Source organism: Thalia democratica, chromosome 8 (assembly GCF_965202585.1).
Source record: "Thalia democratica chromosome 8, ktThaDemo2.hap1.1, whole genome shotgun sequence".
Classification (NCBI taxonomy): domain Eukaryota; kingdom Metazoa; phylum Chordata; class Thaliacea; order Salpida; family Salpidae; genus Thalia; species Thalia democratica.
The window spans coordinates 43605059-43677147 of record NC_139172.1 but is presented as its reverse complement, the minus strand read 5'-3'; the positions used below and the strand labels follow the sequence as shown (position 1 = coordinate 43677147).

Here is a 72089-nt window from a genome sequence, read left to right as displayed (position 1 = left end):
AGAATATCGAAAAAATAAAACCTTAACTATGTAATTTCAAGTTTTTTCAAGAACATTGAATTTCAGAGCAGACCCATTAAGACCAAAGCAACTCCCATTTATATAAAACCTTAAAAAAAGTTACTTCGCTTAATAACATTTTTCTATAAAACTAGCCTAAGTTGGCCTAAGTTACCATAAGAACTAAGTGATCCTTAGTTTTACATTTTAGAGTAGCCTTAGCTAAACTGATTAACATGAGTGCTTTAAGTATGTGGTAACCATATTTTCAAAAACAAAATCAAATACGCCAAAACATTTAGACATGATTTACTGAGCCTATAATCTTTCTGAAAGTTAACAGTTTTTCAGATGCTATATGGTTGACAGTTTTAGAAGAAAAAAAGTAGTTTAATGGACAAAAATTACACCGAGTAACATTATGATGGTTTTTTGTAGGATATGGGTTTTAAAAATTTGAAAAGTAGAATTCATATGCTAAAAACTTCAATAAAAGTTTTGTCAAACAAGTCTATCAACCTAAAAATAACAAAATATTAGCAAAAGGAGTGGATAAAAAAGCTTGTTTATATACAATTATTTTTTGAATTGATTTAGATTAAGCAAAATTATTAAAACTACGTTAAATGTTTGATTTTATACGTTTAAATGTTTGAATGAAAACAATATTAAGGTTTTTGAGTAAATATGTGATTATTTTATACTTATTTTTAATGAATGTTTTTATGGTTTACACAAGTGGCAAGACATAAAGAGTCATAGGGGGTGTGGAGCAAATTAAATTGCCTTGTATACAGTTTCACTCGTACTTCAACACTCCATTTTTGATGTATTAACATAACTGCATATTTTCACACTAAATTAAACAATATTAGAGGTAGTTTAACTTGCTGTGTTCCTGCTAGGACGTGTTATTTCAGATGTTTTAGTTTTTGCAGATTCGTAACTTTTTTGAGCTAGCTACGTCCCTGATTCACAGTAATAAACTGTTAGTATAATAAATTTAAATGTATATGCAAGCAAAGCTCTTCAACTTCATGTAAAAATGTTTAAACAAAAAATAACTTAATGAAATTTTTAAATTGAAAGCATGGATAGGTAAGCTTTATAAGGTACATATTGAAAACATATGAAAGTCAAAAAAAAAAGTGTATTATGTTTTTTAAATATCAAACCTTATGACTAGAAAACTGATTAAAAAGTATTAGTATCTTTCTGTAAATAACTATTTAAAACTTTATGGAAACTAAACTGGATTGCAACATGAACATTTAAACTTTAACGGATCGTTAACAAAAACAAATAAAATCCAAATAAAAACTTTACCTATTTTAGTGTACGATTGTTCTAGTCTAGGTTTTGCTTTTTATTGTTTTAATGATTTTAATTGTAGCATGACGAACAACAAAAAGTCAAAAGCACATCCAGATAATAGCGTAGTGCATGACATTTTAAATAGCTATTAAAAGTTTAACTATTTAAAAGTACTAAACCTTCTCATGTTAAACTGATTTAAATAGCCTTAGTGAAAGTAATTATACTAGTTGTGGGCTCAAGCCAGTAGCATATATTTGTATTTTAACCAAAGAATCAAAAGTGCACAGAACACTTCAAATTCCTACTATTGAGCCGAAATATTTTTATAAGTTTTGTTGTAGGTTAGTAAAAACTGTACTATTAAAATTAGCAGCTTTAAACAACCTGTTTTGATTGAGTTTAAGAAATTTTGTAACTACGACAATCTATTCAATCTTCCGAAGACTAGAGTGGTTTCTTAGATGCTATTTAATAAAAGTTGCATTGATCTATAATTATGTAAGGAATATAGAAAAAAAAAATTTTACGTTTTTACGTTCTAAATTTTAAACAAGAGAACATATTATAGAGCAAAAAATTGTTTCTCTTAAACAATTGTAGCATACAAAATGTTGAAAAAATTTAAAAGTTTGTAAAACTGTAAAAAAAAAACGAACATTTTTGTAAACTGGTTTTGCTTTAGGTAAAGTGTTCAGTTCGATTTCTAATTTTATAAAACATAGCTAACATTATCTAAAGAATTTTTACAGTGATATATTGTAAAAATTGTAAATACATTATTGAATAAAATTAAACAGTAAATGTATATAAATTTACTCTAAATGTATCGTTTAGTTTTATTTTACATTCATTAATCTGTTATGTGGAACAACTTGAAAATATATCAATTTAATGTAAAACTATCACTTTTATTAAATACAAACAGTAGAAGCTTTAGTTAACACAATTAATTTTATTTTTTTGATTTTAAAAATATTTAACACTTAGAATCTAAATTGAAAGCTAGAGCTTATTTATGATTTTAGATAATAATATTGTAAACCAAGGGTTGGCAAATAGCAGCTCCAAATATTTTTTGATATAAACTTAACAAAAAAAAGAATGTTTTTGTAAAAACTTACAATTAGGCTATTAATTTATAATCTATCTGTTGCTAAGGCTGTTTAATTGTCGATTTTATCACATTTTTGGTTTAATGTAGTACAGTAACCTGTTTCGTAGGTACGCATTTGTTTGGTGCGCATGCTGGTTGGGCACGCACTTTTTAGCCGAAAATCGCTTTGTTCAATTTGATGTTATTTAACTTAAAAAAAAACACAAAAGTAGTAATACAAAAACTTAACATTTTAAATCAAACTTTACTTTATTAAACCTATGTAAATAAAGCTAAAAAAATCTAGAATTTCTTATCAAATTTAAATTTTAAGACAAAAAGGTTAGTTTATTTTTAAGAAAAGTAAAAAAAAAACTATTGAAATTCAAACTTGCATACCCCGTGATTAAAACAAAGAAATTAAATTATTTAAAAGGTTAAACAAAATATAGATATGCAAAAATACTAAACAGAGCAATTAGTATTTACATACCTTATAGTCTAAACATAAATGAAAAAACCATATGAAAAAGAGACTTTATCGAAAATTAACGTCTGTTAAGCTGAGTGCAGGTAATTAAATACCAAATATCTTAGGTACGTACTGCCGGATGGGTACACTTTTATGCGCTGTGTTCATAACGCGTATCTAAGTAGTCACTTCTTTTTTTACTATTTCTAAAAATTAGTTTAAACAGGTGCGTCCCGCAGAATACATTTAGTATAAAATGCGTGAGCAAGTTTTTATAGAACTATTAAAACTTTGCCGACTCTCGTCTAAGTTGTACAATTTACGCTTCAATGCGTCTTAATCGTTATTAGTGACGTCACAACATAAAAATTGCAACTACAATTTACAAAACGCATATATATTGTGAACAAGAAACTAATAGTCAAACGAATATCTGTATTGAAATACTGAGAAAATTTTTTAAAGTCACTGGATGTGGCTATACTTTATCTATAAGTTAAACTAACCAGATGTTTTTTTTAAACGGTATATGCACTTTGTTAAACACCAAAGTTATGAAAACTATGTATTAAAATCATACGTAGAAGGTGCTAATTTGTAGAGCTTCAATTAGCTGTTTAAACCGAGAACGGGTCAAAGTTGCACGAAGACAAAATCGCACGATGTTACTAATTTTCATGAGTGCACAAAATTGCACAAATATATTTTTGCACGAAGATAGGTTTGCACGAGGGGAAAAAGTCGCACGAAGACAATTTTTCACCAAGGGTCAATTTTGCACGGAGGGTCATTTTTGCACAAGATTAAAGAAAAAACAGAAAAAAAATCTAAAAAATAAATTTAAAAAAAAAAAAAACAAAGTTACTAACAGAGGGTAAGGTTTAGGAGTAACAGTGTATGAAAAAGCAAACATAAAACAATAAGTCACAGACAGACCGTAAGGGTTAGGGGTAACAGTGATAATTTAAAAACATATATAAAACTAAAAAAAAAAATTATTTACAGAAAAGTTATTAAAAAAAATATTTAACCTGTGCAAAAATATTTCCGTGCAAAATTGTCTGCTTGTACAAAAGAGTTTTCGTGCAATTTTGTACGCTCGTACAATTTTGACAGCTGCACATTTAACACATTTAGAGTATTTTGTTTTTTAAACCCATATACAAGTAAAAACTTAGATGAGTTTACAGCATTGTAGCAATTTACTTACTACTTGCTTTTATATGTTTTATTTTGTTTATAACTGCTATTTTACATTTAGTTCTCATGCAACTACTATGTAGTGCAGTTTATTTAAATTATTTACTGCAAAAAGTAGTTTAAGTTTTGGTTTTTAGTTGTATACGAAAAAACTGTGTACTTAAGTGATTTAATTTTAGAAAATTAAACAAGGAAGTAAAAGAAGTGAAATTCATACCGATGATGAAAGCTCATATAACTTTGTTTCAAAAAGTTCCAGAGAATTAAAAGTTCGATGAGTTTAAAACTAATTTGTGCAACGTTAAAGATCATTTTGTCAATTGATTATGACATTAAGAAAGCTAGGTAAACGGGAATTTTTTAATCATCATATATGGTTTTGTTTAACTTAATGTTTTGTATTTATAAAGACTATCAATATATTTAAATGTAAAATTTCGTAAAGTTTAATTGAATTACAAACTTAATTGTTAATAATTTAAACAAATTTAGATTAATCAAAACTAAAATTAAATAAACATTAGAAGAATTTTAGAAGACAATTGCAGAAAACATATGAACAAATAGTAATAGTGTTGTTCAAATATATATACACAATTAAACATTGTTAATTTTTACTAAAAATTTAAAAATTAAATGTAAAACAAGTTTTATTTTCTTAAAAGCAATATTTATATTACAAAATTAGTTGTGTTACTAAGCAGATATTTCACGAACTTTATACAAATAAATAAATATCATATAGTGCTTTCAAAGTTTGATATTACATTTAAAAGCAAAGCAAAACTTAGAATCAAAAATATTTAAACTAGAGCCTTTTTATTGCTTTTAAAACAAGGTAGCTGTCAAATTTGCATTAGAGGACAAAATTACACGTGTGCACAAAATTGCACGAAGATATAATTGCACGACGATACTTTTGCACGAAGAAACTTTTGCACGAGCATCCAATTTTGCATTGATTAATTTGTTATATTTTACTAATTATGATTTTTTATTCATTCATTTTTTTAAGTTTTTATTTTCTACAACTATTACCCCTAACTCTTACCCTCGGTATGTAGCTTTTTTAAAATATAGTTTATAAATATTTACTAAATTAATTATTTTATTTTTTTTTAATAACAATTCATATTAGTTAATTTTCTATTTTTACTTTTAATACAACTGTTTCCCCTAACTCTTACCACCGGTCAGTAACTTAGTTATCTTTTTTTATCAGTCTATCTTTTAGTTTTTTTTTCTGTTTTTTTTTATATACCTTTTTTCTTTTAATTTTCATCTCCTGCAAAATTGACCTTTGGCGCAAAATTTTCTTCGTGCAATTATATTTCCTCGTGCAAATTTGGCTTCGTGCAATTTTCTCTACGTGCAATTTTTACCCGTTTTCTTAAAAAAATTCATTATAAAGTTACACAATGAGCACTTATGCGTTTGGTGTGCTTTGTGACGTAACGATGAAAAAATAGCAATTAAAAGTTACAATGCGCGGATAAAATTTAACAGCAATATGAAACATTAGCTTGTTAGTATGGCAACGCAGCTGGTGCTGCACTTTGAAAGTCACCAATCGTGGCTACACTGAACTTGTATTGAACAATTTTTACACATTGATGCGTAAGGTTTTTTGATAATCAAAACTTTTAATAAAAACTTTAATATAAAGGTGTAATAAAAAAGTTTTACAGCTTCAACCAGTTTTTCTTGTGCAGTAGAAAAAATTAGAAGTACTAAAAACCCTTTACAATTTACCTAAAGTTTTTTTTTATACATTTAATAAAATATAGTTTACATGAGTATATTAAATTAACCACATTAAAGCATTTAATGTCTTTTTAAACTATTATACGTTTAGTTTTTAAAAACTCTTGTTCTATTATTTTTTTTTTAATTAGAACTTAAACTAAATATTTAAACATACTTTTCCGGATAATATTTAACACTTTTTATTTTACAATTTTTATATATTAGGAATACTTAATATATTTTATCCTTTTTTTTTCATAATAAAAGTATGAACAGTTCTACTTTTATTATTGAGCTTTATGTAACAAAATAATAGTAAAACAATACTTTATTTAACATTTGTCATTGAAAAAAAGCTAATCAGCAATTTTTTTATTATGATTATTTCTGTAAACTGTTACATTCTAGTTGTTTGTAAAATCTTATTATTATATACTTTAACATTATAAAACAACTTAGCTTAAAATTTTAAAACTAAATTACAAAAAAAAAATAATGTTTTATAGTGAAAGTATTATACAAAATAGGCTATGTATTTAAATTACTAGTTTGTTTCATTAAAGCAACAGTATCAATAAAATATTTAAATATTGGACAAGTATATACTATTATTTATTTAAACAACAAAGTAACGCTTAAAATATTTGGTTTTAGGACATGGTGCACGAAAAAACCGTTCGGTTATCGAGTCCCACACCACGGATAGCTTTTAACGTCTTGTCCAGGACAAGCGTAAAACAATAGCAAACATTTTTAAAGTTAAATGTTATGTTTTAAATGGTAGACGAATAATTAGTACCCATCGATGCATTCTAAAAACGTTATCATAAAAATTTAATTAGTTATTAAAATGTGGTGTTTAACTAGTTTTTTAACCATTAAACAAAAAGTTAAACTTTAAAATTTTTTAATTTTTTAGCTAGTTTATAAATTGTTATTAGTATGCTGTGCAACTTTTTGCATAACGAGTTGTAATGGTAAGACATTAAAATGGCATTTTGATATATCGTTCTTTTTACTTATAACCAAAAAGTTTTTTCGTACACTAGGTCCTTAGATCAAAGTTTTTCAGCAATAGTTTTCTCTTTCAATAAGCAGACTAAATCTTTTATTTGAGTTTAAAAGTAAATATTGTTAAAAAAACCTTATTATAAAAGTGAAAGTTTTTCATAGGTCGAACCAAAGAACTTTGTAAGAACACACTGACATACACACTTTATAAATTACCGTTTCGATGTTATCTAATTACAACTGATTTAGCAAAAAGTTATAATACCTTACCTGTATTTACACAAAGTACTAACAACAATTTATACCTAGCTAAAAGCATATACATCTTTTCTTTTCTAAAAATATATAAATTTTTTCTTGTAATTGCCGTAAAATAAATAAAGATAACTGCCCATTTAAAAATAGTTGTTTAATTAAAAATGTAATTTATAAATTTAAAGTTCAAAGTAAGGACCCTGATAAAACTTACATCGGAAGTACAGCAGGTAGTTTCATAAATAGATATGCTAACCATAAACATACTTTCAAAAATATAAATAAAAAACAAAGCACGCGTTTATCGAATTATGCCTGGAGCTTTTTTCACAAGTACGGTAAAAGGCCAAACATGGAGTGGAGTATTGTTTCAAAGATTATACATGCATCCAACGGAGTAAGTAGAATTTACCCAACTTGCAATACAGAAAGAGCAGTAATTGCAGCAGAATAAGACCTACTTCTAAACAAGCGAAAAGATTTATCGAATATTTGTCCTCACAACCAACGACTCTGCTTTTATTAACTCTGTCTACTTATGCACTTATTTATTTAACAACATTATCATATACAATTGATGTACTCCGGACTACTGGGGTCTCTAGCTTTGTGTGAAACCGCCTTGGCAGTTTCGACAGGAGCCAGATTAGCAGTAGCTTCAGGGCAATCTTTATCTTTAGTTGCTACCTCGGTCTGCGACCGCGTGCAAGAGTGTGTAAGAGCTAATTCCCTATTTATTTTACTTACAATTTATGTTTAAATACAGACTAACAAGTATCTATATGCTTTATTATACAATACAATCAAAGACACAACAAGAAAAGTTATTACTTGAGAAGGCTTCTTGCAGTTCACAATTCTAGTTGGGCTGTAAATAATGGTTGCTCGTACAGTTTACTCGTTCAGAAAGTAGGGACTTATACTTCCTCGTTGACACTTGATGTAGAGCATGCGAGATAAAAAGATACATTATTTAAATAAAAAAAACAAAAGACAAGAGTAATAAGTTTATACCACCGAATGCGTAGGCTTATGGGTCGAGTTCAATGTTCAAATTTATTCAAACTGGAAGTTGTTGCTGCTTGACTGCTGCAGTATGCGTAGGCTTACGAGTGTGGCACATAAACAACTTAAATCAACTTGCCTATTCTTAGAGCTTTTTTGAGGTAAGTACATGCTTTTATTAAATATTTAGTTTTTGTAGACAATTTTATATTTTTATCTTTTTGTTCCAAACTTTGTTTTTAAACAATGAAGTTTGTTTATAGTTACGACTCTCATAAATATTATACATAAATATACATGCTTTTTTTTTTTAATGTGTGTTAATATTTTGTGGACTCCGTAGATATGTTCTTAAACTTATTTGAGAGCAGTGAAACGCCGTTAGTCGGAATAAAGTTTTAACACGAAATCATCTGTGGTAAATATTTTTACTTATTTATAGATTTTATATATCATTCTTTTTAGTGGTATCAACTGAAAAATTTTTTCAGGAAGCTTAGTTTATATTTTATCTATTTCAACTTTAACAATAGCTTAAATCTTTAAAAATGTTATTAAATAGTAAATTAGTAACTACAACTTATACACATTAACATGTATCAATTAGTGATGTACCGGACCCGGATCCGGACTTTTTTTTTCAAACTAGAATCCGGCCGGAACCGGATCCGGAATTTTTTTCAAATTAGAATCCGGCCGGAACCGGATCCGGACTTTTTTTTCAATTTAGAATCCGGCCGGAACCGGATATCAGACAAAAATGGCAATATCCGGCCGGACCCGGACCCGGATAGTGAGTCCGGTACATCACTAGTATAAACTAGCCTGAGTCAGATTTGTCAAACTTGCACTAGAGGACAAAATTACACGTGTGCACAAAATTGCACGAAAATATAATTGCACGACGATACTTTTGCACGAAGAAACTTTTGCACGAGCATTCAATTTTGCATTGATTAATTTATTACTTTTTACTAATTATTATTTTTTATTCATTCATTTTTTTAAATTTTTATTTTCTATAACTATTACCCCTAACTCTTACCCTCGGTATGTAGCTTTTTTAAAATATAGTTTATAAATATTTACTAAATTAATTATTTTTTTTTTAATAACAATTAATATTAGTTAATTTTCTATTTTTACTTTTAATACCACTGTTTCCCCTAACTCTTACCACCGGTCAGTAACTTAGTTATCTTTTTTTTATCAGTCTATCTTTTAGTTTTTTTTCTGTTTTTTTTATATACCTTTTTTCTTTTAATTTTTATCTCCTGCAAAATTGACCTTTGGCGCAAAATTTTCTTCGTGCAGTTTTATTTCCTCGTGCAAATTTGGCTTCGTGCAATTTTCTCTACTTGCAATTTTTACCCGTTTTCTTAAAAAAATTCTTTATAAAGTTACACAATGAGCACTTATGCGTTTGATGTGCTTTGTGACGTAACGATGAAAAAATTGCAATTAAAAGTTACAATGCGCGAATAAATTATAATAGCAATATGAAACATTAACTTGTTAGTATGGCAACGCAGCTGGTGCTGCTCTTTGAAAGTCACCAATCGTGGCTACACTGTATTTGTATTGAACAATTTTTACACATTGATGCGTAAGGTTTTTTGATAACCAAAACTTTTAATAAAAACTTTAATATAAAGGTGTAATATTAAAAAATTTTTACAGCTTCAAACAGTTTTTCTTGTGCAGTAGAAAAAATTAGAAGTACTAAAAACCCTTTACAATTTACCTAAAGTTTTTTTTTATACATTTAATTAAATATAGTTTACATGAGTATATTAAATTAATCACATTAAAGCATTTAATGTCTTTTTAAACTATTATACGTTTAGTTTTTAAAAACTCTTGTTCTATTTTTTTTTTTTAATTAGAACTTAAACTAAATATTTAAACATACTTTTCCGGATAATATTTAACACTTTTTATTTTACAATTTTTATATATTAGGAATAATTAATATATTTTATCCTTTTTTTTTTCATAATAAAAGTATGAACAGGTTCTACTTTTATTATTGAACTTTATGTAACAAAATAATAGTAAAACAATACTTTATTTAACATTTGTCATTAAAAAAAGCTAATCAACAAATTTTTTAATTATGATTATTTCTGTAAACTGTTACAATCTAGTTGATTCCAAAAGCTTAACATTATTTACTTTAACATTATCAAACAACTTAGCTTAAAATATTAAAACTAAATAACAAAAAAAATAATAATGTTTTATAGTGAAAAATATTATACAAAATAGGCTATGTATTTAAATTGCTAGTTTGTTTAAAGCAACAGTATCAATAAATTTTTTAAATTTTTGACAAGTATATACTATTATTTATTTAAACAACAAAATAACGCTTTAAATATTTTGTTTTAGGTGCACGAAAAACCGTTCGGTTATCGAGTCCCACACCACGGATAGCTTCTAACGTATTGTCCAGGAAAAGCGTAAAACAATAGCAAACATTTTTTAAAGTTAAATGTTATGTTTTAAATAATAGAACAAATAACTAGTACCCATCGATGCATTCTAAAAACATTATCATAAAAACTTAAGTAGTTATTAAAATATGGTGTTTACTAGCTTTATAACCTTAAAACAAAAAGTTTTACTTATAAAAGTTTTACTAATATTTTAGATAGTTTATAAACAGTCATTAGTATGCCATGCAATATAGGCAAAGTGTTATAACTTTTTGCATAACGAGTTGTAATGATAAGACATTAAAATGGTAATTTGATATATAGTTTATTTTCTTATAACCAAAAAGTTTTTTCGTACACCAGGTCTTTAGAACAAACTTTTTAAGCGATATTTTTCTTTTTCAATAAGTAATACTAAATCTTTTATTAGAGTTTAATAGTAAACAATGTTTAAAAATACCTTACTATAAAATAAAAAATTTTCATAGGTCCAACCAATGAACTTTATAAGAACACACTGGCATACACACTTTATAAATTACCGTTTCGATGTTATCCCATTACACCTAATTTAGCAAAAAGTTATAATACCTTACCTGTATTTGCACAAAGTACTAATAACAACTTACACCTAGCTAAAAGTATATACATCTTTTTTTTCTAAAAACATATACATTTTTTCTTGTAATTGCCGTAAAATAAATGAAGATAACTGCCCATTTAAAAATAGTTCTTTAATTAAAAATGTAATTTATAAATTTAAAGTTGAAAGTAAGGGCCCTGATAAAATTTACACCGGAAGTACAGCAGGTAGTTTCAAAAATAGATATGCTAACCATAAACATACTTTCAAAAATATAAACAAAAAACAAAGCACGCGTTTATCAAATTATGCCTGGAGCTTTTTTCACAAGTTCGGTAAAAGGCCAAACATGGAGTGGAGTATTGTCTCAAAGATTATACATGCATCCAACGAGTAAGTAGAATTTACCCAACTTGCAATAAAGAAAGAGCAGTAATTGCAGCAGAAGAAGACCTACTTCTGAACAAGCGAAAAGATTTATCGAATATTTGCCCTCACAACCAACGACTCTGCTTTTATTAACTCTGTCTACTTATGCACTTATTTATTTAACAACATTATCATATACAATTGATGTACTCCGGACTACTGGGGTCTCTAGCTTTGTGTGAAACCACCTTGGTAGTTTCGACAGGAGCCAGATTAGCAGTAGCTTCAGGGCAATCTTTATTTTTAGTTGCTACCTCGGTCTGCGACCGCGTGCAAGAGTGTGTAAGAGCTAATTCCCTATTCATTTTACTTATAATTTAAGTTTAAATACAGACTAACAAGTATCTATATGCTTTATTATACAATACAATCAAAGACACGACAAGAAAAGTTATTACTTGAGACGGCTTCTTGCAGTTCACAATTCTAGTTGGACTAAATAATGATTGCTCGTACAGTTTACTCGTTCAGAAAGTAGGGACTTATACTTCCTCGTTGACACTGGATGTAGAGCGTGCGAGATAAAAAGATACAACATTTAAATAAAGAAAACAAAAGATAAGAGTAATAAGAGTGCCACCGAATGCGTAGGCTTATGGGTCGAGTTCAATGTTCAAATTTATCCAAACTGGAAGTTGTTGCTGTTTGACTGCTGCAGTATGCGTAGGCTTACGAGTGTGGCACATAAACAACTTAAATCAACTTGCCTATTCTTAGAGCTTTTTTGAGGTTAGTACATGCTTTTATTAAATATTTAGTTTTTGTAGACAAATTTATATTTTTATCTTTTTGTTCCAAACTTTGTTTTTAAACCATTGTCGCTATCTCATAAAAGTTCTACTTATACAAATATTAGCCTGATTTAATACGCAACGTGCGCTCTAACTTATAAAGTAGAAATCCCCAAGATAACGCTTAAATTATAATTGCTTAAATAGACTAAAATGAATTACTTATCATTTACTAAATGTTTAATAAATCAGTTACTTAAGTTGAACTGAGTTCGAATTTGTGATCATGAATATATTTACAATGAATTGGCGAAACGAAAAGATGATAAAAAACTGCACAACATTACACTAGAATAACAGAAACTAAACACTACATGTTTAAACCAAACCAAACTCAAAAAACATTCTAAAATCGAAATCACTTCAACAAGATTGAAACCATTAAAACTTAAGTGCAGCAAAAAGCTGCACTGAGTTCAGACCACTCAATGAAGTAGAAACTAGAAAAATTGAACTCAACTAATTACGCGATATTCTCAATTTATACTCGCTTGAAAAAAAAAGAAAGTAAAAAAGAGACAATTACCGCTCACGCGGTACAGCTTCAAGAAGTAAACAAGTCAGAAAAAACCCCTAATTAGAAACAACTCTAAACCGCTACCAAGCGGTTACATTTTCACTCCTAAAACGGTCAAATTGGAGTTTCAGCTACAGTTTAGAAAAAACATTAACTTTACTTTGCTAACAAGTCGTAAAACTTTAAAAAACTTTAGATGAAAACTTTTAGATTCTGACAAGAGAACGATTACACAGACAAAAGACACTCTTAATTAAAACCGGTGTAAAAAACTTCGGTGTGGGGTATTTTCTTAAACTTTTTAACTTTACTTCAAGTGTTACGTTAAGAAGATGCTTAGAAATCAGTTAAAATTATGTTTAAGTGTCAAAATGTTTAAATGTAACTGTTAAAGCTTTTAACCATCGGTTGACAAAAAAAATAAAAATATATATACATCAAAATAGAACTTAAATGCTAGAAGATATTTATATGCTAAAAACATTTACCAATCAAATCAACATCGTTTATAAAACTTAAGAGTTGGTTAGAACACATTAAGACTTAAATAACAGAAAAATGTAGACAGTTCAAAAAATCTACTCGCCGCCGGAACTCGCTCCGCCCCTGCACATCTCCTCGTCGTCTGACCGGTCCACGCCGATCCGTCTCCTCGCCTCACCCAACGGTCTCTTGGCGCCACGGAACCGTCTCCTTGCCTCAACCAGCGGTCTCTTGGCCCTACGGACCCGTCTCCTTGCCTCACCCAGCGGTCTCTTGGCCCTACGGAACCGTCTCCTTGCCTCAACCAGCGGTCTCTTGGCCCTACGGAACCCGTCTCCTTGCCTCAACCAGCGGTCTCTTGGCCCTACGGAACCGTCTCCTTGCCTCACCCAGCGGTCTCTTGGCCCTACGGAACCGTCTCCTTGCCTCAACCAGCGGTCTCTTGGCCCTATGGAACCCGTCTCCTTGCCTCAACCAGCGGTCTCTTGGCCCTACGGAACCGTCTCCTTGCCTCACCCAGCGGTCTCTTGGCGCTACGGAATCCTCTGATCCGTCTCTTCATACATCTCCTCTTTCATCTCCTCGTTCCTCACCTCGTTCATACGTCTCCTCTACCGCTCTTCGCCGATTCGTTTCTCGAGCCGTTCGTGCGAAAGTGCAATTAAAGTTCAAGCAAAAATATAAAGAAAATACTATTTCAAGTATTTTCAAGTACTTTTAAGTATGTTTATAAGAAACTTAAAAAACATTTATAGCTTCAGTTTAAACTAATTATTCATTATAAAAACTTTTAGTATATTAAAAACATTTCACATTCAACATGAGTTAGTTGACAAAACAAACAATTATATTCATTTCAAAAGCTTAAATTTGTTTCGTAAAAATATATAGCTCTTCAACTTTATACTAATTTATAAAACTTTAACATTCTAAGAAAGTTAAAAACAAAGTTGTTGTTAGCGTTTAAATGTTGAATAAGATATTAATAGCTCAAATGACCTTATTAAAATTGTGTTTTTATAAGTAAGCTGAAGTGTATAACAACAAAAAACAAGCCAATAAAGTTTGTTACAAGCAATTAACAAGGTCATTGTAAAAAAAAACTTTAAATATTATAGTTTAAAGTTTGAACATAACATTGTTGCGAAATATAAAACTAAATTAAGTTTAATAAACTTAAGAAATTTCACTTCATAAACCGATTATGCACTCGAAAACAAGTTTTAATAACCTCATACAAATACTTTTACAAGGACGAACGAAAAAACAACAATGTTTTTACATGCAGTTTAAAAAGTTTATTATCCATTATAGTTCAAATTAAACGATTGTTTGAAAACAAAACAATTAAACTTTACAGTTGCTAACTTTTGTAGACGTTTAAAACTCTTTTTGATATAAGAAAGTTTTATTATTAGAAGCCTTTAGTTTCATTTTAATTTTTAATAAAATGTTTAAAACGATTGAACGATATTTAATTAATTTGACAAAACGCGGAACAACTTGAAAACAAGACAAACTTTTGTTTAAACTTGCTCGTACAAGTTTAAAACTCATTTTGAAAAACGCTTCAACAATTAATTGCAATAATATCTACACAACAAATACATTTTAGTTCTAACACATGTCCATTAGCTTTTCCCAAACCACTTTAACATAAAATTCAACACAATAAAGCTAATTACTTTTTGCAAAAAACAACACAAATCTCTCACAAACTCGAACTACTTAGTTGTTTTTCCAACTAGAAATTTTAAACTCATTTTTAAAACTTTACAGACCAGATGACTGGGTTAAATAAATGCCCTTAAATTTATCGAATTTATAATATTATTAAATAAGGTTTATTTTACTCTGTTTTCAAGTCACCATCTACAAAACGTAAAAATTTTAATGAAGGTATCTGTGTTCGATTCCAGCTATAAATAATTGGACGTCCGGGTCATCATGTCGCTATCTCATAAAAGTTCTACATATACAAATATTAGCCTGATTTAATACGCAACGTGCGCTCTAACTTATAAAGTAGAAATCCCCAAGATAACGCTTAAATTATAATTGCTTAAATAGACTAAAATGAATTACTTATCATTTACTAAATGTTTAATAAATCAGTTACTTAAGTTAAACTGAGTTCGAATTTGTGATCATGAATATATTTACAATGAATTGGCGAAACGAAAAGATGATAAAAAACTGCACAACATTACACTAGAATAACAGAAACTAAACACTACATGTTTAAACCAAACCAAACTCAAAAAACATTCTAAAATCGAAATCACTTCAACAAGAATGAAACCATTAAAACTTAAGTGCAGCAAAAAGCTGCACTGAGTTCAGACCACTCAATGAAGTAGAAACTAGAAAAATTGAACTCAACTAATTACGCGATATTCTCAATTTATACTCGCTTGAAAAAAAAAGAAAGTAAAAAAGAGACAATTACCGCTCACGCGGTACAGCTTCAAGAAGTAAACAAGTCAGAAAAAACCCCTAATTAGAAACAACTCTAAACCGCTACCAAGCGGTTACACCATGAAGTTTGTTTATAGTTACTACTCTCATAAATATTTTACATAAATCTACATGTTTTTTTTTTAATGTGTGTTAATATTTTGTGGACTTCGAAGATATGTTCTTAAATTTATTTGAGAGCAGTGAAACGCCGTTAGTCGGAATAAAATTTTAACACGAAAACATCTGTGGTAAATATTTTTACTTATTTATAGATTTTATATATCATTCTTTTTAGTGGTATCAACTGAAAAATTTTTTCAGGAAGCTTAGTTTATATTGTATGAATTTCAACTTTAACTATAGCTTAAATCTTAATAAATGTTATTAAACAGTAAATTAGTAACTACAACTTATACACATTAACATGTATTAATTTAGCTTAAAACTTAGTCAACACCAAATACTTTAAAATTGTTTAAATGAGTTCATGTTATTTGCATGAATTAAGAAAAAAATGATTCTTATAAAAATCAACAAAAAATGATGCATTAAATTATTTTATAATATCAAGTCTAATGTTTTCAACAAGTAGCTTTTCTGTATGTTTTTTATATTAAATGAATTTTCAGCTTAAAAAAAACTTTTTTGTTCATAAAAAACTACTTGGTCTATTTATTAAAACTATTTATATATTTTGTAATAAGCCGTAAACACTTTTTTCGTTTCTTTTTAGTTTAATAAAACCTTTTTTTATTTTCCTATGGTAAATATAAATGTAAATATATTTTTTATTGCTTAAGTTAATTCAGTATCACCGAAAAACGGATTTCAAAGTTGTGGTTCTGCAAAAAAAAACAATTTAAAGTCACAGACTATGCAAAAAAAAATTAAATAGTGGTAAAAATAAGTACTATTATAGGAAGGTTTTTGAACGTATTTATATACCATTTGCATTTTAATATCAATAGAATATTCACTTTGTTTTATATTTTGTTACACAAAGCTTTTCAAAACTATAAGAGTTTCATTCTCAAATGATAAATTTTAATGAAATTTGAAATTTTATTTTGGTGAGTGAACAGCTGAAAATATAACTTTAAATTAAGACGTATGAATAAATTAAAATAAATACAAAAATTTGAGATTTAGCAAGTAAAGGTATGTTTATTGTTAGATTGTTAATAAATTTGTTTTTCCATTAAATGCTACTTGCGTATTTAAGTTAGGTCGCTCTTCCTCAATCAACATTGATTCCAGGCTGTAGAGTTCGCTATGCTTACATTGTTTCAAAACTTTAAAGTTTTGAACTATGTCAGAGTTTTAACAGGGTGTGCAATTAAAAAGATGTTCAAATATTGCGCTGTTTTTATCTGTTCCGCAGTGGTCTGTAATTCGTCGGAATATTTGCCGTGATGTTTTTCCAATGTAAGAGATGCGCTGATCTGTAGAGCAGGTGTATTTAGAAATAAAATTTGCGTAAAATACTTCCGAGCATTTGCTTTTGTTGCTGAAGTAGTCAGAAACTTTTTTGCTGGTGTAGGCCGGCATAATATTAATGTTGTATTTTTGAAATATGGATGCTATTCGTTTTTGGAATCTTATTGATTAACTACCTACGAAAATTGTTGTGAAATAAGAGTAGTTTTTGGTTTCTGTTTTCTTTTCATTTTTTGTGTTAATATTTTCATTTTGTTTAAATGTTGAATTGTCATTTTGTGAGCTTCAAGAAATTTGTTGATTTTGGACTCTATAAGGTTTTTTTTATACTGATTCTTGAGTAAAAAGTTATTAATTTTGGTAATTTCATCTTTAAAAATGGTACAATTAGAGCATATATTAAACGGTCTGTTTAGATAAAAGTTTATTAAACCGATTTTCCAAGATTTAGAACAAATACTAGTATATTACATTATTAGACCTGTGTCTGTTGGTGGTAAAAATGTAGTGAAGTTTGAATAGATATGAACCTACTTAACTTAAACTTTTTTTCTTGCTTATTAATACTTTTATTATTTTTTACTAGTAACTAAAACTTAATCGTAACAGAAAATAATTTTTTCATCAAAACTGATTTATCATTAAATTAATTTATTTACATAGATATATAATTGTATACGGACCTAATAGGAGAAATATCTTCTGACACTGAATATATTGTTTTTTACATTTTCTTATCGACACATGAAATATCTTCAATAAGTTAAGATAAGAATCGAATCAGGTTTGCTAAACTACTGATTTTTAAAAGTTTGCAATAATTTAGTCGGGCACGGTCTAAATTGCACGAGGGGACTAAATTACACACGAACAAAATTGCACGAAGTTAAAATTGCACGAAGCTAAATTTGCACGAGGGAACAAAATTGCACGAAGACAATTTTGCACCAAGGGTCAACTTTGCACAAGTTACATTTTTTCATATGAGTAAAAAACTACAAAAAAAAACCTAAAAAAAATCTTAATATACAAAAAGAAGAAAACAAATTTACTGACCAAAGGTAAAGCTTAGGGGTAATAGTAATAGTTGAACCAAAAATAAAAAAATAACTAAAAAAAAAAGCTAACGACCCAGGGTAAGGGTTAGGGGTAAAAGTAAATGAAATTATTATTAAAATAAACAAAAACTGAAAAAAAAAGAAAATAACACGTGTAAAAATGTCTCTGTGCGAAATTGTCTGCTTGTGCAAAAGTGTTTTCGTGCAAAAGTGACCCTTTGTGCAAAAGTATCTTCGTGCAATTATGTACATTTGTGCAAATTTGACAGCTATCTATTTTAGTCATTTATATTTGTAGTTTTATATCACATAAATACGTTACTCTAATACTGCTATAAATTTATCATTAATAGAGATGTCACAGTTGCAAAAAAAAGTTATACTGTAGTTTATCATAAAATATCATTTAACTTTCAACTTCTAAATTTTTAGACTGATAAGCTAAAAATTGGCTTCTGCTTTTATTAATTTTTAACTAATAAAAATTCCATTTATTTTTATGTTTTATTTTTGGTCAATGCTCAGGTAAGGGTTCAGATTTAAAACTTTAGGTAAATACGGGTAAGAGATACGGACTCTAGCTTTAGCTGCTATTTATGTACTGCTCTATTATTATTTTTCTTTATTTTCAAAACCTCGAGCACTTGGCGTTTTGCACTAAAAATATTTTTTTAATTAACAATATCATCAGGCAACTGACAAAACTTTTCAGAACTATTAACATTTAAAAACTCATATTTGTAATAGTTGCGTTTTGAAAGAAATGTTGGAGCAGAAACAAACAAGTAAGCAGACAGTGTTGCAGACCTAGATGAAGCACGTTCTATTATCTAATAATAATCTATTTTATTATCTAATGACATCTAATCTGTCCTGGACTTGACGTTTAAAGGTATGCAAGTGGTGTACAACTCGATAACCAAAAGGTTCTTTGTGCATGAGGTCCTAGAACCAAATATTTTGAGCGATTTTTTTTTTGTTGTTCAATAAACAATAATGGTAAACTGCGGCCAGCAAAGAAGAAATCTGCATCTCATGAATCAAGGCCTGCGAAGCACTTTTTAGGTGACAAAGAAATATTTTAAAATAAAATTTTGTCATAAAAACTTACATTTAGGGTTTAGTAAATGTTAATCGATATTACTTTATTATATATTACTTGACTACATTTTGCCATAAAATAATGTTTTGATCAATATAAAGGGGTATTAGCTTGCGGTTTGTAAAAGAATACCGAGCTCTAGTCATTTAAAAAAATCTTTAACCGAGGTAAACTGACAGTTAGATGGTTTTGGTACAACTGTAACTTTTAGTGTACGAAGGTTTTTTTATTATAGGTCCTAGTTACGTTTTTAAGATCTACCACAACATTGTTTTTGTTTAAATTGTGAGTTTTACATATTGATATTTTACAAAAGAGCTTTCCGAGCGAATTAATCTCAAATATCAATGATAACAGACAAATTAAGTATAGTTGAGCAGCTTAAACAAGATTTTATTTGTAGGAATTTATTTCAATTTAATTTAGTATCAGCTTATATAAATTTTTTTTCTTTGAAAGAAAAAGATTTTTTTATTTCAATCATTTTTTAAAGATAAAGTAAACAGTTTTAACTGATTTAATTAAAGATTATAAAAAATAGATTTTAATTAGTTATACCAATTTACCTTAATTTTAAAGTTTTTATTTGAAATTAAAACATAAAAATAAGCTGTTGTGTTTAGGTTTCTACTAAAATAAAAAATAATTAAACTATTAACTACTGACAGAAATTATTCATTTAGCTAAAAATTTTTATTTGAACCGTAACCTATATTTAAGAAGGCTAGTGATTTTTAAAAACCGTAACTATTAATAATTTTATGCTAAATTTTCGTTTAGAACCTTAAAACTTCATATAAATTTTACAGAAGCATTGTTAGCTGATATTAAACTAAAACTTTTGGTTAGTTTTGTTTTGAATTAAAAGTTATTAAAGAAGGTTAATTTTTGAATATTTACTATTTTCACAGCAAGTTAGTGATGATAAAAATTCTAATTAGATTTAGAGGACTGATCCTATACACAAAATTAAATGATTTAATAAAAACTATGTTAAGCATTTAAAATAATCTATAGCTATTGTTTAACAGAAAACTTTTTACTAGCTCAATTCAAATATTCGGGTTAAATTTTTAAAAAATTTTAGGCAAAATAAAAATTACATACTTATTCCTTGAAAAAATATTTACTGAATAAATCATCTGAAATAACAACCTTAACAGTGTTAACATACATATATACTTTATTCTAGGCAATAAACTATTTAAAAAAAAGTACAATTATTTGATTATTTAATGATATACTACTTAGCTTAGTCATTTCAGGTGATTTATATGCACTAAAACAAACTTAAAATGTTCATTAATGTTGTTTTATTTTCCTTTTTAAAATTTCATTACCTTTAACAAACAAGTTATAGATATAAAACAAATAATAAACTTTAATTTAGTAATTTAGATTTATTTCAATAAAGTAAATTGAAAATATCAAACTGAAAGAGCATAACTCTTTTGTTTTTGAACAATTGTATAACATTTGAAAGTTCTTGTCTAAAAATACAATTAATAATTAGAAAAAACTTTGTTTGTAGAACGGAAAACACTTTGCATGGAATTAATACTTTATGCCCTTAATAACAATAATTATAATAGAAGAATAATATATAAAGAAGTTTTTTGTTGGATCTAGAAACAAAACTGTTTCAGAAGTAAGATTTTTTAAATTATGTAGTTTATTTGTTTTTTTACTAAAACCGAAAAGTAATAAAAAACAACTTGTAGAAAGTTATATAAAATTTAAAATGAACTGCACGTTGTAGAAAATATTCAAAATACCTACTATATTCTCAAATTGCACTATTAATGCGACAATAAAAGTTTGAAAAATACTACTTTTACTTCAAGACTTTCAAAGCATATGTAAACACCAAAAATTTGTTAAAAAGCAGTGATATATAAATACTAATAAAAGTACGTTAATACACAGTTATAATATTTAATACAATTTACATAGAAAACAATATAAATAAATATCAACAAAAGTATACAATACTTCTATTAAAGACAGGATTTATAAAACTTTTTCACTTTATTTATATGTATACTTCAAGTTTTGAAAAATTCTTATAGAACTTTTATTTCTATTATCTATAAACAATTATATACTTTAAATAAAAAGAGACAAAACTAAAAAGTTAGTTGTGATATTTTTATACTGTAAACTTAAAAATAGTGTACTTATAAAAACAATAAGCACTACTATCAAAAAAAGTTTTTGGTGTTTTCTAAAGATTGTACTAAAAATAGCTGTTACAAGTCAGCTTGCTAATATTTTGTTCCTTGAAAACATAAGAAACTAAAATGGTGTCAGTTAAAAATAATTTATAGTGTAAAAATATAAACTTGTTTTTTATAATATATGGTTGAGACTTTATTGTAAATGCGTTTTTAGAAAAAGTTAAATTTCAATACTATAGACAAAGAGTGCAATAAAAAATAAATATTTTAAAAACTTTTCTTAACTTTTCAACCATATACTAAGCAACATACTACTAATTGAACATCCAGTATCGTGTATTATATAATGTAAGTAAAAAACATATATTTAAATCACTGGTATTTGCAAAATAGTTCCTAATATATTTTTTTTGTATCAAAAGTTTGCTAAGAACGTAATAAAGTAATTGTTTTTATTTTAAGTATAAAAATATCTTAGTATCGCAAAGTCAGTATAAAACTATAAATAACACGAAACATCCATAAAACACAAAATAGACCACAACAACCATCAATCCTGGTAACATCTCATTTCGCTAATGTCTCTCCTATCAACTGATTACTCAAACATCCGCCTTGTTACCGCCCACAAGTGGTATGTCTTTCAGGTCTGATTTGAAACACAGGTACTCCCCCACAAGTGAAGAAATCATCCCGCCAATTACCTGCGTTCCCCACCATAAGATTGATGTTACCATGCCACCTGAAAATATACAACTATTTATCAATACTGTTATTAAATTAAAAAACTTTGTAGTTTTCTTGTGAAATTTTTTTTTTGGAATTTAATTAATTTAATTGATTAAACTACTAGTGATACTAGCAAAATAGAAAAAATATTTACATAAATGTTTGCATATGTTACTTACTTTTCAGAAAAATATCTAATTAGAAACTATTTTGAGAAATAAAATGTATGGGAAAACTTAATAACAGTATGGGTAAAAAAGTTTTCGTTACTGCTTATTTGACACAAGTTTATACGTAAATACAGTTTAAGAAGGTAGCCTAGCCATTGTTAGTGTTACTATGTTATAAGTAAATACAAGATACAGTGAGGTAAAACAACTTCAAAATAACAATGAAGTATAAAACAAATAATTTAATTATCTTACTAAATAATCAAACATCTAATCTGAATAAAAACAGCATATAATGAGATGTAACACATAAAGTGCAACAGCAAAAATGTAAAGTTATTAGTTACAAAATAATAAAATAATTTCTCACCTGAGTAAATACAGCATATGATGAGATGAAATACGTGCAAGGTTACTGCAAAGTCCCAGCACAATTTCGCCCTCTGCACAACATACCAGAATACCAGGGCTGTAATGGTGCTTGTTACAAGTTGAGATATGACGGGTATCATTGTACTGTCCTGACTGTATATCAGGTCTGTAAAAAATATATAAGAATAACTACTTATGGTAATATATTACAAAATAATTAACATTTTTCAGTATCATTATCCTATCTTGGTTGTATATCTGGTCTGTTAACAAATGTTAATAATTAAAAAAAATATTCTCATTCTGTCCTGGTTGTACATTAAGTTTTTAGGGAAGTTCTGTTACTCAGAGGTTAGTAATAGTATAATGAAACTAATTAAATGTTATTTTTGTAGTAAATAATTTTATAAAACAAAATTGTGATATGACAAAGATTGTCATCCTGTCCTCACTGTACAAACCTATTGAACTTGTAAACTTTTATTTACTATACTTTTAAAGTAACTTTGCGTGTTTTGGATGATTAAAAAGTGTCAAATGCTAAGATGAAACTTTAAAAATGAAAACAAATTTGTAAAAAGTTAACTCCCTTATGGCTTTAAGGCCATAGGGGGGTAGACCATGTTTTTTACAAGTTGATCTTATTTTATAGGGTTTTTTCTAAGCTTCAAGATGCTTTTTATCGTCTTAAAAAATTCGAAATAATTTTTTAAGATATGAGTAGTCAAAGTCGGGCCGCATAATAGGTTCCCTATGGGAAGGGAAAACTAAAACAGCGAAAAAAGACTATTTCATTTAAAATCTACCTCCTCCTAAATCTTCTTCAAACTTTCACAGTCTAATCTTTATACAATAACAAAAAAAGGTTACTAGGGAATTAAAAAAAAAATTGTAAAAATATTTTTTTTTTGAAAAAAAAACACTTTTTTTTTTATTTTTGTGATAAAATTTTTATTTTTCTAAATTACTTAAATTCTAAAGTAACATTTTTTCCTTTAATTATAAGGAACGTTTCCTGAAAATTTGAAGAAGATTGCTTGAAAAATGAAGGAGGAGATAGATTTTTAGTGAATTTTAAAATTTCAGAGAAAATTGACCCCAAAAAATTTTTGGTCCATACGCTTATATTGAAAAATTTTTACAAAAAAATAAATATCTCAAAAGTTAAATGATATTTTTGAATTATATAAAAGCTGGCTTGTAGTTTGTACTTAAAGCTTTCATATAAAAGCCAAAGTTAATTTTTGTAAAAAAAATGTTGGTTTCCCCTATGGCCTTAATAAACACTTGATCACCAAACCAAAATTCTTAAGGAAAAATCAAAACCAAGAAGTTTATTAGTATAAACAAAAAAAGTCTATTTATATTAATAAACGCATTTGGTTTAAAGTTTAGGACTTAAAGGTATCAAAAATGTATGTATATAAAATTAGATAAAATAGGTTAGTTTAAAAGCATTTAATTTAACATTCTTACTTCAAAAGTATAGTTTATAAATTAAAATATACTCAACAAAGTTATTAGGCTCATAACTGATGTTATATTAACTTAGTAATTTTTCGAAATTTAACAAAAATATGATATATCCTACAACTAAAAAACTGTTTATTTTTAAGTATCAAACATACTTTTCTATAAAGTTCAAAAGTAATTATTGATTTAAAACAAAGTTCCACAGAGAACACATTAGTAATGTATATATTAACTATATATAATAATTGTAATGTATAATATTAATAGTATAAGTTATACAGTTGAGGGCATGCAGTTTGTTTAGCATTTTTGATTTAAAAGTGAATAAAACTTTAAGTGACTTAAAAATTAAAATTATAATTATAGATTCAAAACAAAGTTGTCAAGTTTTTGTGCAAAGTATGAATTTATAACAGTAAACTTAAAAAAATGGAAATAAAACAAAAACTTGAAAAAAACAAACCTGGATAGAATATGCAGTCCAGGTCCGGCAATCTACCCACAAATTTCAGCATCACAGCTGATACAAGACCCATGATGACGTAATAAAGGCTCTGAATAGTTATTATCTGAAGTATTATGAGTCTTGGGTCCCAGACGTTAGACCTGGAATTTTAATATTATTTTACACACCTTTTTTACACCCAAAAGTTTTAGATTTATTAGTAATCAGTAAGTTTCGGGTCCCGCATGCTTAAGATGGAATTCTATAAACAGTTATGATGTTTAATGCAAATAAAAGATTAGATAAAAGATAGAGAAGGTTGTTAGACTGCATAACTAATTTAAATTTATTACATTAGGGGTAGGGAGCACTTGGGTGATGTTTGCTAGACTTTTTTTCTTTTTGATTTAGATGTGTTTTAGCATCATTAAGAAGAATTTGATATTAAAAAAAAAAATTCCCAAAAAAAAAATTCCGAACCCAAAAATTGATTTTGACCCCAAAAATCAGTTATTTTCATGATTTTTGACTTAAATAGTAATAAAATTACTTATACATGTCCTATACTTATAATTTTTATCTTAAATTAAAGTTTACAGTTATAGGCAAACATTTAAAGACATTTTAACTGTTTTTGTAACATTATGACGTCATAATCACACAAAATATGTAAATTTTGACTGTAAGGGTACATTTTATTAAAAAGAGCTAATTTATTCTGCTGTTGTGCTTTTACATTAGTGTAAAGAACTAATGCTTGCATCATTCATTGTTGAACTCAAGAGAATATTTAGAGCTTGTTGCAGTTATGAGAAATGAAGTTTAAAATCAATGATGCAACTTTTTATCAGTTTTATTTTATCAGTTCAGTAAAACTGGCTAGTGCAACAAATCATCAATATATTAATTTTGAGTTTTAGATAAAAAGTTAAAGTTAAATTATATGTTATCTGCTTTAATTTAATTATTTTAAAAGTTTAATAGTTATTAAATTTTTTATAGTTTTATTACACACTAGACAGAAATTTATTTAATTTTTAGTTTATTTTTTAAGTGGTTTGAAAAGTATTAGATATCTACAAGATCTTCAAGTGTTTTATAGTATACTCAAAAAAATTTGATTACTTGCTCAAACTACTGCTTGACTCAGAATTTATTGTTACCGAACTTGAGGCACTTTCTTACTTTACTCACAAGGTAACACTTCCTTTTTTAAACTTTGTTGAGGTTAGCTCTCAAGAAAACCTTCTACAAGTATTTCCTGAGCTGTATAAAGATCTTAGCAGTGGAAAAATGAACACTCTGGATGCCTATGTGGTACAGTATGCACACAACAAGGTGTTAATGCCAACTTCTGGTCTGTGTTTAAAAATTCTTAACAAGATGTGTCTCCATGCCGCCCAAGTTTTTGATCGCCAAACAGGCAGAGAATATGGATTTGTAAACTTTCGTTTGTCAAATCCATCACGTGCGACTGAGCTCCATTTGTTAACTAATGAAGAACTGGCAGGACTCCCGACCAATAACTTAGAATGTGAAAGACATCTTGCTGGATTTGGAAAGCGTGCAGCAGTGGCAAAATTTAGGAACAAACGCTTTACAGCAAAAGGAATAAGAAATGATTGTACACTACTTATTTCTGATGCTTTTGAAACTAAAAATGAAAAAAAGTTTAATAAAGTTGTAAAATTTTTGAATGAGATCGAGCTAAAGTGGGTAGCTGAACAAAAAAAATTAAAGCTCAAGCAAATAAAAGAAAAAATTGAAAAGGGGAAGAAAAGGGATCAGTATGTGCAGAAGCGTCTCAAACTGTGTAAAAGCTGGGGTGGGCCTGTGGTGAGCGTTGAAGAGTTGCATACTATCTTAAACTCTCATCCTGATCAAAATGAAGTGATTGTTTGTAATGAGTTAATTTACTTTAGAGAGTCACACAAGTCTGAAGTGTTGTGCAATCCTGAACTTTTTAAAGTAAATGGTAATACACATAAAGAAAGACTCCTAAATTTATGTGCTCTTATTGCAGAAGATGAGGAGTGCTCTCAGTCTCTGTGTTCATTACCAACTAATGCTGATGCAGCACTAGTTGTAGGGGCTTCTTCCTTCAATATGCAAAAGGAGAAAAATGCAGACATTGAGGTAGGGCATTTTTATGCCACGTTAATTAAAGAAGGGTTGTTAGACACATGGTACATTGCAACATGTGTAGGTAGAAATGGTGATGGAACTTATAAGATGGACCACCTTATGAGAGTTCAAGATGGAAGCAATTTAAAGTGGAAACGCCCAACTAAACCTGATTTGCTTAATTTGCATTTAGAATCTATACTAGACTGTGAAATTGATGGTGAATGGAATGTTTCAAATGAAAGATCAATTACTTTTTCACTGAGAAACCATAATCATATAGAACTTTTAGTAAAACAGATGTCTTTTAAAGAAAGTTAAATGATAGTTTTTGTGTCTTCAACAGCATTATGTCTACCTAACTTTTTTTTTAAATATTCCATAAGATTTTATCATCATGTGACAGTATTTTTAAATTATTTTTTTAAGTATCAGTCATTTTCCAGTAAAGTCAAGTATTATAACTAAATGGTACAGTTCATTGTTCGTTTATTTTGCAATATTCTTTATTTCTTTATAATAATATAATCATTATTTGCAATCATTAACTTAATGATGCCATAAAAAATTATCTTGCCTGTAATACATTATAATTTTTTAATGTTTGGTTATTTATTTTGTTGTTATACTAATTGAATAATTATCTAAGAGTATTTTAAACACTTATGACTAAATGAATTATGACATCAAACATCACGCTAATATACATACCAGTACCACATCATTTAAATCTTTAAAGGTAAGTAAGAAGTTTGTTTAAAATGTTAAAGTAACTGTTACTTTTGGAATAAAAAATTTTAAATAGAGCTATGCTTATTAAATTTTTAAAAAGTACTATTTTATCAAAAACATTTACATATTTTGTGTGATTATGACATCATAATGTAACAAAAACAGTTGAAATGTCTTTAAATGTTTGCCTATAACTGTAAACTTTAATTTAAGATAAAAACTATAAGTATAGGACATGTATAAGTCAAAAATTACTTTATTACTATTTAAGTCAAAAATAATGAAAATAAGTGATTTTTGGGGTCAAAATCAATTTTTGGGTTTGGAATTTTTTTTTTTGGCAATTTTTTTTTTTTAATATCAAATTCTTCTTAATGATGCTAAAACACATCTAAATCAAAAAGAATAATATAAATTTTACAACATGACCAAAAAAATGTGGTGTACTCCCTACCCCTAATTACATACACTATCTTTAGTATTAAAAGTCTTGGGACTCAAATGTTTGACCTGGATTATTATAAAAGTACTGTTTAGTACTAAACTTAAAAAATTATTAAAATCAAAGTAATAAACAAAACAGTGTGTGCAGTAGAATAATTGTTGGGTCCTAACACTAGACATGGAATAGAAAAATATATGAAACAACTCTTTTACAAAAACATATAATAACTAGTTAAAAATAATAAAGATAATTTTGAATCTGATAAAACTATAATACTTTTTCAAAAATTTGTTTTACCTTAAAGTCAAAAGTTAAAAAATATTGTTGAACTTTTGTTTAAAAAAAGCAAATTAATCTAAAATTTAACGACTACTAATAGGTACTTCATTATTCATTCCATATTAAAAAAAATCATGCTCTGTTTTAAAAGTAAGTCTAACAGTTTTTTTTATCACAGCCTAATATTAGTTATATATAACAAAAATTTGTAGAACAATAAATCTTAGTAAAAGTTCTTATGAAAATAGCTAAGTTAAAACTAATTATTCATAATTAAATTAATCACATGATTTAAATTTAATCTATTAAATATAACAGATACCAACATAAAAAAAATAGCCTATTAAACAGGCATTGAAAAACAAATCATTAAAATAAAGTTGACCACTTAGACTTTTCAGTGAAACTTGTTAAGTGTGATTATTTAAAAAATAAAAATAAAACAAGTAAAAGTCCTTGAGCAAACAGCTATACAAAAAAGTGATAATATAAAAATCAGCAACAAAACTTTACTAGTCATTTGATGAAAGTAATACAACTAATAAAATTTTGTACCTGAATTTTCCAGTGAAGTTTGTAAGGTTCTGATTGGTGGAAATCTTCTCGTATTGAAAGAAGGATGGAAATTTCAAAGAGGCTGTCAGTTTCAGCCGCGACCAAAAGTTTTCCATTGTTTATTTTTATAAATAGTTACTGTATAATATTGTGCAAGTTAAATATTTTGTTTACTATCAGGTTTCAATGGCAAAAAAAAAATTATGACCTTTTCAAGTATAATAAAATAGCAATCTTTTTTAGTTAATACAAATAACTATATAAAAAATTACTGAAAAACATGAAGTTATGTTAGATCAAAATTGTTCATATGTTAAGTTAAGTTTGTGTAAGCAGAAAATTTTGGAGGTGGCCAAAAGCCATCTACAAGTTGTGTTTGTTATAATTTCTGAAGGAAAATACTAATAAATCTAACATATATTTTCACTAAGTTAGAATTCAGATATTAAAAAAATGTCCACAAAACTGCAAAGTTTAGAGTCTCAACTTTTTTTAATTCATTCATGTCAAAAAATATAAAAATATCATTAAAGCTTTTGGAAGATCTTGAGTCTACATAGGCGTATAAAAAAAAGTTTTTTCTAAATAATCAGTTTTTACAATGAGATTAAAAGTTTTGATAAACTACAGGTATGACATTAATGGTATTTTAAAATTAACAAAGGCTTTTTTATATGATATTTAAGTAAAGTTTGCCACTCTTTAACGCAAAAAAAAAACAGCCTGAGTGACCAAAAAAAAAAGCTAGAATGAGTTTATATAAAATTTGATAAGAAAATAATAATTAAATTCCAAAAGAATATCAATCTACTTAAACCAAAATAATGAAAAAAAAAGAGTTAACATTAACAACACTGTTTAAAAAAATGTGAATTCATAAAAAAAGCATAGTTTTTCAGTGCAATTAAAATATCATCATTGGAACACCTATTTATCTACCGTAAACTATAACAAAAACACAGAATATATAACTTGTTTTTTATGTACCCATTTTAGAAACTTGATGATTGAAATATAAATACATATATAATTTATCAAGTAAAAACCAATTTACAAAAATTTATGAACTACAGGGTTGCTATGGTTTTTGAGAAATTTCTTTCAGGTTTTTAAGTCTATTTTTAGTTATAAGATAAGCTTAAGGTAAAAAGCTGTTTAAGTAGTATAAAAACATTAAACAGATATTGTAAAGCTACTTTAAATGTGTTTTTTAATAAAATAATTTACTGATAACAATTATTTTAATCTAAATGAAAGATTTTTGTCTCAAATCAAACTTTTACTACTTATCATGTAAAAACTGTTTAAAATTCCATGTTTTTTAGTGATTTTTGTTTAAAAAAGCCAGGTTTTAATTTTCAAAATCTCTTAAACTCCAGTTTTTTCCAGCACTCAAAGTTTTGTGGCAACCCCGGAACTAGTTAAAAAATAACTAAAACTTTAAAAATAAAAAAACTTATTTTTATGTTTAACATAAGTAATGAACCATATTTTTAGATGATTAGAAAATTATAAAATGACTGGAGTTAACATATTACTTTGTTGTAAATAAACTATCTAAGAGACTAATGTTTTAAAAAATGTTTAATCTGAAAAAATAATTACCTACTTGGAGTTCAAATCAAAAACAGAAAAAATTAAAATAAGAACTGTGTAATAAACCATGAAACCACTAATTCTAAATTACAGGAACTACATAACCACACTAGAACTGTCTGCTTCAAGTAGGTCTACCTCGAATCTTTTTACTCTTACTCTGATGAGTTTATAATATATTATAACTATACATTAGGCATAAAACATTGCATCAGTAGTTTTTGAATTTTTCTTGCTTTAGTTTTCTCAAAATCTAAACACTACTTAAGTTGCAACAAAAATAGTTTCACGTGACTGACTCTACATACTTGACATTCAAAACAATGAAAATAAATGTAAAAGTAGTAGTTTCATTTTTTCAGTAATAATATAGCTAATAATTAATCAATTACTAATTAGTAACTTTTGATACACTTTTTTCAAATCTAAAAAGACTTAAATTTACTTTTATTATTATATATAAATTATTTATTAATAACTTGCTTGAGTATGTGACAACCAAATGCTACTGTTTAAATTCTATAACTTAGTTTATATTTTAGACTTTGAATTTAGATAGTGGAAACAAAGATATTTTAACAGGATTTTCATATGATACTTAAAATGTTTTGAAACTTATAAACAAATAGAGTATGAAAATAGAGTTTTATTTTTTAATTGACAATTGATTATTAAATACTAAAATTTAACAGTTTAATAGCGTTTTATTTTTTAATTGACAATTGATTATTAAATACTAAAATTTAACAGTTTAAGTTTACCCTTTCTACAATAAAATACATAAATTATTTGTTAATTTGCATTACTTAAGCATATTTTCCAGATTTCTAAAATAACACCGCCTCACAACTACTCTACCAAGTTTTGACTCAAAATAAACAAAAATTTCTTTAGTATACAGAACTCTTTATTTCTAAAGCTCTGCTACTAGCTAACTATATTGCATAATATAAAACAAACATCATAAAAGTCATCACTTTTATAAGTTCTATTTTATCAAATTGACCAAATTAATTTTGTTAATAAAAAATAAAACAGTGTCGATTTTCAAATAAAGTCAAGAAAAAAAAAATTATAAAACTTTGTTCTCTGGTATTGAAATATTCTGCTTAAGTAAACAAGTTATTCATTTTAACTATATTTTTATTAGTTGGTTTGTATACAAATTTAGAATAAAATTTAGAGTTGATTTTATGTATGATTGTAATTAAATATCTTACATGCTAAACATATCAATGACTTATTTACAGAAGTTCACTAAATTCTAGCAAAAGATTTACTACTTTAGACTATCCAAACTTATTTTATACATGTTTTTTCAATATGTAAGCAAAGCCTGCATACTTTAATAAGTTAATAGGAATGTTGCTTTTAGGAAAAAAAACTAAAATTCAAAATATTGCTTTACAATATGAAGAGAAAACTTTTATTTACTCTGTGCAGACAAACTAAACTATTTCTTTTTCATTTTAGTTGATTTAATATGGTCATATTTTAAAGGCTTTGTTGGTTTTGGATTTAATCTGTTAAAACTATGTTTGAAATAATTTTACAAATTTGAAATATTTAATTTAGCAAGTTTAGTTTTTTTGAAACCTGTACAATATTGTGTGTTGATACAGAAATGAAATTAATTGTAAGTAAAAACTTGTGAGTTTCAAGTTAAAAATACTATTCTTTTATGAAAATTGCAGGTTTTATGATATTTTTTTTTAAAGTAAACAAGTGATTTGTATTGTGTTTTCATAGCAAGTTAACAAAATTTCACTTGGATAAAAAAAAAAGAAGAAGATAATTTTTTTATTTATGTAGGCACTTTCTTTATACTTTTTATAGAATTGGGTTTAAGGAGATATAATAGTATACATCTCAGGGTGGCTAACTTAGGTTTTTTTAGAAATTTCCTCCATGTTCGTTTGGTTTGATGGCATAGGGGTCCTAATGATAGCATTTAAAACTCTGTGACAAGGACGCATACTGCAACAACTTTTGGTATCACCAAAACTATTGTGCTTCAGTGAGGAGAGACACCAACCAGTGTTTAATTTTTTTTTTTGTAAGTTTTGGCTACATAAAAGTGTTTTATGGTACTGGAAATTAAAAAAAAATCAAACTCATAACTACCACTAACAACTTTGCAAGATTGAAACCTTGTTGTTAACATATATACATAAAAAGTTTTGTAATCTAATTTTAGTAGAATTTTAATCTTAAGGTAAAATTCTTTTCTAAATGATATAAAATAAATGTAAAAAAATGCAATATTACTTTCACTGAGTTTTACAATAAATTTTATAAAGGTAGCAAAAAAAAATTGGCTAGTTACACCAAGCTAGCCTGAGTTAATGAGAAAATTGAGAATGTTTTAAGTACAAACACTTAAAAAAAAAGATTAATCATTTTTAAAAATACTAAAATACCAGATAATAACAAAGGAAATAACTAAAACTTAAACTATAACTGTTTTAAAAAAGTTGAAAACTAACCTAGGATTTACAAAAAGTATTTTTAAATTAATTTAAGTTTAATAAAAAAAACAATCTTGAGTTATTCAAATACTATAATAAAAAGCAAATACTATAATACTATAATAATCCTGACTAGCCTGAGTGTGTTTAAATTTAAAGGATTTGAGTTTTTTTTTTAACTTTTTATCGTATCAAAATTGTATTATTTTACAAAAATTGTTTAAAAGTTTTAATGTTTTTCAAATGTTTTTATGATTACTGTTTAATATTTAAGGTTTTTCTGACTAAATTTAAAAATTCATGTTTTCCAGGTAAAAATGCCAACCTGTAAAAATAATTAATTAAAAAAAACTTTAGAACAATTATTTTTCATAATTTCATAACTTCAAGCATTTCACTAAATGTAAATTTAGTTTTCTTCTAAAGCCCATCTATTTAAGTTCAGTTGGTTAAAAGTATGTAACTACCAACAACTAATGACAAAACATAAAAAGTTAAGTCAAACAGTTTATTTTAAATAATTAAATAATATACTATGAATATCTTGTGACATAAGCTACTTTTAGTTGTTATGATTTATCAATAATGTATGAAGGGTATCCACCACCTACGAAACTTTGTTTGAATTATCTGCTGGACAAAATGCATGCACACATTGGTTTTAAACTTAATGTAATTGAAAAACATGTTTTACTTATCTATCGTAGAAATTTAACACTTTTACCGTATCCATATATATTAAACATAGTTAACATAACAAGAAACCTTCGTCCAAGAAGCTCTTTAAATCTCCTATAAAAGTAGTTTAGAAATAAAAAAGAGAATTTTTAGACCTATTTAAGTTCAACAAGTTCTTATGAAACAAATTTTAAAAGGTGGGTCAAAATAGTAGGCCATATGAAGTAGATTAGTTGTCTGTTAGAAAGTTTTGTACAAAAATAGACTATACTTTATAAACTGTTTGTTGAAATAATCTTAGAATAGTTTAGAAAATAAAAACAAATAACTTATATTCCAGTGAAATTACTTTACTAGGATCTATTGTTAGCAAACAATTAAAACTATATTTTGAACAGTTAGTTTAGAAAATATACAGCTAAAAAAAAATTACAAACATTAATTTATTGTTAGTAGCACTTAAAGCTTTTAATTCTTAATAAAAACTTAAGATTTAAAGTTTTTACAACCGTTTTACATTAAAAGGAGACAAAACTGTGCTATTTTAATAATCCACTTATTACACAGTGGGCTGAAAACAGGATTTAAGTGACCATTGATTAAAAAAAATTGCTAAACAAAAAGTTTACTAAGTTTTAAACATAGTTAAAAAGGTAAAAAGAGTTTTTCTTTGAAAACAAGTTTTTCATTTCTGCTTCAAATATTTAAAACCTGTGTAACTTTTATTTAACCAGTTTTTGACTTTTACAGTTTAAAACCTACTTAAAATGTTTGAGTAAGGTTTATGTTAAGTAACAAACTTAAAATGTCAAATGAAAATGGAATTAAAATGCTGATTGAAAATTCCAAGATTGGAAAACAATTGAAAGAGAAACTTATAGCATTCGGAGCTCAAAAGGATATGGAGTTTAGTTCACTCCAAAATGATATTTGCAAATTAAAAAATGATTATACTGAGAAAAGCTTGAGTCTAGAACAAAGATTGGTTAAGTTGAAAAATGATGATTGCACATGTGAAAAAAGTTTTAGCCTTGACAAAAAATATACTGTAATCGAACAAAAAATTAGTGAACTACAGACATCATTCCTACAGTTTAAACAAGAATTTTCTACAAAATTTGATAAGTTCCAAACAAAGTTTCTGACCTACGCTGATACAGTTCGATTGAACAAACCAGCTGAGTTTTTCACAGATATAAGTACAAAATTGAGTTTGGTTACCAAAAAAATTGAAGCTCAAAATGATGAAAAATTAAAAGAAAAAAAGGCACTCAATGTAATTGTATTCAATATTCCAGAATCAGAAAATCCTAGTAGCTCACTTGAAAATTCAAAAGAAGATTTAAATACTATTCAAGAAATTTTGGGAGTACATAAAATTATTAAATCTGAATTCAACTCATTGTACAGAATTGGAAAAATTATCAAGAATAGATGCAGACCAATTATAATTAAGCTCAACAGTTTGGAAGCTAAGCAGAGACTTTTAAAGTTGAGAAATTTAAAAGTTATTAGGAAAGGAAAAGAAAACGCAACATATATTAATCTTGATAGAACGGCTTCAGAGCTTTTGTCTTTTAAAAAATTGCGAGAAGAGTTAAAAATAAAACAAAAACTAGCAGATGGTAAAAATCTGAGAGTACAATATGTAATAAGAAACAACAAAATAGTTGAGAAAATACAGCAGCTCTTTCGTTACACCACCCTGGAACTCTGGGGTTAGTGTTAGTTGTAACAACTTTGTTAAAAACTTTAGTATATTTAGTCATACTGTTTCTGATAGTAATTGTAGTGATTTTTTTCTTAATAATAGTACTGTTAGTTCTTAAAAAAATAAGTGTACTGAAGCCTTAAACACAAATTTTCTCAATATGTCAAAGTCTAGTAAAAATTTTATAATAAAAATTTCCTATACAAATATTAGATCTATCTTAAACAAAATAAGTTTTGTTGAGTTTCATATGTGCACAAACAACATAGACTTATTTTTCTTTACTGAAACTTGGTTAAATCCTAACATTATCAATTCTATTTTTTGTCCATCTGGTTATAACGTTATTCGTAATGATAGATTGAGCAGGGGGGGAGGCGTTGCTGTCTTTGTTAAAAATTATTTATAAATTATTGAATTTAAAAGTGAATTTATTGTTTTTGACGGTTTTGAATTTATATGCTTTGATTTAATTCTCAACGGATTAAAGTTAAGATTTTTATGTATTTATATTCCTCCAAATCTTTCTAAATCTATAAAAATTGTATCAAACATGATTGACCTTATTAAACATTTCACACCAAAAAATTTTTCGTTCTGTATTATTGGTGACTTTAATTTTCCCAATATTGATTGGAGTATTCCGAGCTCAACTTTCAATGAATGTAATAAAATTTTTATTAAGTTTTGTTCAGAAAACTATTTAACTCAAATTATTGATTCACCTACACATAAAGACGGTGGTATTCTTGATTTAGTGCTTTGTAATTGCATGGGGTTGGATAGAATTAGATTTCATTCAGTAGATTCACCTTTAACTAATACTAATGACCATTCCCTTATATCTTTTGGCATTAGTGTTAAAAAGAGCATGAAATCAGCTACTGTGACAATTTACCCAGATTTTTCCAGAGCGGATTTTAAGTGTATCAACAAATATTTGTCAAATATAGATTGAAAATTTATTTATAATAAATCAGAGAATTTACAGGAGTTTTATGATAAATTTGTTAACATTATTAATCTTACAATCAAAAAATTTGTACCCTTGAAGAAGAAAAATAGAAAACGTAAGATATATCCTTCTAATTTAAAAAAACTACTAAAAGAAAAGCAAAAACTATACAAAAAATGCAAGTTAGATCAGCAGATTACTGAAAAATACAAGCTAGTTTCAAAAGCATACGAAAAAGCTGTTCGACATACAACATGAAAAAAGCTTCTGTCAAAATACTAATTCATAAAATTTTTATTCTTTTGTAAAATCAAAACTAAATTTATCACCTTCCTTTCCTCTTTTACTTGATGAAAATAACTTACCATTAATTTCCGACTTTGATAAAGCCTCTTATTTTAACAAATCATTCCAACAAGTATTTAGTAAAGATTATGAAGATGAAAATTTTATACTTATTGATAAGAGTTGTCCCGAAATGCATGATTTTTTTATTAGTAATAATGAAATAATTGAATCTGTAAATCATTTAAAAGATAAAACACTCAGAACAGCAGAAAATATACCTTCGTATTTTTTAAAACGAACTATTAGCTCTCTCATTTTCCCAATATCGTTAATTTTTAATTGCTCTTTAGCAATATCTTTTATACCAAGGCAATGGAAAATATCTTATATTATACCAATATTCAAAAAAGGAAACAAAAATAATCCATTAAACTATAGACCAATTTCACTAACTAGTAGCTTTTGCAGATCTTTTGAACACATAATTTCATTAAAAATACTTAATCATCTTTTCTTAAATAATCTTATTTCTCCGAAACAATTTTGTTTTCTTCCTAAACGAACTTCATGTATTCAATTATTGTATTGCCTTCATTCATGGTTAGTATCTTTTTTTACCAATAAATATATCAATGTAATTTATACAGACATTCAGAAAGCGTTTGACTCTGTCTCTCATTTTAAGTTAATTAAAACTTTATCTCAATACAAAATTAATAGAAATCTAGTTGAATGGTTCAAAGAATTTCTTCAGGAAAGAACACAAAGAGTAGTTATCGGTAACACGTTCTCAGAATCCTTACAAATTTTTAGTGGAGTTCCGCAAGGAGGGGTTATAGGTCCACTGTTATTTATAATTTATATAAATGATATAGCCTTAGAGGTTGACTCTAATAGCAATATTAAGCTTTTTGCAGACGACACAAAAATATTTAGCCAATCTAACTTAGTCTTACAAAAATCTTTAGATAAAATCTACCATTGGTTAAAAGAAAGGAAATTAAACCTAAATCTCGGCAAATGTCATGTTTTGAATATTCGCAAAAGTACACCTATTCCAGCGTTTGATTTTAAAATAAACAATGCAATCTTACCTAAAACTGAGGTATTTAAAGACCTTGGAATTTTTATTTCAGATAATTTAAAATGGAACCATCATATTATTTTTATTTACCGTACTGCATCAATTTTATCTTTTCAAGTTCTAAAAAGCTTTATATTTACGGATTTGGTAATTCTTAAGAAACTGTACCTAGTTTACATCCGTCCTAAGATGGAATACAACACACCTTTATGGTCTCCATATTCTATAAAAGACATCAACCAACTAGAATCCATTCAAAGAAAATTTACGAGATTAATCTTTAATCGGTGCAACATTTCATATACGTCTTACATAGACAGACTAACAAAGCTTAATATAAAAACTTTAGAGTACAGAAGACTTGAATTTGATCTAATTACTTTTTTTCAACTGATTAACAATGAAACTACTATTGATTCTCAAACTTTCTTTAAACCTTATGAAAATAAATACTCACTCAGAGGTAATAATAGAAAATATACATGCAAATATCATTTCAACTATGTTGGTTGGCACAAATCTTTTTTCTATCGTTCGGTAAAAATGTGGAACAAACTTCCAAATGAACTAGTATCGTGCAAAAATCTTAAACATTTTCGATTAAACTTAAAAAGATTTGATTTAAATAAAATATTTACCAGTAAAATTTATAAGTGATTAGTTTTGTTCATCTCTTTAGCCATTGATTTGGTGTGTGGTATGTAGTTTATTGGTAGTTTAATCTGTAAGCTACACCTTCCCCTTATAGATTTTAGGTACTTTTCAACTTTGATTTTTTGGAAGGGCTGTTGTTAATGTGCTTTGGGCTTTAGATTTTGAAATTATTGGATATTCAGTTGATTCCTAAGCTAGATTTGTGAAGTGTTGCTGCCAAATTTTTGAAGTGATTTTTGACTGAATTTGCCGTCATAACGAGTGGCAAATAGTAGCTGAGATGAATGTTCTGCAAGGATGAAGACAGCTTCTGAAGATTTGACAGAAATGCTTGTTACAGGGATTTGTTGCTTTGGAACGTATAATTGGAGATTGGTGACTTTGGAATTGTTGAATGTTTTGTTGTGAAAGTTTTAATTTATTCAGTTTTTGCCTTGTATAAGTTTTATGTTTATGTTTATTTAATCACTGTAATTTGTTTTTTCTTTTTATGTTAGTGTCTTTCAGTTTAAGCGGCTTAGGTTTTAATGCCTAGGTCCCTCGTTGGACAATAAACTTAATAATAATAATAATAATAATAATAATAATAATAATAATAATAATAATAATAAAATTATTTTTATTATTCGGCAAAAACAGCTTGCAGAAATTTAAAAAAAATACCTCCAAGACTTATTTAGAAAAACTTGTTTACCATTTTTAATTAAATTTTGTATAATTTATATTGAAAATTAAGCAATTTACTTGAAAAACTATAATTTTTTTAACTTTTTTATTATTTTTAAAAACTGTGTTTTATTTCAAAAGAAAGGGAAATAGGCATGAAAACATTGCTTGTATAAACCTTGAAAAAGATACTACAGTCTACAGCATTTACCATTAAGATATTTTATCTTAAAAAAACCTATAGATCAATATTGCCATGAAGATCAATATTGACACTTATGAATTTTTGGAGAGGATAGCAATTTTTAAATTGCAAGAAGTTTGTGTTTTTAAACAAATACTACCGAAAAAGTTATTAATATAAAATCTTTTAAGGTATTTATGGCAGTTGCTGTAGGCCTTAATATTAATTAACATAAATTTTATGTTTTTTGACTTGTTTTAAATTTCAAAATAGCAAAAATTGCTTTATTTAAGTTTACATAATTTTTAACATACTTAGAGCAGATTAGAACCAATCCCAATTTTTAAAAGAAGGCACCCATTTGTTAACAATCATATTAAACTCTTCATTAAACTTTTTAGTCCCTAAATTGTCATAGGCCTTCATTAAATTTTATCAAAATTATTATATTTTGATAAGTCACTTTTGTATTTATAAAAAAAAAAGTATTTTTAACAACTTTATAAAAAGAAAGTCTAAGTATATCACTTACAAAATTACCTTACTTAACTACTATTTATTTATAATTTAGCTTCTAACAGGGTTTCTCAAAATTTTATTTAAAGGCCCCCTTTTAAAGAAACAAAAAAAGCTATGGCCCCCTCAAACAAGATTTCTCAAAAAAATACCATTAAAAACGCATGAAGTCTTTTTTTTATGCACTTCATCATCAACTCCAGAATATCTATTGTAAGTTTAAAATTATGACATCATGACCTCTTTTTGCCCATTTGCTACTCACGGCTTTCTAAATGCCTATAATGGCCCTCAAGGTGGCCACTTAGATTAGTCTTAGGAACACTATTCTAAAAATTTTCAAACTAGTGTAGTAACGTTCTTAAAACTAAAGTTAAAAAATGCTTTTATAGTCTAGATGAGGTTTTTCTGTAAGTAAAAAAAACTTAACAGGTTACTGGTACTTAAATGATGATTATCTAATGTGATTGTTACAAAAAGTGTTTAAATTTAAAAAAGATAAAGTTAAAATTGTTGAAAAGTTTTTCAAGTTCTTCCAATAATATTTAATTAATGATGTTTCACTATTAGTTGCTAAAGTTTTGTTTTATGTTTAAAATTGTCTCTAAAACTAATGTGCTAATAGTATTTTTATTTTACACGAAAGTTAAATGATTATATTACAAAGAAATGTTTAATAATTTAATGTAAAAAAGACTTAAGTCATAGACAAGCAAAATTAACTATAGTAAACTAAAAAAAGTAGTCAAAGCTTGAACTTTATAGAAATTAATTTAGTTATTACTTATAATTTTTATCCCTATAGTTTCCTTTATATTACTGAACATGTTCTAATTTACTTTCTTGTACCTAAGTTTCTATCAGCTACAGGATATGCAAATTTCACTTTCATTGTTAAAAAAATTATCTTAAGTTAGCAAAACATTTTTAAATCTTGGGATTCTGAAAATATTTGAAAAATTTAGCTAACATAGTGGCTAATTTAAAAATATTCAGTTTATAGTATTTTTTTTTATAATTTGCAAATTTAAAAAGAGTAAGCATAAACTGTATCTAGACAACTTACTAATCCTGCGGTTGGTGATATGTTGGTTAAATAGTTTGACAATGAGTAACATGAAGTTCATATGCTTTAAAGCAAAACAACCATACTAGAATTGTAAAAAGTATGTATGAGAGTTTTTATAGTATATTGCTTACTCAGTTTTACTAAACGTTACAGCAATTTTTAATTGTTAACTTTTGTATGTTTTCATACAATTTTTTATACAAGCCTTTTAAGTATTATTTTGTAGATTAGTAAATAATTAAACTAATACTGCATACAAAATAATAAAGTTAGCCACAAATAGATAAAAGTAAGTTAAGCTTGTTTAATATTTTACAACTCAAAAACTAAAATATAGGTTTTAAAAGAAAGGAAAGAGTTATATAAACTTTCCAATAAACCACATTGTTCAAATGTTTATCTCTTTTTAGATTAAAAAAAGGTAACAATATTTTAATTAGTCAAAAGAAATAATTTATACCAGAACTTATATTTTACAACGTAACATCACTCTCAATAGCGAGGGTTTTAAACAAAACTTTATAGATCAAGCTCCCCTTAATTCAAAAATCCTTTAGAAAAATCTCTTCATGTCAGAAATGAAATTTACCATGAAATTTACCAGACTCAATTTTCCAGTTTACTCAGCACAGCCGGATAACACATTTGATGTTGTTATAATTGAATTTCTCTGGATAATTAAAATTTTTCATTTTACTTTCTCAAACGACAGGCTGAGAAGTTTAGTCTAGGTGAAAAAACACCGAAAAAAAAACTTTTTTTTTTGTAAGCCTTGTTGCTTTATATTTTTTTATAACTCTCTACGTGCTAGATGTTGAAAAGGATAGCCTTCTTTTTAAGTAAGTGCTATTCTTTTTTTTAATATTTTTTTTTATACTTTACCACGCTGTTTTGTATTGGTGATAAGTTAAAAACGAAATATTTAAATATAGTGAAATGAACAATTTTGTTTCTCCAATTTGACAACTATGAACGTCTCACAGTTATTTCGAAAGAAGTTGTTGAGTGAAAAATAAACTTTAAAAGTTCAATTTATTATGTTGCAAGGGGAAAATTCGATTCATTATAAAACACATTTTTTTAATGAAAACAATTTATCAAAAACTTAGTTAATAAATATGTCATAATAACTTTAACGCGAGCATCGATGAAAGTCTACGTTGCCTGGACTTTCGTATGCCGTGAGACAAGCACAAATTTAACAAAAGGCTTGATCGTACCAATTTTACCATCAGACCACAAGCCTTCGGTAGACTGAGATAGATCTGGTTTTGTCCTTTTTCGTAGATTAGTACTCATAAGTCAGTCACCATCAATTACTTCATGTGAAAGTATCATAAACCGTTTGTAGGTTAATGACTAAAGTTCTTTCGGTTGTGATATAATACGACCTTATAATTTCGGTCAAACCTTATAATAACTTTAAGTTACTTTTTTGAAATAGCTCATGGGAATATAGTAATTGAAACTTAGAAGTTGGCAAGTATGTAGAAAAACTTAAAAAGATTTAAAATTAGTTTGACTTAAATAATAAGATATTAGACAGTGAAAAGTCATTCTAATTGAGGTTTAAAAAATTCCGAAATAGTAATACAATTCGTATCAAAGATAGTATACTTTTGTATTCATATGACCAACTAGTTTGTTTTGAAACTTAAGTCCATAGCTTTATTCTTAGCAATCAATCCGTGTAAGTGATAAAACTCTTAAAATCAACTCTTAGCCTGGTGTAAACTTATAGCTTATAAAAAAATCACTTAGTTTAAATTATATTGAGTATGCTGTTAGTTCTTTAAGTTTACTCTATGAAAAATGGGACTCCACACACGATTTTTATAGGGTCGAACTAATGTTTAATTTAACTATACTTTTGCCTTTTAAACGTTAATTATCGAATTAGAAACCTTTTTTATAATGCTAACAAAACTTTTAAAAATCAACAGCGTCTATTTTGAGCGCTTAATCCTTAAAAACATTTTAAAAGATACTCTTTGAAAATCTGTAGGCTTACATTTCCAACTTAATTTTCAAATAAATTACTTGCATTGAATAACTTAAAGGCAGGCAGTATTTTATAAAAAAACTGTCCAGAAATATTAAAGTTAGAGTAATGTAAATAAAAATAGGCAGAACATTTTACTTGCAAGCAATAAAAAATGTTTTTGTAATTTTTTGTTCATAAAATAATAAGATTTGCTTTTCAAATAATCATTAAAAACACATCTGGTTCAGGGAGCTCGATAAAGACCCCTACAATAACTTGTAGACTATACCAGGGTTTCCCAAACTTTTATTAAAAGGTCCCCTTAACCGCAGAATATCTAGTGTAAATTTGAAACTACCATTAAAAGACGTCAGAACTTTTTTTTTTCATTTCATCATCAAACTCAGAATACTTAGTATGAGTTTCAAAACTTCAAGTCGTTTTATTTTTTTTTTGCTCTTCATCATCAACTTCAGAATATCTAGCGTAAGTTTTAAACTATGACCTCATGGCCCCTGCTGTGGCCATTTTACTGCTCATGGTCCCCAAGGGAGCCACTTGACCCACTTGGAAAACTCTGGTCTAAATTTACATGGCCTCATGAGATATATCCTGGTCTGAAACGGTATTTTCGAGCAGTACTTAAAATTTCTGAGTTATTTTTTTAGAGATATTTTAGATAAAGTTATTTAAAAATACATTCTTGTAATAAAAAAACTATAGAAAAAAAGTTAAATTGAATAAATAACTTAAAAAAATTCGTTATATTAAATCTCAATAAGTTAATTTTTACAGAAATGGCAATATAAATATGAAAAAAATCTTTACTTCTAGTTCAATGAGTTATAAAAACATACGTATATTTAAAAAATATACGCAATACAACACAGTTGACACATTACATAAGCAATTGCACATAATTTAAATACGTTTTCATAAACATATAACTAAAAAAATGAGCTTTACCAAAAAAAAAATATGATTCATAAAACTATTGCACCTTAAAAACAGTCTACTAATATGGAATGATTTAAGTTCAGTTAATTAAAATAAATTAATTGAGGTAAAGCTAAAATAAAAACAAAAAAATGATGATAAAAAAATTGATCAACTTTAAAATAATTAATGTAAGAAAAAAAAGTTAAGTCAACTTAATAATAAAAATACTAATAAAAATCTAATAATCAAACGAATTTTAGAAAACTAATTTAAAAGTCTCCATTTGAAATTAAAAAGTTGAAGTAGTTCAAAAATGATAACTTAAAATTTACTAAAGAAGGTAATTTTACAAGAAATATTCTAAAACATAGAAAAAATATAAAAACACATCTGCTAAAATATATAAGAGTATTAACTTAAGCTTCGGATTGATTTTGGAAATTCGCGTAATCGCTCCTCACGTTGCTTCTGACGTCATAATTGCTCCTGACGTCATCACTTTCGTCGACTTTCTTGAAATCTTCATTCTCGCTGTTGATCCTCGTTTTCGATATTTCGTCGTGTTTCTTCTCGGTAGCGCCACCACTCTTCACGCGTGGCGATCTTTCCCGCATTAATTTCAGCAGGTTGGAGGAGGGAATTTCTATGAGGAGGGCGAGGAAGTACGCGAACAAGTGGGTTGAGAAGAGGAGGCCTGGAAGAATATTGAGTTGTAATAAAGTTGCAAAAATATATAATACAGTTTTTTCGAATGGTATCAGAAGAATGGTATAGATAAAATTAAACTTATTAAACTATGTTTTTTATTTAAGATATAAGATTTAAAAAAGTTTTAAATAAATAATTTTACTTATTTTATGAAGGGCGGTCCTGAATATAATAAAAAATAAGCATCAACAACAATTACTTTTTTTTAAATTCAAACAATAAGCAAAAAAACATTTTAAGTTAGATGATTAGAGTTTTAGACTTTGTGTCATCAAAAGACTAAAAAGTTTAAAATTCTACTAACTTGCCCAGAACTAATATTTTTAAAAGTAAAATTTTAGCACAAGTTTAATGGTTCTTAAATATTTTTAAACTGTGCAATGTGCATTTTAGAATTCTAGATAATTTAGTAAGTTTACTAATATTTATAAAATTTTTATAGTTTAAATGTTTTTGTTTGCACAAAACAAACTAAAACTAACTATCAACTGCCAAGCTTAGTTTTTGAAAGCAAATTAAGACACTTAACTTACTTTTCGAAATGTACTTATTCTTGTCTTTATTATGTACAAAAAAAGCACACAATTGTGCACTAGGACAGCCTTTGATGGATACTATTTGATGTGTACCACGTACCAATTATGTTTTGTATGTCCAGTTTTTGCTCATAAAAAAATTGTAAAGCTTTATGGTTTTCTCAACTAAAACATTGGCGAATTTCTACATTGTAGACTCTACAGAACTAAAGCCTGAACTTTCATAAGCTGTGAGCCAAGCTCAAGTTTACAAGGTTCGATCATACCAATTCGATCATCAAAATCGAGTTGTGACTGACTGATAAGTCCTAAAAAGGTCGAAACCGGTCTCAGTCTACCAAAGGCTTGTAGTCTGATGATAGAATTGGTACAATCAAACCTTATGCTGAACTAGAGTTTTATGGTTTTCTTTAAAATACATTTATTGCCTTAACAAGAAAAATATTTACCACACTGTGAGCGTTTTACATGTGAATTTTGTGGTTGGAAAATTAAATTTTTAAAAGTTGTAGAATCACATTTGAGTTATCGATTATATGAACTCGGTAAAATAAAAAACTGTACATTAAAACCTTGAACTTTTTACAAATTATTTGATTTAGATAGAAGGACAAACATAATTCATGTGCTGTTGTTTCAATTGGTAATCAATCAGTAGTAAAATAAACAAAACTTAATTTGCTTTTGTTTTATTAAATTATCTAATTTAAATAAACAAAAGTCTGCACGAAACTTTGGTTTGCTAAAACAAATAAATATTTTTGAAACAAACAAATAAAACGTTGGTTCAACAGATAAATAGAAAACGTTTGCTCTTCGGAATAAACAAAGTATTAGGTAAATGTGATTAACGATTGTCTGTTTTAAAATCAAAGTAATAAAATTTTTTAATGCAATACTTGCGGGTAGATTATTACACAACATTTGTAGAAATTTTGATAAATCAAAGAAAATATTAATTTGTGGTTTTATAAAATAAATTAAACATTAAATGTACTTACTATCTGTCTGTTGCAATTGAAAACGTAATTAAAAACATAAAACAAAACTTGCATACAATTTTTTTATGTAACAACCATAAACTGAAATCAACTTAAATTTTATGTTTAAAGCAAACTATCAACTTTTGTTACTTATACATATCTAAAACGTGTTTTATAGTAAAGTAATCTGCCAACTAGGTACACATTGCCGGTATGATACGCACATATTAGCTGTAAAACGCTGTGCACAATAATAACATCGTTATAAACTGAGTTTTAAAAAAACTTATGCTAGCCTAAATTGTCCTGGTCAGCCTAATTAATCGAGGTTGTGGACAATTACATATAAACGGGTGAAAAGTAAACTAATAACAGTGTTAAGCACTCTTTATAAAATCTATTACTGCCAATATTGTCCGTGAAAACCACAGTCTACCGTGAGCACCACACCATTTCCTCCTCAGAGCACCACATCATTTATACTTTATTGTTGTGTTTTCTACAAGTATTTCTAAATATTAAGCGGGAGTAAAATTTTATACGCTAGCTATTTTGAAAAAGCGCAATTTAATAAAAGTGTGATCATTTTTTTCATCAACCTCTATTTATTTAAAATTAGTAATTATACCTACTATGTAAATTTACAAGGTACAAATAAATACAATAAACAATACTCAAGACTTATAATTTCAACAAATATGTTTTATTTTAGTGGTAAAATTTATTGTTTTAGGAAACTTTGCTTTAATATTTTTTTGTAAAAAATAGGTATTTTAACATGTTTGTTTTAGGCTTAATTTTGGAAATTAAAGACCAAAGATTACTAGGTACGCACTGCCGTTTGAATACGCATTTTTGTACGGTTTTAAAAGTGTGTACCTTGTTGGCAGGTCGCTGTATGTTAAAATATAATTATCCTCCTGTATACAGGGTTGCCAAATATTTTTTTTTTCTTCCAGGCATTTTAAAAACAAGTTTTTCGGTCAACTTTAAGTATAAAATTAAATTTAGTTTAAAATACTGTGTTAAGTAGTTTAACAACATTAAAAAAAATTATTAAAAGCTACTTTAAATGTGTGTTTTAATTAGAAAAATAACACAATTTATTTTAATCTTTATGATAGATTATTGAATCTTATCGAAACTTCAATACTATAATATAAAAATAGTTCAGAATTTCAGTTTTTTTTTGCCTAAATTGTCAAATTTGAGTTTTTTCCAGGATCCAGGTTTTTCGGCAACCCTGTTTATATGAAAAATCATGAAATTTTTCCGAGTAAAAAAAGTTGTACAGTTTATATTTTAATAAAAGGTAAAAAAAACTATACTTTATACGATAAACTAGTTTTATGAGAAAGACTTTTAAAACTACCTCAAAGTTTAGAAAAAGTTATGAGGTTGTATTTTATTGTATAAGAATAAATATAGAATTTCAGCTAAGTATACACCAAAACAACTATCTCTAAACAACCACATAGTAAAAAATACCAATTAAAGTACAAACTTTAGTCTGAAAAATAAATAGTTTTTTATGAAAAAACATTAAGTATTATAAACAGTTAAGTAATATAAATCATAGAAATTAACTACTTCCTAACTCAAATTGATTGATATATTAATCTTAGTATGAGCCTAACATAAAATGTTTATAAACAAAAATTTTTAATGTATTAATTTGAATTAAATATTAGTTCTCTTTCATTAAGTATTACTTTTAAATGTTTAGAGCTTTTAACAAATGATAAGTTTATAAATCAATATACATTAGTCTTAAAAAAAATTATACTTTTAACAACTAAAAATAACATTAAATAAAAAACCACAATACAAGTATTGGTGCTTTCACCAAAGATACTCAGATATCACCAAAGAACCTTCTTTAAAGCAAAGATTTTTAGTTGAAAAAATGAATTAATAATTCAGTTCCCTGTTTTTAATTCTTCTTAAAGATACTAACAATAAGCAAAGCTATGAAACATAACTTATTAATTTACCTTTATATTATACAACAAATTTACTAAACAATGTAGAATAAAATTAAGTTACTCACCAATATAATAAATAACCAACTAGCACATCAACATAAAAAAACATCCAATTAAATTAGCAATAAAAGATACAATAATTCAAACAAACCAGTTAAGGCCATAGGGGGAAGGACTATGTTTTTTACATGTTGATCTTATTTTATAGAGTTTTTTTAAAGTTTCAAGATGCTTTTTATCGTTTTAAAAATTCAAATTATTTTTTGAGATATGACCAGTCAAAGTCGAGCCGCATAATAGGTTCTCTATAGGAAGGAAAAACTAAAACAGCGAATAAAAAGACTATTTCATTTAAAATCTATCTCCTCCTACATTTGTCAAGCAATCTTCTTCAAACTTTCAGTCTAATCTTTATACAATAAAAAAAAATCGTTACTTTGGAATTAAAAACTTTTTTTGTAAAAATATATTTTTTTTGAAAATAAAAACACTTTTTTTTTTTTAAATTTTTGTGATAAAATTTTTACTTTTTTAAATTACTAAAATTCTATAATAACGTGTTTTTCCTTTATTATAAGGAACGTTTCTTTAAAGTTTGAAGAAAATTGCTTGAAAAATGAAGGAGGAGATAGATTTTTAGTGAATTTTAAAATTTCCGAGAAAATTGACCCCGAAAAATTTGCAGTCCATGTTTATATTGGAAAATTTTTACAAAAAATTAAATATTTCAAAAGTTAAATGATATTTTTTAATTCTATAAAAACTGACTTGTAGTTTGTACTTAAAGCTTTCATATAAAAGCCAAATTTTATGTAAAAAAAAATTTTGGACCCCCCCCCCCTATGGCCTTAATGTAAGAAAAGTTACAGTAACCTCTCGCATCTTTACGCACTCGTGACGTAACACACTCTCGTTTAGTTATGCATTATAGAATTCAAAAAAAGGAAATAATTATAATTTTTTATTTTATGATATTGCACACACTAGGTTTATTGTATGTTTATAATTTATAATATGTTTTTAAATACTAATTCACCTCTCTATATCTTTTTCTTAAACTCTCTATATCTTATCCTAAACATTTTTCTTATATTTTATATATTTTTGTTCAAAAAAAAGATATCCATTACAGCACCAAATGCATGTTTTTGTAAAAGGCTATAAAAGCAAATTTTAATATAGACACCCGACCTTTTCGTAATTGTAAACAAATGCTTAACTACAAATTAAGTTTGCTAATTAGAATAGAATATAAATGTTAAGTATCAAATAAGTCTCATATATATAAAGATAAAATCTACTTAAAATTAAAACTATTAAAAATTTTCGACAAGTATTATTATTTTTATATTATAATAAATCCTTCTTTTTTAAATATATGTACAGTTTTATTTTTTGTTTTCATATTTGTAAATAAAGTAAACAAATTGTTAAAATTGTGAAAGTCCGCAGTCTACTTTTAACTAGAAGCAATATCAAAAAACAGCTACTATAGTAAGTATATTTGGTATCTCTCGTATATTTACACATTTTTTCTGTGGACACAATGTGCATAAATAAGCGAGAGGTTACTGTACAAATAAAAATGACCCATTTAAATAACCAATATAACAAATGACCAAAGTCTAAATATCAAGGCGCATTTGACTTTTAATTAAGTAGAAAACTAAAAAAAAATTAAAAACTATAAAAATATAAAAATATACAATACATAATATGACCATTATTTTAACTTATTACCATAAAATATAACCAACTTTATTACCAAAATGATAAAATAAAAAACTAACCTAAAATTAATTAACAAATATACAATTCACTATCAAACTAACCGATATAAAATATGACCATGGTCCACATGTTAACATGCATCTGTCTCTCTATTGAATAGTAAGTGTAATAAAGCACCATGGGGTGGACCAAGTACGAATTGTATGACAATTTTGCAAGTGGCATCCACAATTTCCACGATAAAAACGTGTTGATCGGTCCTGTGGTGTGTGAAATAGATTTGAACCGTGTTAAGACAAAAATCAAGTATATTAAAAGACACATAACTTTGTTTTGATCAGTAAATTTATAATGAATAAAAAAAAGTACTCTGTTTTAAGTTATTTTAGAAATTAATTATCTAATGCCAACTTCGTGTCAGCGAAAATACTTTAAGGAAAAAGTGTGTTCATTTGAAGTTAAATTTTAAAATAGTCCCTAACTTTTAAAAGCTTTGTTAAAAAATAATAAAAACATTGAACAATTACTTAACTACAGACTTTTTAAACCAATTTATTTCATAAACACTTAAAACTAACCAGCGAAGTCATGCACGCACGCAATCACAATCCACCCCATACCTAAGCACCACAGTGGTCTGGTGACCGCGTTGTAGAAAGCAGCAGTGTTCAGTTCAACACTTCCTCCCACCTTGTACACTGGGAACAAGCAGAACAGTATACACATGCACATTATAGTATTGAGTATCCAGCCCAGGTAGATTTGCCACTGTTGAGTAAAGTATCTAGTTTTTATTTACTCTTTATTTTGTACACTGGGAACAAGCAGAACAGTATACACATGCACATTATAGTGTTCAATATCCAGCCCAGGTATATTTGCTACTGTGTATAATTATTTATTTTATTACTCTATATTTTGTACACTGGGAACAAGCAGAAAAGTATACACATGCACATTATAGTGTTCAGTATCCAGCCAAGGTATATTTGCCACTGTTTAATTGTTTAGTCCACACATAAAATATTTCTTTACTTATATAGATTAAACTTTTTGTATACTGAGAGGTACAGTATGTATCCTATCATACACAAAAGAGGACATAAAAGTGAAGACAAATATATTCAAATAAGTGTAGTAAGGTGATATTTTTAATATCAAAAGTTTAATTTTTAAATCAAGCCTTTTTTCAATTCAAACTTGCTATCCTTATGAGAGTACAGTATATCCGTACATAAATAAATCCGGTCATAAATCCGCCCACATAATATCAAATAAACACAACAAAAATAACAGTTTTTACATTAACAGTTGTAACAATTAAGTTATTCAAAAAACTATTTTTATAAACAACAAACCTTCTTCAATACAATTTTGTTGTCTTTATGAAGGTAAAGAATGTATCCTGTCATGAATCCGACCAAATAAGCCCCAATTCTGATCCAGGGTTTGCAGTACAAATCTTCAACCCACATTGAGTACTTGTCGTTAGGTGGCTCGTCTCTATGGAAGGTCCCATTTGTTTGGTTGCCATGGTTACTACCACCACCCCCTGCCAGTCCTCCTAGGGCACTGTGAAGTTTTTAATGAAATGAGCAGCAGTGAAAAATTTGAAATTTTAAGTTTTTTCTTTATTTTATTTGTAACTTGGATAAAAGAAATTGCAAGATAATTATTTATTTTGTTAATTACCTTATAATTACTAAAATCTTATTGAGCTTTAGAAAATTAAACTATTTAAAAAAATGGGGGTTTTGTAAAATCTTTATCAAAAAGTTTTAGAAGAAAAATGCAATGTTTCAAGTGCTAATAACGTATACTTCACTTTCTTTAATGCACTTATACTCCTACAAAATTTGGTAAAATAAATTGCTAATCAATGAAAGTTTTATTAACTTGAGTTACTGTAGTTAAGTGAAAATAATTTTGTCATTTCGAATACACACATTGACTGATAAAAGAGTGCCAATCATTTAACAACACTTGTAAAAGACTGTCATTGGACACAAATTATTTTTAGATTGTTAAAAATTGGAATATGAAAGTGCATGTATCTATTTAGGCAAATTTCACTACATTTTCTTTATGACGTCATTAGCCTTGAGTTAAATTAAAATTGAAAGTAATATAGGTTTTAGCCAAGGTTTCGCAAATGAGGTTTCTATCGTAACGATAGAAAATTAAAACTAGTATGTTATACTTTGAGTTTTACTTTAAACTACCTGAATACGAATTATCTTTATTTCTGCAAAATTTTTGTCTTAATAAAAATAAAAACTTGAATGCCTGACATTACGAGAAAATCTGTAAAGAGCTGTAAGTGTAAAAAAAATAAAAAATCAGTTTATTTTTTGCCTTCGAATCTATCTAAAAACTCGTTCAGAAATTCTTACAAAATTAAAAATAAATTACAATCACATTTACAATTCAGCTTGAGTTGACTGAAATTAAGTTTACAAAATTTTATTTACACAAAATTGTTTACATCTAGTTAAATAAACATTGCCTAGCAATTATTGAGAACAAATAAACATTTTATGGCGTGATTTAAAATTGAACAAATATCAAAGATTAAATCCTTACTCGTACTTAATTACAAATACTATGTATGGTCAAGGCTCCTTAAAACTATTTCAATTCTATACTCTAAACCAGTGCTTCTGAACCTTTTTCTAGTGGCGGAACCCTTTTCAAAAGTTCAACTTTTCCGCGGAACCCCTAACTTCAATTTAACATAAAATATTTAATTAAATAAATGTTCTTTTTTAAATTTCGAAAGGCTTCGCGGAACCCCTGAGAGGCGTCACGGAACCCCATTTCAGAAGCACTGCTCTAAACAATCTGATGAAAACTAAAATTACTTGTATAGACATTATCAATCATACTTATTCAGTTAAAATAATTATTTAAATTTACTTATAATTGCACTAAAATTAGTTTTAAATATAGAAAGTTACAAAACAAAAAAGGTAAAGTTAAATGGCTGTCTACAATTGTAAAGTAATTTGTAAGTTTTTTTTTTCGTTACTAATTATTTTTTAAGTAAACTTGTGATAAGAGAGTACTACTTACAAATACATCAATGCTACTTACATCAAAATTGATAACAAAAAATAAAGTTGTTAGTAAAAAATAGAATTGCCTCTTTACAGCAAATACTTGATTATGTGCTACCAACACAAGATGCTTTAAAATCATTTTAGGGTAAATAGATGTAAGTTTTTTTTTTTAAATGCATTATGCATGAATAACTATATAATTTCAGTAAATGTTGTTAGGTTGATAAGTAAACATAATTTCAATTGTTAGTTTACTAATTTTTAGCAAAGTTTTAATACAAAATTAAAACAAAAGTGTGTTATGATAAAAAGAAACGTTTATATTTAAGTTTTAGTATAATGACATTTTAAGTGATCAATTTTACTTAAAAATAATAAAATACCATAAGGATTTGTATAAGTTCAGGTGAACTTTAAAAAGAATAAAAATAAAAATCAAGTTTTTATGTACTATTAGCATATTTTTAAATATAAGAATGTATTATATTTTCTCTAACAAAAACTTAAATGATAACTGTAGAGCTTGTAAAATTACAAAAAATATTAAAATAATATAAATTTGGGTAAAAAAAAAGTAAAGTATAAGCTACATACAAAAATAAAAAAACTTAATGTCATCAATTGACATTCAATATTGCTTAATAATAAAAAGATATAAAAAACTAACACATAACAAATATAAGCAACTAAAACTTGTAACTGTTGAGCAAATAATACAACAAGAGGTTGTTAATGTTATTAAATTATATATTTATAATAACAAATAAATAACTAATAAAAACTCACGCTTGGTATTGTTGTGCAAGTAATACTACAAGAGGTTGTTCCTCACCCAATCTCGAAAACACACCGGTCAGAGCTACTGAAATGAAGATTATTGTGGATATTATTGCTGTTCCGATCTTTGGTGATCTGCAATTAAATATATAAATTTTAATTTTAATTACAGTGATAAGATGATATAAAATTGTAGTTGATATTATGGTTATCAAAAAAACAAGTCATAATGAAAAAAAAAAAATAAACTTCTTTATAAAATCATGAAATTTAGAAATATTCTTAACCGAATATATTTGAATAAACGTTAAAAAAACTTCAAACTGTAACAAAAGGTTTTATTAAAAAAAGTAGTTTTTAAGGTTATAGTTTGAAAAAAAAAACAAAATCTTAGAAGTTTTAAAACTATTCAAATTGTACTTAAACTTACTTATAAAGTAATACTAGGAAAAGGGGTGTCAGTATGAAGAATTGCATGTCATTACCTAGATACCACGAAACTCCGTAACACTTTAAAAAAGAAGAGTTTATTAAATGTGAGTTAAATATAGGTTTATGTAGTAACAAACTGTTTATTTTATTTTTTATTTATTATAGCACAAACTTCATCATTCAGATAAACAGAAAATATTTTCTTAATATGCTAAAAAGATTATTAATATTAAAAAAAACAATAATATTCAAAAATAGATGTACTTACCTCATCACCGAGATTAACAGGATATATGTTGTTAATATAAAGGAAATTAGTCCACCAATACTGGCTGCAACCTTCAGCCAACATATTAGCTTGCTGGTAGAAGAATGGACCCCTGCCTATCTTCTGCCACAATGTAACTGAGATCAAGATGACGTATGCGTATGCTGGTGTTAACCTGTGGAAAAAACAACTTATAAAGTACATGTGTAACATGTTTAATAACAGCTGTTGGTTGTACAATGAACCATGTACAAAAGAAACACAAACTGTTAGCGATTGTAAAAATTTTATAGTAAAAACAAATGCATATTTTTAAAAAATTAAACTTTTCAAAAATTGAATTGAACATAAAAGTATTATGAATTGCGGTAGTTCAAGAATACATGTTGCCACTCACTAACAACAGCTAGTTAATGATTTAAAAGAATTTTTATTTTGTTACTTCTCTTAAAATACATCAACTCTCTACTCTAAGAAAAGTAGCAAACATACTAAATACTTTTGTTATACTTAAAATTTAAAGTATTTGAATATACTTATCTGAAGTATCTCTCGAAATACATTAGAAATGAATTAGCAATACATTACAACATATTCTCAAAAACTAACAAGTTGATAGAAACATACCAATACACAAACAAAAGTAAACGCAAAAACTTTAATAAAAAATAACAACAACATACCTCAAATACCTCTCGAAATACATGAGTAGCGGCTTTACCCTCCCCTTTGCCTGCTTGACTTTCTTAACACCCAGATAAGACACTAACAGTCCACTTAAGAAGAAAAATGTGTCCACCGAGAAGGTACCGTTTGTCACTATCAAGTGGCTCCAGTGACTGAAAGTCCAGTCGAAAAAGAAGGTCGGGTTGTCTGCGGGAGAAAAAAGGTTTTTTTTTGACAATTTTATTGTTTTTTTTTAACTTGTTTCATTATTTAAATTCTATGCGAAACGGATTTTTTTTTAACTAAAATAAATAGTGTTTGTATACTATTTTTTTGTGTAATATAAAAAAAGTAACTGATTGTTTGACAAATCAGTGTTATCTATTGAAGGTTGAAAACAGTTGTTTTTAAACCTAAACACAAAAGTAATAGATCATACTTATGCTGTTTAAAGTATGTGTATACGTTAAAAGATACTAAAAGAAAATTAATGGGCTATTTAAATAAGACAGTAAGGTTGTCTGAAACATTGAATTTAAATTACTTTAGAGGATATTAACCAATAAAATGTGTCATCAACCAACAAGAGAAACTCACAAAGTAAAAACAACTTACCCACGATACTCAATGCAAACAATTGTGAATGTCCTAATACAACCCAGCACATTGAAAGGAACCTGATACCGTGAATGCAGTGGATCTGACCATCAAGCTGCTCAGTTGCCAGAAGCCACCTAGTGTTCTGAATAACGCTGAAGGAGGTTAAAACACGGTGTTTCTCTGTGTGGGGGAATTTATTCAGTATTTACAGTTTTTACATACCGGGTATTTTATTGGATATGGTTTTGAAGCAGACTTTTACACTAAGATTTACTTTTGAAAACTAAGTTTTTGTTTAAGTTTAACTAAATGTGTATCTAAAATCATATACACACTCTTATATTCAGCTTGAAATTTTTGACATATTTTGTAATCGACTCTTCTAAGGAATTTTTTTTTACTTAAAAATAAAGTACAAAATTTTGTTTGAATTATACCATAAAAGTGTTTTGAACTACACAAAACATACTTTTAATAACATCACTTACAGAACATATTATTTAATTTAATATTTAGTGTAGTGTTTAAAACTTAGATTAAACTATTCTTACTTATAATAAACTTAATGTTCATATTACATTTAGAAGCAAGATTTAAATTACTTCCAAACTTACAAAGCAGTAAACAGTTAAAATAGTTTTATAAATCAAAAAGACATGTAATTTGAACTTCTAATACTTTGTTTACTTGGAAATATTTCCAAGGTTAATTGGCAAATAATATAATTTGATAAAGTATTTCTCAACTTTTTATGTAAGTCAACATTAAAGACACGTACTGTTTTAGTTTGAGGCAAAGTAGATATGTTCTTTAAATCTCTTAAAAAACTATTTTGTTTCCAAATGCAGATTTTTTGAAGTACTAAATATTTAAAGCCATGTAGAATAACAAAATATAAAGAAGGTAATCATTTCAAAATTGTTTAAAAGTAACCTAATGTTATTAACGCACATATTTTGTTCTATGTTCTTAAATTTAGTGGGCAACTGAAGGTTTAAAACAGATAATATATCTGAAAAAGATTAGAACAAAACTCTAATAAAATATATTTTTCTATGAGACACTTTGTAAAAATAAAAAACGCCTCCAAATTTTTAGTTTACTTTAAAAATGTAATTAAAAAATCTGCAGTTTTGATTGATAGAAAACAGCTAGAAGTCTCTGCTACATAAAAAGAAGAAGTATTTATATTTAAGTAATTGTTTTTTAATTTTAAGCAAAGACGAGCTATTTGAACGAAAATAAGTTTGCAAAATAAAATTTTGAAAACAATAAAAAATGTATATCTCAAAAACTGTAAAAAGTAATTTATTATATGCGCAAGACAAACACTCACTTGAAGGTTTCTGTTTTTCTTTATTGCCGCCAAAGTTGACATACTTTATGTTTTGTGATTCTTTGTAATTTGAGTAAACTTCATAGCATGTTGATGACACGACTAGCAGAAGAAGTATGATTGAAACAATTCTGTTTGATATTAATGAGTAGTCTGAGTAAAATTGTTTAAAATTTTATACAAGCTTGAAAATTGTTGTTTCTTGAATTAAAGATTGTTTAAATGATTTCACTACCAATTAAAATGTGTAAATTAGTAAAAAACTACAAAATATATGTTTAAAAAAGTATATGAACTAATTTTGTGTACTTCGTAATGTTAGTTAAAAGTTTATAAATAGTTGTATTATACAACTTCATAAAATTCAGCCGAATCAGCTGCTAAAAAAATAAAAACCGTTTAAAATCATATGCAGACAAAAACTCAATTATTTCATTTTTTATATCTAGCAAATGTGTAATATAATTTCAAAGTAGAAATTCTCACTCATGTATGCATGATGTATGCACTGTAACATTCTATCTGTTTTTAACTATTGAAACACTATAACAAAACTGATAGTTTGATTGTAAATTCAAGCAAACAACTTCAACAACTAATTTTCACACTTCAAAAAAAAAAGTAATATAAGTTGTACAATTTATGCTTTAACAAACAATTTTATTCAGTTGATAATTAAAAACTAACAGAGTTAACACGTTTTTAGTCTGCTAAAGGCAACAAACATAGCAAATAAGCAAAATTTTTTTATTTATATATTTGAAAAAAAAAAGAAAAAAACCAACAAAGCAAATATGTCTTTAGCTTTCCACTCATCGAACGAAATGGGTCCACACTCGATGTCGGCTTGTAGTGGTTTTGGTAAGTTCTCATCTACGTAATGGTTGAGTTGTGTCACATTGCATGTTTCTGGTATGCACACACCCAAGTATGCTAATGGTGCCTGTGAAATAAGCTAAGATAAGAAAACTAACTACATGTTTTACTCTTTGAATTAAACCTGTTGTAACTCAAAAGTCAGCTTGAAAAACTGTCTAAAGAGATATATAGCTCAAACTTAAAACTCTGCAAAATAAATCAAGTTATAAATATATTCAACACTATGACCTTGAATTTATTAATTTTACCAACATAAGCCCACCATTACAATATTAAAAAATAATACTATTGAACTACTTGTTTTCATATTTATAAATTTTACAGAGTTGCCACTCTTTGAGCCAAAAAATCTTCCCTGAGTGACCAAAAATTTCCCTGAGTAACCTTAAATTTTCCTGAGTTTCCTTGAGTATTTTTCAAATCTTAAAAAAAACATTTCTCTTCTAACACAAATTATTAATACCTCATTCTCATTTTTCTTCTTTAATAATAAAAGGAAGGTTGTATGTGTATGCTTCTGCATTAAATTTATGAAAAAAACTGTTTTCAAAAACTAAATATTAAAAGGTTTAAACCAATTAAAAATTAAAAACTAAATTTTTGCACAACTTTGTGTAAACTTGTTAGTTAACTTTCTACATAAAAGAATAAAGTTTAATTTGTTTGACATTTTAATTGACGAAATTTAAGGGCATAGGGGGGGGGGGGTAAACACCTTTTTTTTTGGTTTTTTATCTTATTTTATATAGTTTTTACTAAGCTACAAGATGCTTTTTACCGATTTTAAAAATTCAAAACAATTTTTGAGATATAGCCGGTCAAAGTCCGAGGCAACAATAGGAACTTTATGGGAGGCGCAAACTAAAACGGCAAAAATAGACTATTTCACTAAAAATCTATCTTTCGTATAAATTTAATTATACTATAATAATAATTTCACATGAAGAACTCACTTAAATGCATACATAATAACTTCATTATGACTTGTATGTCTTTCCTAGCAACTGTTCTGAATGCAGTAAATAAAACTTAAAAGCACATTATTGTAAAAAAACCTGCAAAAAGAAAGTTTAAAGAAATAGCTAAAGAAATATCTCATATAAAAGTACAACTTAATATCTAACAACTGATACAAAATAATCTAAAATTAAATATTTTTTTTGTCTTTTAGATGTTCATACACAATCTATTTTAAATAACTGAAAACATAATTTTGATTTTAAAACAATTTCACATTACCTAATAAAAAAATCTTAATACTGTTTTTTTAAGTATGCAATTTCTAAATCAATAGTTTTAATTTTATTTTCAAGTTTATTTGCGTTGTCCTTAGCAGCTAATCCTCTTGCTAATAATTCTTTCATTGCTTCTAAATCAGACTGTTTGTTGGCATCTGCAGTATATTTGTCATAGTCTTCATTCAAACATTTGAATTGCTTTGTAAGTTTATTTTTTTGTTCTCCTAACTTGCTCAAAGCATCACCTTTATTTGGAACATTTTTAGCAAAGCGCTGTTGCTCAAGATATGCCAAATATTGGGCCCTAGAAGATTTTACAAATTTTAACAATTCAGAACTTAGTTCAACTGAGCTTGGTTCTAGACTGTTTGCATATAGATGATCTTTGATCATTCTTCTGGACCTTATTGTCATCTCTCCCATATTAGTTGATATTACTTCCTTATTTAAGCTAAAGCCTCGTTCAACACTTGCCTGGCCATTGTGAAGCACAAAAACAGCCTCAAGGACTATTGTTAAACCTTTATACTTGCTTGGGATATCGAGTGTGTCAAATAAAAGGTGTCTAAACTGTGACTTTTTTCAAGAAAATTTTCAAAAAGTATTTGAGTGTTAGAAGAACTTAACAAATCAATGTATTGATTAATGCTGTCATAACCCTCTTTTGCTTTTAGTATCTTCATGCTGACAAGTTGTTGGACCTTTCTTGTAAAGTTTCTGACACAACGGTCTTTACCCATTCCAATTAGACATGCCAGATTTAAAACAGCAGCCCTTCTTAAAAAGTTCAAACCAACAGTCATTCTTGTTTTAATTTTTTTTATTATAGCAAATATAAAAAGTTTACATTCATTGTGAAATGACTTGACAAAATGTTAGAAACTTTACCTTGATTTAGCAAATCTTGAATTAATGTAGAAGCAGCACGTCCTAACTCTACATCTTTTTTGTAAAAACTTTTATTTTGAAAATGCTCATTATTTAGTTCAAGTTGCTTTTTTCCATTTGAATGGGCTTCCATGAAAGAAGTATTAAAAACAATATTCATTAACTTGTATACTAACTTCTGTATATCATCATACATGAAAGGAATGCTTGGGCTGTTTTCCTGATACCTTGTTAAATATGGAACCAAAATTGAGGCAACAAAGCTAAAAAAATTCAATTTCACAACTATTAATACATCATCCTTTATAGCATTGCTAATAGTTATAAAATCTTGACCTGATGGCTGTTTGTAACCAGGCAGTTTTTTCCAGTACTGTACCATTTTAACAACATTAGGCCAAATTAAAAAGTTTATTAGAACTTTTCAACGAATAGTTAACAACAACTTTCATTTCTCTAAACAGTTTGATTTTACTTAAGTAAATATAAATTTAAAACTTAAAAAAACTACGATGTTAATACTAAGAATATTGAAGAACTAGCCGCAAGGCTAAAAAAATTCTAAATAACCACTTAAATAATAAAAATTACTACTTTTGAACAAAATATTGAAACTGGATTAACTAAACCTCATTCTAGATCTAGAAAAAAATTTCCCTGAGATATTCAAAAACTTCCCTGAAATTTAGAGAAAAAATCAAAACTTCCCTGAGTTTCCCTGAGTTAAAAGAAAAATGCCAAAATTCCCTGAGTTTCCCTGAGATTTTATACAGTTTGAAAATTCCCTGAGATTCCCTGAGTTCCCTGAGTGTGTGGCAACCCTGATTTTACTTGGTTTTCCAGCAGTAAGTTCAGCATTATAGTACTTCAGCAAAATACTCAACAGGAACTAATGTGTTACGATGTTATTATTACTACACATGATTTTAACTTAAATATCCAGCATTTAAAGGATCACAACAATAATTATGAAAAAATATCAATTGGAATTGTTTGATGTTTAATTAAATTATATTAAAATAATTTACCGCCCCAGCAGTAAGTCCACCACTGCAGTATTTAGGCACAATGTTGTTACTAGTGTTTGTTTAATTTAAAAACTGTTTTAATAAATCTACTCACCGCCCCAGCAGTAAGTCCACCACTGCAGTATTTAGGCACAATGCTGTTACTACTGCTTGTTTAATTTTAAAAACTGTTTTAATAAATCTACTAACCGCCCCAGCAGTAAGTCCACCACTGCAGTATTTAGGCACAATGTTGTTACTACTGTTTGTTTAATTTTAAAAACTGTTTTAATAAATCTACTAACCGCCCCAGCAGTAAGTCCACCACTGCAGTATTTAGGCACAATGTTGTTACTACTGTTTGTTTAATTTTAAAAACTGTTTTAATAAATCTACTTACCGCCCCAGCAGTAAGTCCACCACTGCAGTATTTAGGCACAATGTTGTTACTACTGTTTGTTTAATTTAAATATTTATTCAATAAATCTACTGACCGCCCCAGCAGTAAGTCCACCACTGCAGTATTTAGGCACAATGTTGTTGCTACTGTTTGTTTAATTTAAATATTTATTCAATAAATCTACTTACCGCCCCAGCAGTAAGCCCACCACTGCAGTATTTAGGCACAATGTTGTTACTAGTGTTTGTTTAATTTAAAAACTGTTTTAATAAATCTACTCACCGCCCCAGCAGTAAGCCCACCACTGCAGTATTTAGGCACAATGTTGTTTGAATCATTTGTGGCATCCAAACACTCAATCCACCTCCCCATCCATCTGATGTTTCCCTGGAGCAACCCTGATTCCGGTTTTCCCCACGAGTCCAGTGCTGTGTGAAAAAAATATTTATTAAAATAGAAGTCATAGTCCAAATTAAAAAATTACATAAGTTGCTAAAAAAAGTGATAAAAACAAAGATCATATATGAATCCAGTACTGTGTGAAAAAACAGTTACTGGAAAAAAAGAACGATTTTAAAATAATAATTTTGTATGAGCTTCTAAAAAAGGGTGATAAAAACAAAGTACATTTAAGTAACGAATTTTACATGCTATACAATGCTGTTTAAAAAAAACAAAGATTGCATAAACTAGAGTTTAACAAAATTATTTTACTACCATGTTTAAGTAGATAAGTTTAGGCGATAAGAGGCATAGTTGCCAGACTGGCTTTGAAAGTATTGCCACATAGTTATTTGAAATTTAAGTATCAGGTAAAATAAATAAACTTTTGTTTATTTGTTATAAATGTGATTTTTTTTTTAAATATGGCAACCCTGGCTGCTAGGTTAGTAGTAGGAATAAAGTACTTTATTCGTAAAAATATCAGTTTAACTTTTAATGTAAATAGTTGTTCAAACTTAAAAAAGTAACACTACTTTTTAAAATTATTTTGTCATGTTTATTACAAGTATGATTTTATAATTAAAGATAATAATTTGAAGATTTTATTATTTAGTTCAAATAAGTATACAACTTTTTATCAAAATAAGTATCAATTAGAAACAAAATAGTTTGAATATTTTGATATACCAAAAATTTAAGTGCATAAAAAAAGTATAATTAAAACAGAAATATTTTTGATATTTGTCACTGCTTCATATCTACAAAATTTTGTTTTTACTTTTGTTAAATTTAAAATATAGGCTTTAAGTACAACAATTTAAACAGTAAGTACAGTAATGTGTAAACTTTTGCTTTGTTGAAAAAAAAAAACTAGTTTACAAATTAACAACAATCTAACTTTAAACTTATTTTTTTCATACTTTTTGTTTTACAATAACAGTAATAGTATTATAAGAAAACATATGATTAAAAGTTTGGTGCACATAGTGAACTTTATAAGTCACTTTTCTATTAAGTTAAACTTACTTTTATTAATTAGTTTGTTGTCAGAAATTTAAAACCAAAAAATTAAGTGTTCTAATAAATACCAATCAAAAACTGTAGAAATGCAGCTTTATTTCCATAACTGTTCATAGTATGATCAACGCAGTTTTGTTTTAAACATTTGAAAATAATGGTAAATTTAAAATAAACAAAAACGCATAAAAAAATTTATTTTTACAAACTTTTATATATAACTATTTTGTTTTACTTAAAAAAAATATTTATAACTACTTATGTATTTTATTACAAAATTAACTTTGTATTAGAAGAAAGAAAACTAAAACTTCCAAAAATTAAAGAACAAGTTTACTATCATAAAAAATATGATCTAATCAACTATTTGAATGAGAAAATGACAGATAAAAAATATATTATATCTAACCATCAAAGAACTTTAAGTTGGAACTCATTATAACTTTAATACTAAAATGTTTTTCTTTAAATATGAAACAAAAAATTGTGTATTGAAACTAATATTTTCAAAGCTCAATTATTAAAGTATAAAAAGACTAACTAAACACAAAACATTTTACCTTGTAGAGCATAGTGACTCCCGTTACCCACATCATTCTCCCAAGTGGTCAGATCTTTGAAGCACTGAGTTTCGTTACTGGCATCATTTAAGTACCTTCCAGGATGCCTGAAAGTCTTCTTTATGTTCCTCACTGCGCCAAATACTTCCCTGTTGAAGTTCTGAGTCTGGATTCTCTCGATCACGGACTGCACTACTGTTGCCGGGTTCGCCACTGTCAGCGGTGTTTTGATTTCGTGGTGTTGGAGGGAGTTCACAAGTGGAATCAAAAGGAGCAAGGTGTTTACCAACATTTTATCTATCTGATGTGTCTAGAATACGTTGGAGTGTTATCATACAAAAATTTAATGTTATTTTTAGATTTAAAACAAAGGTTTTGAATAATTTGAAAAGCTGTTACAACATTTTATGACATTAGTAAATTACTTTCCTTTGTTTTTAATTTTAATTTTATTGTAGTACAAGGAGTTTGTTTAAATCTTAAAAAAACACTTATCTATTTGTTGAGTATGTTTAAAGTATTTAGAAAAACTTTTTATTAGATTGTGGTAGTTAGATATAATACTTGCCACCCGATAAAAAACTTACTTATTTTGTTATCTTTGTACTTCTTGTGCCACTACAAATATTTATATATACAGGGTTGCCACTGGTTTTCGAGAAATTTCTTTCAGGTTTTCTGAATTTCTTCTAGGTTTTTCATAACACCTTTTTTGGTCTATTTTTAGTTTAAAGTTTAGTTTTTGGAAAAAAAATAACTGTGTTTTATAGTAAAATAACTTTATAGAATACTGTAAAGCTACTTTGAATATTTTTTTCAACAAAAAAAAATTGATAAAGACAGAAGGTTTTCATCTATTTGATAAATTATTGTATCAAATAAAAATTTTTTAACATGTAAAAACTGTTTAAAACTACAGGTTTTTTAGTGATTTTTGATTAGAATTCCAGGTTTTTCTTTTTTTTTAATTTTCTCAGACTCCATGTTTTTTAGCCATTATTGTCAAATTCCAGGCTTTTCTGGGATTTCAGGTTTAGTGGCAACCCTGTATTAATTTTTGTTAAATACTGTGGTGTAGGAGCTCTTTCAGAAAAAAATTAACCCTTTAAAAACATAAATATGACCCTGTGATTTCTTAGTTGTTCATATTTACATCCTGTAATTTTTATAATTTACAAAAATTACAAAACAGTTCTACTGCAGTGCTGAAGCTGAATCTTGTCAACTAGAAATATAGATTTATTTGTGAATTTTAAAAATGCATGAATTGTAATAATTTTTATATTAAAAGTAATTAACTGTAAAGCATTAGCTTTTAATTTTATTTCATTTTGAAAAAAAACATGCCCTACATTAATGTTGCTGTTTATTTGAAAGGAACAGTATAATAAAGATTTAAAAACTTCAAATTTCAATTTCTAATGATTAACTTTACACAAGTTTTATCAGTTTAACTTTTCTTAAAACTAAACAATTTTTTTCATAGAAAAAGTCATTTGTGAGTCTGTAACAGCATTTTTGATTACAATGATTAATCATTTAAGGTTACAATAAAACTTATTAGCTTTCTATTTGATAATATGCAACTCTAAAATTTAACTTTAAAAATGCTGTTTTATTTTTTTAATAAAATCTCTTATGGACTAAAAAACTAAACAGCAAAGTTTATTCAAATTTCCATTTCCTAAAGCATTGGTGGTTGAAAAGTTGATAGCAAGGTTTACTTATTGTTAGTTTGCATGGAAAATTTGATCATTCTGAGTCTTAAAAAAGGTTCAAAATGAATTTAGGTTAAAAAAGCTCTTTCTAAATTCAAACTTGACTGATTTTGCATGTGAAACAGTCTTTTTTATTTAAATATGTAAGGATAATTGTGATATAATATTTTAGTTATGGTTAACTTTAGGTGAGCACCAGTATCAAACTGAAAATATGATAAGTTTGATGTCTTATTTAACCATAATTTTAGGCTATAAAAATACTCTATTTCAAACAAGCTATATAAATATCTAAAGGGAACTAAACTAATATATTATAAACTAAAACATTTAATCTATTTTATTTTACAATTTTATAATCAATATAAACTAATATATTAGTATAATCACTTTATAATGTAGAATAAAAGCATTTAAATATTTAAATTTATTAGTATATGATATATAAGTTTCATTTTATTCATGTATTTAAAAAAGATAAATTTTTAGCCTAAATTATGATTAAATAAGACATCAAATATATTACAATTTCAGCTTAATAATTGGTGCTCACCTAAAGTTAATCATAACCAAGTTTTTTTTAACCATTTTTGAAGTTTTCTATACTAAAGTTGATCAAGTTTCGTTCATGTTGTCAAGTTAAATGACATCTAAATAGTTTTCAACAACTTATGAAATTATTGATTTAGCAACAATATTTGTTCAGATAATTTCTCATTTAAATTTTTCTTGTTTTGTTTACGGGGGATTTTGTTTGCTGAAACTAATAAAACACTCTGAAACAAGGTCTTTAATTAAAGCTATGTAGTTTTTACAAAAAATCTTTATTAAAAACAACATGTATAGACATAAAAAAAACTATTAAAAACTTAAAAAAGAGACAAAATAATGTTTTCTATCAGCATAGTCTATATATGGCTCAGTTTATAAAGTGGAAAAGTTTTGTCTTTGCATACTGTACACCTACACACTGTTATTAATAAAACAAACGTTTTACTCAAAGTTTTTCAAGAATTTTAAGTTTAATACTAAACCAGTTTGCAAGAGTTAAATATTTTTTGAGAAGTTATATAGTTTACAATTAATTTTTTTTTTTACAAAATAATGACTCGTTTCTAAAATTTGTGTACGGTATTTAATCTACAGTTTCTGAGATCATCAATCGGCATGTCAGATTGTTTTTAAAAGTAGAAGTAAGAAAATCTTTAAAGTAAATTGTGTTTCATTTACAATGGTTATGTATTGTTTTGCTTACTGGAAAACAACAAAAAAGGCGCTGAAAACTTTTTTTTCTTGGATCTGGTGTACGACAAAAACATTTCGGTTTTATTTGAATACCGTTTAACGTGTTGCCTAGGACATTGAAAAGATTTTTGATTCTCGAAAAAAATTCAAAAACGAGTTAGATTTATTTCGATCCGGCAATTATGTAATAACGTAAAACATAAATAAAAAGGTAAACAAAAGTTTATTTTCTGTTGAAACACAAACATAAGCGTTATTAAAGTAAAGCTAATAATAGAAGTTTAGCTGACTTTATAAATATATGATGTTAAAGTATAAAATATTTATATATAAAAATTTTATAAAGTTTTTAAAATTTATAGTTTCATTTTTAGGTTTTAAAGTTTAGAGTTGACTTAAATTATCAACTGTTTAATGCTTGATTAACTTCAAGCTAAAAAACTATAAACATATATAAGTGTTTAAATTACTTTCAAAGAAAATGAAGACACTAATTAATAATTATGTTTTAAATACTTTACAAAACAACAAGTGCGATGAAAAAATATATTTTTTTCAAGCTTTTTTCAAACATGTATAAGTAAATTAAACTAAACAAAAATATAAATTGAATTAAGCACAAATTTTACTTTTTTCTTATAAATTATAGTGTAAAATATTACTTCAACACAATTAAGTTTTCTTTTACAAACAATACTAATGTCTGCTTTGTTACATATAATAAAGTATGTTTTGCAGACAAGATCTTATAATTCTAGAAGCTTTAAAAAATATAAATGTACTAAAAACAAGTTCTAATCATAAAATTTAAAACTATGTAATAAAATACTCTTGCAAAGTTACAATTTTTACTTAATATGTTTTTACACCAGAAAAAAAGCTGTTAAACTCTTTTACATGCTTAATTATTTAAGCTGAAAAAGTAGACATTTAAACTAAAATAAATCGTCAGAACTTGTTTGAAGTAAATAAATTTATTTATTATACCAGTAAAAATTATTAATATGGTTAATTAAATACAAAGTGCACAACTGCAATATAGAACATTTTAATATTAGTTGCCTAAGTAGCATAACAATATATTTTACACTTTAAGTAGTTACAGAAATAATGTGCAAATAGTAATGATTCTAAAGAGTATGTTTTTGCTTTGAAATTATGCTTAAAATTATCATTAATTGAGCTCTTAAAAATATTTTAAAATCTAACTTTTTTAATAAGATTATAAACTTAAAAACTAATGAAGACCTTAGAAAATTGAATGTAAAGCCTATAAAAACAAGTTAGTTAGTCATTCTTAATACTGAATTATTTATAGCTTTAACTTTTAAGTATATCATGTCTCTTTTACCAAATGGATGGTGTCACGCTCTCCGAGTTGCTTTTTTGCTAAATGCAGAAATCATGAACATCAGGAGGCAACCGAGGAACCCACCAACAGACTCACAAACAAGCGGAGAAACTTATCCGGATTTGAATAATTTCATTTCACAGAGATTTGAATCACGAGTCAATTTGGAAGGAGGATTGAGTTCGGATCGGGTTCAGAGGTTTCCGACTTTCAGAGCTGATCAGAAATCAGTGGATGACGGATGTGCGATTTGCATTGACGGTGTTGAAATAAACAAGCTGATGATCAGATTGGATTGCAACCATTTTTATTGCAGTGAGTGCATCATAGAATGGTTTGAAAAGAACTCTAGCTGTCCTTTGTGTAGAAAGGAGTTTTATAATTAGTATATGACTTGTATTGTAAATAGTTTATGTATTTTTCATTTGGTGCATCATAGCTGAATTATTATAAAAAAAATAAAAATTTCTTCTTCGTAAATGACTAATGTTCAAACTATGATTAAAGCAGTCAGGTTAACTTTCTTTTGACTAGGATAAATGAATTCAATGCTTTCTCGTTATCTCGTTTATTATCTTAAAACTTATCAAATAGTTAGTATAAATTCTTCTACTAAAATGTATATTTTGTAAATTTTTCACAGATAAGCAATTTCGTTTTTATTCATGTGAAATTTATCGTTTATAAATAAACACAAAAGTTTAACCTCAATCATTTAAATTTATAAATAACTATTTAAAATATATAAAATTTTCATAATACTGATAGTAATATAAGTAATATTTATAATAAAGAAAAAATGTATATAAACAATAAACTAGGGGTATTTAAAAATTTCGGTAAAGCTTTTAATAAAATAAACTGTTTCAATTAGTATAACGATATTAAGATTATGCTAATCAAAATATTAGAAAAAAAATTATGGTAGAGATTAACAGGTATATATAATCTTTTTAAGTATTTTAATATAAGTGTTATCACTTGATAAACAAACTGAAAACTTTGAGTGAACACTAATCATTTTTGTTAGCTGAGTCTATTGAAAAAAAAAACTTAATTTAATTTAATAAAAATTTTGAACCTTTATTTTAAATTATTATAGTTGAAATAAACTAAATGAAGATAAATCAAGTTATTCTTATGTAAATACGCACCTACTAACACAATTTTTCATTACTATCAACTTCTATGATACTAATTTTTTGGCTTTGTATTAAGTGCATACTCAAAAGCAAGGGTTAGCAGCTTTTTATATGTTGCGAGCTAACTTCCTTGATTAACCTTTTCGTGAGCAGAACTGATTAAAAAAGGTCTTCCGTTGGCGAAGTTATTTCAAAATACTTATAGCAGTCAACATAAAAGTGCTGTTTAAAGCCGAAACTGTGGCGTAAAACATGTGAACAAGCTATACTAGAGTTCTATTAGTAACTACAGTTCACTAAATTAAGAGCCTGCTTGTAAGTTTTTACTACCCTAGCTTTTCTTGTGACAATTAAAAAAAAGTATACTTTGAGCTGAACAATACCTCACGGGTCGCAGTTTGCCACCCACTGCTTACAAGGAAGACTTCTATCAGACAAAACAAATACAAAAGCCAAGGTATAAAAATTTTCATTTACTTAAAAAAAAAAAGAATAATTAAACGCGATTTTATAGAAATTTGAACAATATAAATATATAGAACAACTGCTACAATTAGTTTAGACTACGAATTTCGTGTTTTTAACTAAAGGCTTTACATTACTTATTAAGAGTTTACTTGGTGACGTAATTTTAGTTAATAACTAAAAACAAACATAAGAATTAAAATATAAATGTCAAATTGGTAAATTAGACTAAGCAAATAATAACGATTTTAAAACTGTAAAAAAAAAAGAAAAGTATTATTATTTAGTTATTTGTCTTATCTAAAAAGGTTGATATTTGGTTTAAATTAAAAGTTTTTGTATAGTTCTTAAATTCGTTTAAATTTCAACTAATCATTTACTTAAATAAAATTAGATTTTTTCTAAATTTTTCTATGAATTTGAATTTTGTTAATGTTTTGTTGATACTTGTCTTAAAGTTCCAATTTTAGGTAGTTTTTAATTACATTTAGTTAAATTTCAAGGTGTAAATATTTTCAAACTTGTATTTTAGAAAACTCTTAATCCATTCAATTCTTTTTGACTCATTATAAAAATTAAAGACAACTCGTTTGAAAACTAGTACTAATTATACCTAATAATACACTGAATATGCTTGAATTTTCAAATATGTAACATTTTAGTATTTTGTTTAGATTTTTATGCATGAATAAGTTTTTAAATAAAATTATAGATAAGCAACATTGTTATGTGCAATTTTTGTCACCGAAACCCGGTTATAAATAAAATATTCAATTTGCACATCTTTATTTGAAAAGCATTAACAAAAAAATTTATACAATTCTTCTTTAAATAGATGTATGCAAATTGTATATTTTATTCGCAACCGGTTTCGGTGGCATGAGATTGCGACCTTTTTAAACAAAAATAAAATATGAAACTGATATGAATAAAATATGAAAGTATAATAAAACATGAAAATGAGCATTCTTTTTTAGTTAAGGCAAATAACTATACAATTCTATTTTATAATATTATATTATTAATCTCGAAAAACTGTACTTTTTAAGCTTTTACTGCATTATAACAAGACGTAAACGTAATTTAATATAATATTTTAATAAAAAGATATATCTACGTTACATTTTTAAAAACTTTTTAATTAGAACGTTTTACTAGAACGAAAAAAAGAAGTTTGAAATAACAAAAATGTTGATACTTTTTTAAGCTTATTCAAATAAAAAATTATGAGTAAACTTTAGTTGTACTTCTATCATTTAAAAATACACTTAAATTTTTAAAGTTAAATACAATATAAAGGAAAAATGTTATCTTTTTAAATAAATAAAGAACTTAAGTTTGATTTCGCATAAACTATAAATGTTTTACAGACAAGACTTGAAAATCCAAAAAAAAAAAGTTGTGAATGTTAAAAACCAATCTTTTTTAGTCATTATTGGAAAGATAAAAGAATTTATTAAACAACTTTTTGTTTTAATTAAAACATTAAAACTGTGATTTTACAGAGGTAAAATAATAAGTATAGTTTTTTGCAATGAAATAAAATATATTTTATACTAACATTGCAGGTCACAATTATTAAAAATAAATGATTTTTTTATATTAAAGTTCATGCTTAATGTGAGTTGCTAGTTAAATTATATATAACCCAGTAACTAGTTTTATAATTATTACACAAGTAGTTTATAAAAATTAAAATTAGTTTATTTCATTTGGTAGACTTAAGATAATCATTGCACAAGCTGTTACGGTATTCGTTTGAAGTAAAAATTTGCTTCCTTTAATGAGTTTCTAAATTAAGAAAAAAAAAAATTTGAAGACTACAGAAAATCAAATATATAATCTATCAAATTATATAGAATAATCTCTTACTTGAACCCTGATTCTTTACAGCTTCAACTACTTTAATTTCTCTACCATGTCACAACCACTTCATAGATGGAGAGAGGTACTAGCTTATTTACAAAATACAGGGGCTGTAAACATCAGAAGAAATGATGAAATGCTGATGTACTCACAAGGCTCAGAAGACGTTGAAGGTTTTTATAACAACTTTGTTAATTTTGTACTACCCGTTAGAGTTGAACCACGACTTTTCTCTGAAAGATCGAATGAAATAGAACTAACACCGGTGATTCCTATACAAGATATAGAAGTTTCTTCGGTCTCCAGTGACCTAGAATCCGTACCGAGTATGCGACCAAGAAGATCAGACGTTAGAGCCGAACCAGGACTTTTCCCTGAAAGATCGAATTGTCTAGAACTAACATCAGTAATTCCTGTACAAGATATAGAAGTTTCTTCGGTCTCCAGTGACCTAGAATCCGTACCGAGTATGCGACTAAGAAGACCAGACGGTGGAGTTGAACCAGGACTTGTCTCTTAAAGATCGTATGAACAAGAACTACCACCGATGATTCCTATAGAAGATATTGAACTTCCGTCAGTCTCAAGAGACTTTGAATTCGTACCGGCGATGCAACCAAGAAGATCAGATGATAGAAGAGCACCCATGCTGGGAAGAGTGGAACCAAATTCATATCGACGAAGATTGAACTCACATAGTATTGACAGGTTCCCAACCTTCAGCGCCGATCAGAAATCAGTGGATGACGGATGTGCGATTTGCATTGACGGTGTTCAAATAAACAAGCTGATGATCAGATTGGATTGCGACCATTTTTATTGCAGTGAGTGCATCACAGAATGGTTTGAAAGGAGCCCGAGCTGTCCTTTGTGTAGAAAGAAATTTTGAAATTAGTATTTGGCTAAAACTATGATTAGGGGTACGTAAATTATTTGTTAAGGTTTCATAATTGATTTATTGTATTAAAATTTTTAGGTTTACTCTTTATAAATTACTTATTTTTAAACTGTTAAATAAGCAGTTAGTGCATTTGTTTTATATAATCAATATATATAAATTGAATGATTCGTATACAAAAATATATATTTTAGTAATTT

General features: G+C 26.8%; 3 protein-coding genes across 3 annotated transcripts; 1 reads left to right on the top strand and 2 right to left on the bottom strand.

The window, feature by feature from the left end:
* Window positions 1–21596: 21596 nt before the first annotated feature.
* LOC145842630 (protein SYS1 homolog) lies at window positions 21597–29037 on the bottom strand. Its single transcript, XM_082950104.1, has 4 exons — window positions 28899–29037; window positions 24782–24924; window positions 22844–23011; window positions 21597–22316 (listed from the first exon to the last, which is right to left on the bottom strand). Exons 1-4 carry the CDS (start codon window positions 29012–29014, stop codon window positions 22177–22179), a joined length of 567 nt encoding a protein of 188 aa, XP_082806230.1. The 5' UTR covers window positions 29015–29037; the 3' UTR covers window positions 21597–22176.
* A 15069-nt stretch (window positions 29038–44106) lies between these two features.
* Window positions 44107–63496, bottom strand: LOC145843251 (nose resistant to fluoxetine protein 6-like). Its single transcript, XM_082950715.1, has 13 exons — window positions 63205–63496; window positions 61466–61611; window positions 57557–57714; window positions 56772–56902; window positions 55451–55615; window positions 54853–55042; window positions 54170–54344; window positions 53900–53979; window positions 53479–53604; window positions 50992–51205; window positions 50212–50401; window positions 49735–49893; window positions 44107–44384 (listed from the first exon to the last, which is right to left on the bottom strand). The coding sequence occupies exons 1-13, from the start codon at window positions 63494–63496 to the stop codon at window positions 44107–44109; spliced, it is 2304 nt and encodes a 767-aa protein (XP_082806841.1).
* Window positions 63497–67505: 4009 nt separating this feature from the next.
* LOC145843250 (uncharacterized) lies at window positions 67506–67904 on the top strand. The gene has a single exon (XM_082950714.1). The coding sequence runs from the start codon at window positions 67506–67508 to the stop codon at window positions 67902–67904; it is 399 nt and encodes a 132-aa protein (XP_082806840.1).
* Window positions 67905–72089: the final 4185 nt, after the last annotated feature.

Bases quoted from the DNA above. Each gene is read 5' to 3' on its own strand.
- LOC145842630 (XM_082950104.1), bottom strand. From the start codon at position 29,014: ATGGAAAACTTTTGGTCGCGGCTGAAACTGACAGCCTCTTTGAAATTT. The intron at 24,925-28,898 runs GTACAAAATTTT...TTAAAATTCCAG, and splicing joins AACTTCACTGGAAAATTCAG to GTCTAACGTCTGGGACCCAA. The intron at 23,012-24,781 runs GTTTGTTTTTTT...TATTTTTTACAG, and splicing joins GGACTGCATATTCTATCCAG to ACCTGATATACAGTCAGGAC.
- LOC145843251 (XM_082950715.1), bottom strand. From the start codon at position 63,496: ATGTTGGTAAACACCTTGCTCCTTTTGATTCCACTTGTGAACTCCCTC. The intron at 55,616-56,771 runs GTGAGTGTTTGT...TCCCCCACACAG, and splicing joins AGAAAAACAGAAACCTTCAA to AGAAACACCGTGTTTTAACC. The intron at 55,043-55,450 runs GTAAGTTGTTTT...TTTCTCCCGCAG, and splicing joins GTTTGCATTGAGTATCGTGG to ACAACCCGACCTTCTTTTTC.
- LOC145843250 (XM_082950714.1), top strand. From the start codon at position 67,506: ATGTCTCTTTTACCAAATGGATGGTGTCACGCTCTCCGAGTTGCTTTT.